The sequence below is a fragment of the Quercus lobata genome, chromosome 6 (genome assembly GCF_001633185.2).
Source record: "Quercus lobata isolate SW786 chromosome 6, ValleyOak3.0 Primary Assembly, whole genome shotgun sequence".
NCBI classification, from domain to species: Eukaryota; Viridiplantae; Streptophyta; class Magnoliopsida; order Fagales; family Fagaceae; genus Quercus; species Quercus lobata.
This window is the reverse complement of record NC_044909.1, coordinates 14800665-14871671: the sequence shown is the minus strand read 5'-3', so window position 1 is coordinate 14871671 and position 71007 is coordinate 14800665. Positions and strand designations below refer to the sequence as shown.

At 34.8% G+C, this 71007-nt stretch overlaps 5 protein-coding genes, 2 long non-coding RNA genes and 1 pseudogene across 9 annotated transcripts; 5 read left to right on the top strand and 3 right to left on the bottom strand.

Annotated features, from left to right (window-relative positions):
* The first annotated feature begins 472 nt into the window (after positions 1 to 472).
* LOC115949875 lies at positions 473 to 2729 on the top strand. Its single transcript, XM_031067142.1, has 4 exons — positions 473 to 552; positions 649 to 911; positions 2117 to 2265; positions 2679 to 2729. The coding sequence occupies exons 1-4, from the start codon at positions 473 to 475 to the stop codon at positions 2727 to 2729; spliced, it is 543 nt and encodes a 180-aa protein (XP_030923002.1).
* Positions 2730 to 8592: 5863 nt separating this feature from the next.
* LOC115994182 (cation/H(+) antiporter 19-like) lies at positions 8593 to 12744 on the bottom strand. The gene is made up of 5 exons (XM_031118239.1): positions 12662 to 12744; positions 12297 to 12522; positions 10981 to 11982; positions 9605 to 10276; positions 8593 to 9415 (listed from the first exon to the last, which is right to left on the bottom strand). Exons 2-5 carry the CDS (start codon positions 12495 to 12497, stop codon positions 8873 to 8875), a joined length of 2418 nt encoding a protein of 805 aa, XP_030974099.1. The 5' UTR covers positions 12498 to 12522; positions 12662 to 12744; the 3' UTR covers positions 8593 to 8872.
* Positions 12745 to 30560: 17816 nt separating this feature from the next.
* LOC115950795 (50S ribosomal protein L18, chloroplastic) lies at positions 30561 to 33179 on the bottom strand. Its single transcript, XM_031068042.1, has 3 exons — positions 32811 to 33179; positions 31356 to 31517; positions 30561 to 30954 (listed from the first exon to the last, which is right to left on the bottom strand). The coding sequence occupies exons 1-3, from the start codon at positions 33018 to 33020 to the stop codon at positions 30805 to 30807; spliced, it is 522 nt and encodes a 173-aa protein (XP_030923902.1). The 5' UTR covers positions 33021 to 33179; the 3' UTR covers positions 30561 to 30804.
* Positions 33180 to 34808: 1629 nt separating this feature from the next.
* Positions 34809 to 37453, bottom strand: LOC115994835 (rhomboid-like protein 14, mitochondrial). Its single transcript, XM_031119115.1, has 2 exons — positions 37021 to 37453; positions 34809 to 35903 (listed from the first exon to the last, which is right to left on the bottom strand). Exons 1-2 carry the CDS (start codon positions 37216 to 37218, stop codon positions 35109 to 35111), a joined length of 993 nt encoding a protein of 330 aa, XP_030974975.1. The 5' UTR covers positions 37219 to 37453; the 3' UTR covers positions 34809 to 35108.
* Positions 37454 to 41576: 4123 nt separating this feature from the next.
* LOC115994834 (F-box/kelch-repeat protein At1g16250) lies at positions 41577 to 44463 on the top strand. Of its 2 annotated transcripts, none has more exons than XM_031119113.1 (4): positions 41577 to 41779; positions 41876 to 41979; positions 42781 to 43356; positions 43725 to 44463. In XM_031119113.1, coding segments are annotated over exons 2-4 (1155 nt in total). In that variant the 5' UTR covers positions 41577 to 41779; positions 41876 to 41977; the 3' UTR covers positions 44302 to 44463. The 2 variants fall into 2 exon arrangements, with proteins under 2 accessions (XP_030974973.1, XP_030974974.1); XM_031119114.1 differs by having other exon boundaries at positions 41578 to 41779; positions 43734 to 44463.
* A 6179-nt stretch (positions 44464 to 50642) lies between these two features.
* LOC115949612 lies at positions 50643 to 52511 on the top strand. Of its 2 annotated transcripts, none has more exons than XR_004083028.1 (4): positions 50643 to 50982; positions 51220 to 51310; positions 51771 to 51919; positions 52203 to 52511. It is a non-coding gene; the product is annotated as an uncharacterized LOC115949612 (long non-coding RNA). The 2 variants fall into 2 exon arrangements; XR_004083029.1 differs by having other exon boundaries at positions 51771 to 51924.
* Positions 52512 to 52854: 343 nt separating this feature from the next.
* On the top strand, positions 52855 to 56032 carry LOC115949874 (annotated as a pseudogene).
* An 11496-nt stretch (positions 56033 to 67528) lies between these two features.
* Positions 67529 to 68276, top strand: LOC115993784. The gene is made up of 3 exons (XR_004093080.1): positions 67529 to 67544; positions 67643 to 67777; positions 68102 to 68276. It is a non-coding gene; the product is annotated as an uncharacterized LOC115993784 (long non-coding RNA).
* Positions 68277 to 71007: the final 2731 nt, after the last annotated feature.

The window sequence follows — 71007 nt, the reverse complement described above, 5'->3', positions numbered from 1 at the left end:
TTCATGTGTAAAAGTTTAGAAATAAAAGTCATTGCATGGATTGGGCTTAGTTTATTCTATAAATTCATGGACTATTGAAGGTTAATGCACTATTTGTTTACAACCTTGGCCCCTTACCATTTGGGTCCCTTAGGCTGCCCTTTTTTATTTGGTTGAATGGTGGTGTCCAAAACCTATGTTGGTATATATTTCATTGTGCTTGGAAAGATCGAAAATTGGGTTGAAAATCTACTTTAACGCATTACTTTATGAGTTGACATAGTGACTCGGATAACAAGGGTAGAAGTAGTGAGTAACAATATCGTAAATGAGGGCAGATTGTGGGTATATGATCTTATATACAATTTTAGAATCATGAAAAAGGATCCCCCGGAGCTGAACCTAATCTAGTTCAGAATTAAGGCTCGGTTGATTCGAGTTCATGTGATCTGAGTTTTGAACAACTGGCCAAAAAGAAATATCTAGCTCAAACATGAGCACAGTTGCATTTAAATCAGTTAAGCCTCTGAATTATATGATTAGTTATAGTTGTCACTTTTCTAATTTGATAATGTATGAGTGAATATGTTCTTTCACTTGGCTTGTGGTTCCATATGTTTGAATTGGACATGAGTAACTCATAAGTTTTATATGAATTTTTTTTTTTAGGAAGCCTGCAGAGCTTCTCAAAATTGAATGTGTGTTATGTGATCAGATTCCAGTTGTGAGAAGGTTTACTGGGGGAGGTACTGTTGTCGTTGATCCCAGCACAATATTTGTCACTTTCATATGCAATAAGGATGCTGTTGCTGGCTTACAACCATATCCTCAACCTATTATGTCTTGGACTGGTGCGTTGTACAACAAAGTTTTCCAAGGAATTGGGGATTTCCACCTTCGTGAAAATGGTAACTGCACACTTCACAATACCAGTTCCATTGGTAGAGAACTTCGGCTTTATGATATTACCAGTGGATATTCAAATTTGATTTTTTTTTTCCTGATGATCTTATTGAGATGTGCTATTTGAATTGCATTTTCTTTTATGCGTATTTCCATGATACGGAAGTACTTTCTCTTTTCTATTGCACTTATTGGATAACTGGTTATTTTCATGGAGGGCCTGGCTGGATTCACTTCAAGGGACTGGTATAGTAGTAGACCAAATGTGCTGATGAAGGTTTTTACTTGCTATAGTGTCAGTCAGCTATCAAATATAGCATTCTCTTGCTGACTGTTTACATAAGAATCCATCCCAATTATGAATAACCTCTATATATTTTTGGGGTGTGTGTTCACTTGCATGTGTGGATATGTCACATTTTAATACCAAAATAACTTGCCTTAAATGGGATTCAAGTTCAGAGTCTCACAATGAACCTGGTTTCATGTTTTTTTTTTTTGGTTTTTTTATCCAAGACCAAACACACATCCCGGCCGCACATATAAGAATGCTATAAGACCTACCATGCTCTATGGTATATAATGTTGAGCTATTAAGAGGCAACGTATTCATAAAATAAGTATAGTTGAAATGAGAATGTTAAAATGGATAAGTGGAATTACATGAAAATATAGGATTCGAAATGAGAAAATTTGACAAAAAAATTATATTAGTAGAAGTTGTAAAAAAAAAAAAAAAATGCATTTCAATTACTGCCTTGTCAAGTTGAGTGATTAATGCACCTGACTAATTTGTTGAGGATCCTGACCCCAAAAAATTAGGACTAAAGCTTTTGTTGTTGTTGTTGTTGTATCATGTATGCAAGAACAAGCACAAACTCACCTTAAATCAAATAAACTAATTGTTTTTTATCTGAACCATACTCCCCCCCCCCCCCCCCCCCCCCCCCCCCCCCCCCCCCCCCCCCCCACCCCCCCCCCGCCCCCCCCCCCCCCCCCCCCCTCCTTTTTTTATTTTTTTATTTTTTTATTTTAACAACTATACTGTGTTTTAAATGCAACAACTGTGTTATGGATACCAATTTCTTTAACTATAATGGTATCCTTGATAATCCTTGTTGATGAAACTACTGTTTGACACTTACCTCATATTCTTCCTTCAGGTTTTATATAGAAATTCTTATGGACGAATAAGCAAAGCTGTAAATGAACACTTTTTCTCATTTGGTTTCAGATTATGTATTTGGTGACCGCAAGTTTGGTGGAAATGCTCAATCAATTACTAAAAACCGGTGGATCCACCACACATCTTTTTTATGGGACTATGAGGTTAGAAACATGGCTTACTTGAAACTTCCTGCAAGAGCTCCCGAATATCGACTGGTATGCTAATGACTTCTCCAATTATGCATAATTTGTCCATTCTTTTGATACATTCATTCTCAAGTTAGTATCTACTATCTACTACATATATCGATTTTAGATGTAACACAGTTTTTATAACCATTGAAAAAAAGAATCCAAGTACAAATATAGCCATTAGCTAGTGATGAGTCAAAAGAACAGGTAAAAGTAAATCATGTGATGTTGACAAATATAGTTTGGTTTCTAAACGATCTTTGAGTTCAATCTTTTCAAATAGGGTTTTTTCTTTTTTTCTTTTTTGCTTATAACAATTGGGGGAAGGGGATTCAAACCCAAGTTCTTTTCCATGAGAGAAATGGGTAGATTCTACTGAACCACAAAGCTCTTCACAAGGATATAAATTGTTTGCATATGTGGTGCTACTAATGCAGTGCTATTTTGAGAAGGCAATATATGGGAACATTGTGAAACAATTTGCATGACTATCCTCAGACATCAAAAATATGTAATCAGCTCAGTTCATTGATTAATTTGAGATTATTCAACACTAGAACTGCTCCCTTGTAAGAACTAGGTGGAGCTGAAGTTGTAGGTTGTGGGTTCAAGATCAACTTGGTGCATCTGTAACTTATCAATAAAAAAATATTAGAGATAATTTAGAAGAAAAGTACAGAATGAAACTGAGAGAAAGTAAAACATTGTGACCTTGAAAAATCATGATTTTGCGATTCAGAATGTTATTATTTGACACAATCAAGGGGTTTTACATAATAAAGCTTACAGTTATTCATCATGATTGTGCATTTGGTAAGGATATGAAAATTATTAATCTATGCAAGATTAATTCAGATTGATGAAGAAACTGGGAAAGGGTTGAGAATCTTAGATCTATCATCTGTAATGATGGTGGATCTTTTGACATTTCCTTTACTACCCTGATTAACTTGATTTAGCTTTACTTTTTCTTTTTTCTTTTCCCTGAACACTTTTTTTTTCCTCCCTGTTCTCGTAATAGCCACTCGTTATAATAATTATGCTATCTATTTTCTGTTGGGCGAGGGGCCATTTGGAATTTAAATGTCGCATGAAGGACTATATGTCAAGATAAGAATTTATTAGCAGAACTATAGAGGCAATTAAAACCCACTTTTCCTTAAGATCAGCAGAGGCAGAATCCATTGAGACTACTGCATCTGTAAATACAAAATTTTGTCCCACAACCAGGCTATTGACAAAGCATGAACTGGAGGCAGCAGCTTTTGCTCCTCCATCTTTGGGTTCTCTCTCTCGTCATCTATATATATCTAAAAATTGAAATGTAGCATTTATTGTTACTACGCTCCAGTTAAGCCACATCAGCGTCCACTTCATTATCATTTTCTTTCCAATTTTCCTATAATTGTTTTTAACATTTACTTTTTATTTTATTTTAATATTTACATTTTTCCAACCATTCTCCACCCTTACCTTTTCATCTCCCCATTACCCTCTACATAAATATTATTCTTCTTCTTTTCATCTCCTCACTACCCTTTACATAAATATTATTTTTCTTCTTTCTCTTCATCTTCCTTTATTTTGTCTTTTCTTATTCACACTCTTTTACTATAAATTTGTAACTATCTATTCTATTCTATGCATGGTTTTCTCTCACAAAAAAAGGTTCTCTATCTCTCTCAATTTTTCGATGAATTTTTTATACATTCTTCTATTTATGCCAAATTACTAATCTTTGGGAATCCTTTCTTCTTATTTTTTTTTTCTATACTAGAATCATTGTGATCATTTTCTCACTTAATTTAATTGGGTAGTTTGCCGGAATTCAAAAAAAGGTTCTCTATCTCTTTCTCTCTCAATTTTTTGATGAATTTTTTATACATTCTTCTATTTATGTAAAATTACTAATCTTTGGGAATTCTTTCTCTCTTTTTTTTCCTACACTAGAATCATTATGCTCATTTTCTCACTTAATTTAATCGGGTAGTTTACAGAAATTCAAGTAAAACCAGATAATAAGGAATTTTACGACATTAGAGAACGCTTGAATATATACTAGCCAAAAGTTGAAAGTCAGCAAATTAGTGGAGCTATGATTAAGCTTCAAATGGGATTGATGGTATTGCCAATATTCTTTAATTAGCATCCTTATTTCTATTTCTCTATATATGTTTCCTAGAATTAGTATTAGTCTCATTTTTATATTCTCTATTATATTCTAGGTAAAAGAAGAGTTCTTTAAAACTCCACATTGGTTAATGCCATTTAGATTTGTTTTTTAAATTGTTTTTTTTTTTCTCTTTAATTGTTAAATTTTATTCTATTTTTGTTCTTTCTTATAACTCTAATTAATGTTGATGATTTTTTTTTTGGTTAGTTAGGGTTGATGATTCTTTCTTACAGAGAAAAGAAAAAATTGAAAACAACTGAATTCCGTATAAACCTGTACTTAAAGGGGACAGGAGCCTTTGTTTACTTGATTAGAGACAATATATTAAAGGGGCATATCCTTTCGCCATTGCATTGCATTTCTTAGAGTTTAAAAGATAAAGCTTGTCATTAGAGGAAAACATTTTGGGTGGGGACAAGGGCGTCATTTTGTTTGCTCTAAGAGTAACAAAAGATCCTATTATAAAGGAAGCCCACAATCATATCACATGCTTATTACACTAATCATGAGCACAACCCGTTATTCTCTCTCACCATCTTTCTACTACATTTGCATTTAGCAACCTAAGATTAGAATTTATTCCCAATAGAAGACTTGTAGAATCATTTAGTTTTTATAGGAAATTAGGCGCAGACTCGCGCAATGCGTGAGAATATAAATATTATGCAATGAAGTGTAATATATAAAAAGTAACAATAACTTCAAGCATTGTCTTTTTTCCACACACAAAAAAAAAAAAAAAAAAAAATTACACTTATTTTTTAAAATCTTTTTATCTCTACAAATATATCATTTTAATCTTTTTTTTGTGTATTTCATTAATATTTTTTAAGGTGAACCATATTCTTCTAACTTTGTTGTAGTGTGTTACATTTGCTTAATATACAACTCATCTCTTAAGGAATAAGGAAATTATCATAATAAAAAAAAAATCATCACAAAATTTCAATGTTAACTTAACCAAAATTAAAATAAAACTAAAGAAATAAAAAATAGATTTTATGATAATTTATTAGTCAAAAAATTGGTAGGCATATTCAAATTCCTATTTCCAAAAACAACTAAGTATTAATCCAAACCAAAATTCAATCAAAATTATAAAAGGGAAAGAAAAGACTTTCTGATGGGAAATTAAAAAAACACAATACTAAAACACATATTAAAAAAAAAAAACCATCAATCTTAGTTAGAGTTATAAGAAAGAACAAAAATCTTTTATGTGCAAATGTTCTCTTTATTGGCATTTATTGTTATATATTTTATTTTTACTTTTTTTTCTTCTTCTCATCTTATGTTATTCAACATTTAAATTCAATCGTTTCTTTAAAAAAAAAGAACATATAAATTCAGTCACATCTTCCACATCATTAAATTATTTATATTTTCTCTCTTTTTTATTTTTAATAATTAAACATGGAATATTTTATTTAAATTCAAATCAATAAAATTATCCTTAAAAAATTGTACTTTTTTTTTTAATTTTACATTTACACTTTGTCCAAGCTTTTTCCTTACCTATATCTTTTCATCTCCCCATTACCTTCTACCTTAATATCACTTTTCATCTCCCCATATCTTCCATATCATTAAATTATTTATATTTTTCTCTCTTTATTTAAAAAAATTAAAATTTTACTTAAATTCAATAAATAAAAGTGTCCTCATAAAGTGGAGTAATACTAGGGTCACACTCATTCTCAAACCCAATACATCAAAGAAAAAATATAATACAAAACAAATGGCAATTGGGAAACACTAAATAAATAATAATAATGAGGATATCAAACAAATATAATATAAAGAAACTAATAGTTATGGATATACTAACTTAAGGGTAGCAAAATTAAATGAAAAAAAAAAAAAAAAAAAAAAAACCTACAAAAAAACCTACAATGCATATTAATGTCAATAAAATCATACATCAAATTTTGGAAAACAAATTAGACCTGCCCATGAGAGAGGGGGGGGTGAGAGAGAGAGAGAGAGAGAGGGAGAGAGAGAGAGAATGGAGAGAGATGAGAGAGAGAGAGAGAGAGAGAGAGAGAGAGAGAGAGAGTCAAATGTCAATTAGTAACTATTAATTGGAAAACAAAGAGGTTGTAAGGAGAAGTAAAAATAAAAAATAAATATGACCAATATGAAGAACATTAAAATCTTTACAGTGTAATAAAATCAACTATTACATTCACTTAAAAAATTGAATCAATAATCAATAATTAAACATAATCATAGCAATATATTAAAACTTAAAACTAATCAAACTCTAATTCATAACTAAAAGGAGATGTTCTCATGTAATAATAGAAATTATATAAGAAATCAAGTTAGAAAATTTTAAAATCCCTTTTTTGACATTTCATTTAACTTTATATATATATATATATATATATATACACACACAATCTTCATACACAATTACATTTAAAAATCTAATAAACAATACTACATCTCATTTAACACCTCTATTATGAAAATCATTAGCCAGTAAATATATGATAATAGTAAAAAACGTTATAAATGAAATTATGAAAAAAAGTGATAAAACTAATTAGTTACTATCATTATGAAGTAGTAGTTTATGATTGTACACATTTAAAGAAGGGGAATATATAGAGTTTACTTAAGGTATATGTAAAGATTCACATTAAAAAAAAGATATGTAAAGGTTAAAAAAAAGTATATTCTATAAATAAATAAAAAGGTATATGTAAGGTTTTTATTAACTTAAAAGAAAATGAAAAATCAATTATTAATACAACAACAACAACAACAACTTGCCTATGCTTTTCACCCATTACATTTGTTTGACCAAACTTTTTAAAATTAATATTAAAATATTGTGTACTAACTTGCCTGTGCTTAAGGTAGGTTCCAAAATTATCCTTAATTTTAAAATTAAATTCTCTTATTTTAAAATTTTAAATTAAAGTGTATTTCAAAATATTAAGTAATGTCTTTTACTTTTTTTCCCCCTTTTCTTTTCCCAATGAGTTATGGAGAGATTTGTCATTTCAAATGTTTTGGTATTTTATAAATTTGTATTTTAATTCTAAAGTTATGAGTAATATCTTTACTAACCATGTTTAAACATTTATAAATATATTCTTAAATAAATTTAAAATATTTTGTTATTAATATAAACAAAATGGGAGAGTGTTATTACTTATTACCCCCAAATATATTTAATAAGATCACCCTAAAAAACAATTATCTCGCGCAATGCGCGGGTCTGCGACTAGTTTTAATTCTAATAACTAGTGCTAACATTGCAAGGTCCTCAAAGAATCTCCCACCTTTGAGTTTTGTAACAGTTGTATTGTTTTTGTATGAAATTTAATGTTTATATGACCAAATTTGTTTGATGTCACTGGAGTAATCCTATTACTTGCCTGAGGCATTGACATTATGTAGTTTAAATTATTTTTCTTAAGTAAGGAAATATTAATGGAATAAATTTTATAGTAATTTTCTCACTATTTTAGGCACCAGTCAAGTGATCATTGAAAAATAAGAATCATTTCAAATGAAAAACACCTTGTTGGGCTTGGTCAAAAGAGTATTTCTCTACATGGATAAACTAACTCTGTTGTCAATTGGTTGCTCTTTAAAACTCTATATTAAGATTTCTTTAAAGTGCATTAGGCATCTCAATTGGACAAATATTAGGCTTTTTTATTTTATTTTTTTCAAAGAACTTTGCTAACATCTGTTACATCATATTATTAGTAGAGTGATTAGACTCATTACATAATACAATTATTTGTAGGAGCAATATTAGTGCTTTGATCATAATATGTTCTTTCTTAAATGTCTTAATTGTTAACTTTCTTATTTGGAAGAGTTGGTTAAATTCTATAGTAGAAGATAAGTGGTCCCAGCCCCCAGGTTCAACTCCCTACAAATTCATTTGTTGATGATGAGGGAGCAATCATTGCAGAGTTTCTTGATTAAGCGGAGGAAGAAGATTTCGTTAATGCAAGTTTCTTCAACTTCTAAGCTGTTTATTCTATTTGCATTGGTTTTATTATAGTTATTGGTTGTTCAATCTTTCCTTGCCAAAAGTCCTCTTAATTGAGGTAGTAGATTACATCCAATTCACTCAAATTTGAGTCAGAACATAAATTTTTGGCAAAAACAAGTTTGTAAGATTAATATAGTAATATCCTCAAGATCACTGATTTTTTTTTTTTTTTTTGATACAAGATCACTGATTACTGTACATGACTTACTCAACTTCATTTATTACAGTAGATCTCGTTAAAACCCCTGTACACCTATGGTAGTAGTGACTTTTGAACTTAGCCAATTCTTTCACCCACATGACATGAATGGTTTTCATACAGCTGCATAGAGGGTGCTCTCATTTCCTTAAAAGAACATCAAATCAATAAAAGTAAAACACCACCCATGTCCTGTGGGTGTTCTTGGAAGAATATGTATATTCAAGTAGCTCTCTGTTTACACTGGCGGTACCCCATGAGGTGAATCAGGCATGCTAGAGGTTTCTCCATAATAAGCTTGTTCCTCCACGAGTGGATGAAGATTTGTAAAGGGATTATACTGTTGAACCACCAAAACCGATGCCGTGGTGGAAAATTCTGAAGATGCTAAAAAGCTTCCCACTGGTCCCAACTCTGGACAATCGGTTTTGTTCACCAAGGGTACTGTTGGGGCCATTCTTCCCACCAAGAACAGATTGTACTTGTTCAAGGCTTGTAATGCGTCCACCACCTCAGTCTTGTTTTCGACCAACATTTCCTCGTACAAATTTGACGACTCCTTCTCCTTGTTGCTGTGTGCGCTTTTGAACTCTGACAACATCAGCTCATCCTCCTCATGATCCACATTGTCTTCAATTCCCGACTTATCAAATTTCAGTGATTTTCCAGGCGAGGGAACAAATCTGATAACATTGAGCAATATTCCAGGGTGCTCAGCCATCCTCATGCCATAAGCCAGTGCTTCACGGTCGTCGGGTCCCCCAAAAAAGGGCACCACTATCTATTAGAATAAAAGTTAAACGATTAAATTTACTATTTTTTTAATAGTTTAAATATTTAGGAAAATCAGGAATTTAGCAATATCTCCTATTTAAATAAAACTTAAAACCGTTAAGAGGAAGTGTTGAATGATTAAATGATTAAATTCATCACTTCTTGATGGTTTCAATTTTTTTAAATTCATGAATACCTTGTAGGAAACATTACTAGCAGAGACTTGGGTGGTTCCTCCAAAGCCGCGGTCGACCAGAATTCCTACAGAGCAAGGGGCATGGTGGAGAACACGCTTGTTCACCAACTGGAAAGAGTGTCCCAGTGACTCCATAGTTCCATCTAAACGTTGGTGCTTGTGAAATGGTATCAGAATTATGGCCACTCGCTTTTGGGCTGCACTAGTGCAAATGTCTTCATGAATATTACTGAGAGCGGAGATTGCAGTCATGGGTCGTACAATTACGCTGCTAAGCTGCCGATAAGCCTCAAACGCAATAACCATCTGATCTTTGTTCTCATGTTTCTTATTCCAGAATGGGAGACCATTGCTGCGTGCTTTGTGAATCATTGAGATTGCTGAAGATCGTTCTGAAAGCTCCATGAGGTGAATGGCATATACACAAAGCTTTTGTCTATGTGTTCCACGAGACGACTCGACGAGATTGATTATGGTGGGGATGTTGCGAGTGCTATGAAAACATGCTAGAATTCGGAACTCTGTGTTGATATCTTTGCGTTTGACAGTACGGTGCTTGTAAGGGGCTGCCTTTCGAGCTGGCTTATAAACAGCCGTGACAATTGGGGTGGTGATGAAGGTGGTGAACAACGCCATTAGAACCATGATAGCAAATGTCTGATCGTTCAGCACCTGCAGAGTATGCGACAAAACCAAAACCAGATGGTTGGTAGTAGCAAGTTTAATACACAAATAAATTTACAATTGGAAAATATTAAAGTTACTTATTACTAATTTTACTAAAAGAAATGTTATAAATTAGTGTGACAATTGATGTGTTTAGTATCACTTTATTTTTTGTTCTTTTATTTGTGCTATCTTCTATTTTATAGTTTAATTTCAATTGTATTAATGAAATGCATTCTTTAGTTTAAATATTATTTCTATCAATCCGTGCATCAAATGGACATAGTGCTTAGCTCATCCTTAGTGAATTTAAATCTATTAGTTGTCTATTTTAGAAAAATGTATGAATTTTCAAATAAAGCTAGGGATAAGTTTAAAAAGCTATCAACTTATGTAAATTAAAATTTCAAAGTGGTTATTATTTCAGTTAGTAAAATCAAATGAATATGTATAATATGGAAAGAAGAAAGTACTAGTTTTCAAATATTGTTCTTCATTTTTAATTGAAAGTTAAAAAGCATATTACATCAATATGTTGCTAATCATATAACTTGAATTTCTCCTCTCCTAATTCCTAAGCATTTTATACATGAGGAGGAGCCAATTAAACAATGAGAATTTTGGCAAAAATGATCTATTTTAATAGAAAGAAAGAAACACATTTCTTGATTAGAGAATTCCACGACTAAAATTAAGGTTAATGTACGTACCTTTCGGTCCTTCCCAATGTTGAGGACAATGAGCTCTACCAAACCCTTGGTGTTCATAAGAAATGCAAGAGCCAAAGATTCCCTCAAAGGCACCTTACATAATCGTGAAACAATGAAAGTTCCAAGGATCTTCCCAAGACATGCGGTGAATATAACAAGTACTAGCAAACCCCATGAAGTCGCTCCACTTATGGTTGCAACATTGGTCTTAAGCCCACTGGAGACGAAGTAGAGTGGCAAGAAAATTCCTGATACAAGATCCTCAATCTTCTCTATAAGTATCCCAGCAAAAGGGCCTTCCTTTGGTACCATAATTCCCACCACAAAAGCCCCAAAAAGTGCGTGTATGCCAATAGTGTCCGTGACAAAACCAGCAGCCAATACAAGTGACAATGTGATGCATATGTGGATCTCCTTCACAGGCTCGCCCTCAAGAGAGCGACGAGCCATTAAGGCAAGCCCGGGTCTTAAAACAAAGAAAGCAACGATTATAAAGGCAGCACCACAGAGTAGAACCCAAAGGGCAATGATTGGAGAGTCGTCTGAGCCTGAAATAGCAATTGCAAGTGCAAGAAGTACCCATGCAGCAACGTCGTTTACAGCAGCAGCTGACATAGCAATGCGGCCAATGTCTGTGGTGAGAAGTTTGAGCTCGGCTAGGATACGAGCTAGGACAGGAAATGCAGTGATTGACATTGCAACGCCCATGAAGACCAGGAATGGGGCTTTGGATACTCCTTCAGATATGGTGGAACGAAGAACAAACGATGTCCCGATTCCAAGGACGAAGGGAAGGCTGATTCCCGCAAGGGCTATTCCCAACGCCTTTCTCCCGGTACGACGAATTGAACTCATGTCAAGCTCAAGACCCACCAGAAACAAGAAGAAGAGGAGGCCAATGTTGGCTATGGTGTCCAAGACTGTCATGCTCCTTGTAGGGAAAACCGTGTGGAGAAATGACTTGCTCCGCCCTATTGCTGACGGCCCAAGCAATACTCCTCCCTGAGATACCAAATATTTGTGAATTTCAACAACATAATAAATGAAGAAAATTATTAGGTCCTCCCGGAATAGTATAAATATGTACTCCTCATTCTCACATAAATGGTGGGTCTCACCATGAATTTAATTAGTGGGATCCTCATTCATGTGAGAAGAGGGAGTACGCATTTATGGTACTCCAGGAGTACAAAATAAATTTCTCAATAAATGAATGATTGAATTATTATTATTATTTTTTTTAAATTGATATATGCTATATAGTAAAAATAATTTGTAATTAAATTATTAATTGATAATGTTAACAACACACTTACAATGATCTCTGCAATGACCCTAGGTTGTCTGATTGGTTTAAGAATATATGCAAGCGCTCTGGTAAGAACTATGACCAAACATATCTGGAGAATAAGCAAGGGAAGCGCAAAATCCAGTGGATCGTCACCTTGGAACGCTCCATTTGATGTTGCCTTCATCGGTGCCGGGCAAGCCATTGTAGTTCCATTGGGTGTTGCCATCGTAGCTACGTTGGGCAATCTTCAACTTATGATTGATTCAATTATGAAAATTAAAAGAGACTACAACAAATGCCATTGGCACATGAAAAAAAAAAAAAAAAACCAAACAAACAAACAAAAAAACAAAACAATGAAGGAGAAATCCTTCCCCTTCAAAAACTCACCCTCGACAGGTAGAGAGAGAGAAATTAAGAAAGAAGAAAACCTTGGGCCAAGACTCCTCCCCCCAACCCTCTTTATATTGTCTTCTCTCTCAACTGTAAATTTGTTAGATTCTAAAATTATTGAAAATCTCAATTTGTTAAGACAATCACCTAAAGCCCCCAAACGAAAGTCACCTAAAATAGAATATAATAAAAAATAAATAAAAATTTAAGTCTCTCACCAAGAAAAAAAAAAGACCTTTTCTCTTGGCAAATTAAATGCCTTGTTTATCGATCTTATAATGTAAAATTTTTAATTAAGGCTCAAAAATTGTAATGAATAATTTAACAAAACTATATTCTTTTTTAATATTGCGCATTTTGTCAATACGTTTTTGTAAGGACACAATTTTTAACGACCCAAGGATGGGTTCGTATATGAAAGGGGCCCGAACAATACGATTTGTAGAGAGTGGGCTTTGGAAGGCTGGATCTTGGTCGTTGGGCGACGGCTTGGTCGAGATTTTCATGGAAGCCCATACAAAGGTAAGTTTGGCCTGCATGGCTAAGCTTTACCCGGATGTGATGAGAAGATCTTTCTCCTCGGAATTAGTCCGAGGAGCGTCTTGTCCTCACCGTCCTTCTTTCTCATGAGTTCGTTCTCCCCTCCTCCTTTTTCTCTGGTTCTTCCAGAGAGAATCCCCCTTTTTCAATACCACGAGCTTCCCTTTTATACTAGTATTTCCTTCCCAATCTTCATCTACGTGTCCGTTTCCCCTTGTTCAGGGTGGTTACTTGTCTTATCAATCCTCACATCAGAATGGTTGGGGAAAGCTGGATAGCAGGGTATGAGTATGGGTTTGCCAGGCGCTGGGCTCCACATTAAGGTGCTGGCAGCTTTCTCCCCTGTGTTGTTCCTATGCTGAATCTGTCCTTTTCCTCAGGCCTTTTTGTGAGATGTTGGGCATAAAGTCGTCCTCGGCAACATCCTTGGACCTTTCAAGGAGTTTTCATTGCGCGTTCTTAGCATTAGGGCTCCTAGGACTGGGCTTTGGGCTTTTAACACAAAATGGGTTGGGACCTCAGATTTCGGGCCCCACAATAGCCCCTCAAAATCCTGCTGCCCGACTTTTCAGTTGGGGAGGAGGGTTTTGGTGACATTAGGCCCACATTACGGCTTGCTCAAATCCAGTACTCCATTATTACTTGCATTTTTTCATTTACATGGGAGGCGTGTCAAGATAAGGACCACTCCTTTATTTTTCGCTCACGCAGGGTCTTCTGACATTTCAGTACTCGAAGCGCGCCTTCTCGAGGATCTTCAGATCCTACGGCTAAGGACGAGGTTGGAAATTGAGCTGAGCCTGCTTTGTTCGTCGCATCCCTTGGAAATTTACATGCATTAAATGCCACCGGTTTACTCCTGTGTATAAATAGGGCAGGGGGTCACTCCATCTGCATATGAACTCTCCTGTTTTCTTCAGGATCATACTTCTTCTTTCATATTCGTGATCTTCATTTCTAGTGCCACTCTGCCTCAAAGCAAGATGTTTGAGGCGTGGATAGGGATGAAAGGTCTCCGCACGCTTCAGAGACACCGAATCCTCAAGGTGATATGGTATGGACAAGGATGACACAGATTCAAACCAGTCCTCTGTTTTGACAGGAGGAAGATAGTATTCCTCCCTCTTTTAGTCAAAATCCGAAGCAGGTTCTGGTCATGCCAGATTTTTGGTATGTTAGAAGAAGAAATTTCCGCCATCAGCGCCGTCTGCCTTGTAGCAGGCAAATTTTTGCTGGGGCTCCTCAACTTCCAGCTCTCTACACCTTTTCTTCAATGGTGTAGGCCTCAAGTTGGGTTCCCTGCACCTTTTCTTCAGCGGCGCCAGCCCGAAGCCAGGTGCTCCCTGCACCTTTTCTTCAACACTGCAGGCCCCACGTGGGGTTCTTTGGCTGCCTGAGTTATGAGCATGTAAAAGTATTGCGGAATGGTTCCCTTACTCAACATCTTGGCACGGCAGCCAACCTCTCCTCTGTGCTTCTCCTTCGGCGTTATCTTTACTCCCTTGTATTTTTTCTTTTTACTTACGTAGTTAGTTGTAATGTAAGCTTGTTTCAGCTTTTCATTGTATACTGTACTATTCCTTTGTCTTAATAAAAAATGAGTTTATTTCTTTCTAAATACTTTTCTTTCCTGCAACATCTACTTTGTGCATGAATGTTAAATATAAGCTTGTCTTTAATGATACTCAGAGCAGAAAAATGCCTTAGTACAGATTCCTACTAGTTTAAACCTACAGACACTATTAAGTATAACAATGGCAATCCTCAATAAATTAAACTCTTGGAACTAACCGGGATAATGGCCGAGCGCTGTGCGATGCATGCTAGACAAATGTCCGAGAACGATAAACTTCTAAATAATTTATCCGAGAAGGTAGCCGAGCAGTGAGGGGCTTCAATCGTGTTCTTGGTAACATATTGCTCTATGTTGCATTAATCCCTTTGGTACTGAGGGTCCGAGGGTAAACTGGGGAATCCGTTTAGTATAGGGATTAACCCAACTGTTAATGGGGAGTTCTTCTCGGATGGGTTTTATGTAACATAGTTTTTCTTTCAAGTACTCGGTTTCCCCATAAGCTTGAATCCGAGGACCATGCAAGGCCTTGGTTCTGTCCAAAACTTGTAAAATTTCTCTTTTGTACTTGGTTTCCCCATAGGCTTGAATCCGAGGACCATGCAAGGCCTTGGTTCTGTCCAAAACTTGTGATTTTTTCTTTTTTGTACTTGGTTTCCCCATAGGCTTGAGTCCGAGAACCATGCAAGGCCTTGGTTCTGTCCAAAACTTGTGATTTTCTTTTTTTTGTACTTGGTTTCCCCATAGGCTTGAGTCCGAGGACCATGCAAGGCCTTGGTTCTGTCCAAAACTTGTGATTTTTCTTTTTTTGTACTTGGTTTCCCCATAGGCTTGAGTCCGAGGACCATGCAAGGCCTTGGTTCTGTCCAAAACTTGTGATTTTTCTTTTTTTTGTATTTGGTTTCCCCATAGGCTTGAGTCCGAGGACCATGCAAGGCCTTGGTTCTGTCCAAAACTTGTGATTTTTCTTTTTTTTGTACTTGGTTTCCCCATAGGCTTGAGCCCGAGGACCATGCAAGGCCTTGGTTCTGTCCAAAACTTGTGATTTTTCTTTTTTTGTACTTGGTTTCCCCATAGGCTTGAGTCCGAGGACCATGCAAGGTCTTGGTTCTGTCCAAAACTTGGTTTATTTTTCAACCCCAAGCCCCTATACCAGGGCGGGGAGAGTTGGCTTGAGGCCGGAAGCCCCTAGAGATGCCCACGCCCTTGGCACTGCAAGGCGTAGCCCCTAGTAGAAGTTTATGTCGGAGCAACAGCTGTATGTCGCCGGAGACGTAGGAAACCTCACGAACCTCTGCTTGCTAGAGAGTTGACTCCACCGCCACCCGCGCCAACGCGCAGGCCTTCCCACAGACGGCGCCAATTGTAAGGACACAATTTTTAACGACCCAAGGATGGGTTCGTATATGAAAGGGGCCCGAACAATACGATTTGTAGAGAGTGGGCTTTGGAAGGCTGGATCTTGGTCGTTGGGCGACGGCTTGGTCGAGATTTTCATGGAAGCCCATACAAAGGTAAGTTTGGCATGCATGGCTAAGCTTTACCCAGATGTGATGAGAAGATCTTTCTCCTCGGAATTAGTCCGAGGAGCGTCTTGTCCTCACCGTCCTTCTTTCTCATGAGTTCGTTCTCCCCTCCTCCTTTTTCTCTGGTTCTTCCAGAGAGAATCCCCCTTTTTCAATACCACGAGCTTCCCTTTTATACTAGTATTTCCTTCCCAATCTTCATCTACGTGTCCGTTTCCCCTTGTTCAGGGTGGTTACTTGTCTTATCAATCCTCACATCAGAGTGGTTGGGGAAAGCTGGATAGCAGGGTATGAGTATGGGTTTGCCAGGCGCTGGGCTCCACATTAAGGTGCTGGCAGCTTTCTCCCCTGTGCTGTTCCTGTGCTGAATCTGTCCTTTTCCTCAGGCCTTTTTGTGAGATGTTGGGCATAAAGTCGTCCTCGGCAACATCCTTGGACCTTTCAAGGAGTTTTCATTGCGCGTTCTTAACATTAGGGCTCCTCGGACTGGGCTTTGGGCTTTTAACACAAAATGGGCTGGGACCTCAGATTTCGGGCCCTACAGTTTTAATATGTTTGTTGTAGATTAAGAGAGTAACAATTTTAAATCTCTCAAAAAATTTACTCTTTCTTTCTCTCTCTATCAAAATTAAAAACATAATTAATAGTTTTCCGAGCAAAGTAGTCATTACTGAAATTTATTATTCAATATTTGAAGTCCAATAGTACCAAGAGAGACACTAACCATCTCAGACATAATATTTATTCTGATATTGATTATTCAGAGTTATTTTTAGAAATAAAAATTTTTAAATACATTTTATAAATAAATGAAAATAGTCCAATTAAGTATTAACACATTAAGTTATGTAAAAAGGTTAAACAATTTTTCTAATGCATGTGACACTTATAAAATATTAACTAAAATTACATGTTACATTTGCGTATAGTTATCCAAAATTAAAATTGATAAAATCCTATTAAAGACAGAATATGTCATTCTTCTCCAAAAAAAAAGAAAAAGGAGAGAGATAAAATATGTCACAAGAAATATTAAGTGAATTAGTGAGGAAATTGCAAAAACATAATTAGTAGTAATTTTGTATTTCAAATTGAAAGAAAAATAGTTTTAAAAAAAGAAAAAAAAAACATAATATTATACAATTAGGGTCTGTTTGAATACAACTTATTTTGCTAAAAACTAAAAATACTGTAGCAAAATAATTTTTAAATAGGTGAAAAATTACAGTTCATACTTTTTTTACTGTTCATATGCCTTGGTACATTGTTCATGTCCTATGAATAGTGCACCAGGCGCTGGTTTTAAAAAAAATAAAAATAAATAAAAATAAAAATAAAAAAGCACTGAAAACACGCAAACGTAAGGAAACGTGAACGTGAATCCAAACCCACACTTAGTATTTATAATAAGGGAAATCCCACTAATTTTTTTTTTTTCCTTACTCCATTTGTGTTGATCTCAGATTGGGCCCTAGTATTGTTGACAACGAATTACAATATGGTTTGAAATGAATCTATTTCAAATTGAATTGAGATATTTGACAGAAACGGCACAATTTAAATTTTTGATTAAAACAAAATATTTTATATTTTGGTGTGAGCTAAGTTTTACAAGGACATGTAAAGATTGTTATCACATTTTGTGCTTTTGGAAGAGCATGTCTCGTGTTCCCTTTTTATTTGGAAAGGCATGGCAACGAAGTAACTTTTAGTTACTTTGCTCCTATATATAGTTCTTGTTAGTTATATATACAAGAATAAAGAAAATCATGCAGCTCCACCCAAAATTGCTAATTGAACCAAATTATATATGGTGGATGTCTGACTCAACAAAAACAGAACTTTATTTGGGTTTGCCAACAGCACATGAAGTAATGCATGCTAAATCTTTGTTATGCATGTATAGACTTCCTTTGACAGCATAATTAGCTTAAGAAGTACCAGATCGAAGCAATCCACCACGCGAAAGCTTCCTGGTAACAACAAAGATGATTTAAAAACCTAACGTTATTCTTTCATAAATAGTGCAATAAGAATAGGGCGGCGATGTAAAATTCAAACGCTCTTTCTCTTTTTTCTTTTTTCTTTTTTTTTCTTTTTCGTTTGTTTGTTGTAGGTCCAAAAAGTGAATGGCAATTCTATTGAGAAATGGTGTGAAAAATTCAACTGTTAATAATAAGTCAGTTTCTTCTCTAAGCTAATCGTGTATGATCAAAATATCCCAGAACCAAATGGTAGCGAATTTGGCTGACTTCTCCGTGAATGCATGGGAAACCATACTACTTTACTGTGACGTGTATGGGAAACTGTGCATTTTTAGGATTTAGATATGATGCATACTCACTCTCAATGGCTAAATTTAAGTTGAAAACAAAAAAAAACTTTCAATATCAACCGTTAAATAAATAAAGTAAAAAAAAGTATGAGTAAAGACAGAGTAATTGCACAATTGCACTCTATCCAAATCCCCATTCTGACAGTGTCCAGGTTCCAAGCCGCCACATTGCACAATGGATAATATCAACTTTTTTTTTTTTTTATGAATATGGATAATATCAACTAAAGGATTGTATATTTGTATGCCTTAAATGGATTAACTAGATTCTGGGAATTTATTCACGAATAGCTTAGCTACCAAATTTATCTATATATATTATATTTAAAAGCTTAAGTATAATATTTATTATAATTATGTTTTTTTTTAGTCATCTTATTTGTCGCGTTATGGGCCACATTATTATCATTTTTCTTATTTATTTTTTACCATTAATTTTTTTGACAATATTAAATATGTAAATATATTGACTTTACAAATTCATCTTGGTTTTTTTTCTTTTTTTGAGAAAGTACAAATTCATCTTAGCTGGTTTAACTTTACATATTTATTTAATTAAATTTTAATGTTATAACTAAATAAGAAATCAATGAAAAATCAAAACAAAAATATTGTCTTTACATATAAATCTTAAGGCAAATGTAACTTTACATATAATTTTGTCTTTACATGTTTATCTATTTTAATTTTGATGTTTACAACTGAAAAATGAAATCAATAAAGAGTCAAAAAAAAAAAAAATGTCTATAAAAAGGTATTCACAAGGATTACTTAATATTTAACGGTAGAAAAGATACAACTTGACAACCACCCCATAAGAGGAGTCCGAATCAAGCGTGTTATTGATCTCTTATTAGAAATGTGTACCCTCATTGTTCTATTATTGACTAATCCATATGTGTTTCTTGATGCAAGTATTTTTTTTCATCATTTAACTTACAACACTAATGCTTTTAATGAATAGTGTTTGTTGTTGACCTAATTTGGGGGGAAATTATATTATAATGCCCTATTTTTTGTCGTTATCAGGTTTTAGTTTCTTTGGAAAACAACGGAATAATTTGGACAATATAATGAAGAACAGTTTAGGCAATTGAAAGAGATAGTCTTTGTGCAGTTTTCTTTCACTATTTATAAATAATCTGTTTAACAATTTAGTAACAAATTATTATGTCTTTGTTATGTGATGTTCCTAGATACTTTTAATGAATGGTGTTTATTGTTGAATTGATTTTTGGGGGAGGGGGGGATCATATTATAATGTCTTACTTTGTATTGCTATCAGGTTTTAGTTTTATTTGGAAAACAACGAGATAATTTGGACAATATAATGAAGAACAGTTTAGACAGTTGAAGGAGATGGTCTTTGTGCAGTTTTCTTTCACTATTTATAAATATTTTGTTTAACAACTTAGCAAAAAAGTATTATGTCTTTGTTATATGATATTCCTAAATGCTTGAGTAATTGTTTTTAGGGTGTACAAATATTTTATACTGCTCTTCATTAGTGGATTTTCCGAGATTTTTAAGAAAAGAAAATTTCAACTTTGTGTTTTAGTTATTTATTTATCTATTAATTCACACATTGGATTAGGTTATGACAGTATTTATACAATAATTCTTCTTTTTTAAAAATATTTTGGTACTTTTTTCCCCTTCGGAATTGTACTCTTGTATATATATATAATTATTAAGGAAAACTAGTTACAATCATCATGTATAAAACTATAACCAATACTTTTATGTGGGATCAGCCACCTATTTCAATTGTGTGACTTTAAAACCTTATTAAAATTTTTGATTTTGATTATGCATTGAATATTTGACTTGATTACATCACATTTCATATGTTTTACATATTCGGAGTAGTTTGACTTTGAATTATGCTTTTAATTAATAGATTTTGTTGTTGACATAAATTTTTTTTTGGGGGGGGGGGGGGGAATTAAATTATAATGCCCTATTTTGTGTTGTTATCAAGTTTTAGTTTATTTGGAAAACAACGGGATAATTTGGACAATATGATAAAGAATAGTTTAGGCAATTGAAGGAGATAATCTTTGTGCAGTTTTCAAACACTATTTATAAATAATCTGTTTAACAACTTAGTAACAAATTATTATTTCTTTGTTATGTGATGTTCCTAGATACTTTTAATGAATGGTGTTTGTTGTTGACCTGATTTGGGGGAAAATCATATTATAATGCCCTATTTTGTGTTGTTGTTAGGTTTTAACTTATTTGGAAAACATAGGGATAATTTGGACAATATAATGAAGAACAGTTTAGGCAATTGAACGAAATGGTTTTTGTGCAATTTCCTTTCACTATTTATATATATTCTGTTCAACAACTTAGCAACAAATTATTAGGTCTTTCTTATATAATTTTCCTAAATGCTTGAGTAATTTTTTTTAGTATTTGCAAATATTTTATATTGCTCTTCATCGTCATTATCTCATTAGTGTATTTTTCGAGATTTTTAAGAAAAGGAAATTTCAACTTTGTGTTTTAAATTATTTATATATCTATTAATTCACATGTTGGATTAGGTTATGACAACATTTACACAATAATTCTTCCTTTTTCAAAAAAAATTTGGTACTTTTTTCCCCTATGGAATTGTACTGATTTTTTTTTTTTAATTATTAAGGAAAAATAGTTAGAATCATCATGTATAAAGCTATAACCAATACTTTATTTTCTTGGGATCAACCACCTATTTCCATTGTGTGACTTTAAAGCCTTATTAAAAATTTTGAATTTGATTATGCATTGGATATTTGACTTGATTGCATCACATTTGATATGTTTTACATATTCAAAGGAATTTAACTTTGAATTATTCTTTTAATGCATAGTGTTTGTTGTTGACCTAATTTGGGTGGAAATCATATTATAATGCCCTATTTTGTGTTGTTATCAAGTTTTAGTTTATTTGGAAAGCAACAGGATAATTTGGACAATATGATAAAAAACAATTTAGGCAATTGAAGGAGATAGTCTTTGTGCAGTTTTCTTTCACTATTTATAAATAATCTGTTTAACAACTTAGTAACAAATTATTATGTCTTTGTTAGGTGATGTTTCTAGATACTTTTAATGAATGGTGTTTGTTGTTGACTTGATTTGGGGAGAAATCATATTATAATGCCCTATTTTGTGTTGTTGTCAGGTTTAAGTAATTTAGAAAACAACAGGATAATTTGGACAATATAATGAAGAATAGTTTAGGCAGTTGAAGGAAATGGTCTTTGTGTAGTTTTCTTTCACTGTTTATAAATATTCTGTTTAGCAACATAGAAACAAATTAGTATGTCTTTGTTATATAATGTTCCTAAATGCTTGAGTAATTTTTTTTAGTATTTACAAATATTTTATATTGCTCTAGCTTCATCATCATTATCTCATTAGTGTATTTTTTGAGATTTTTAAGAAAAGGAAATTTCAACTTTGTGTTTTAAATAATTTATTTATCTATTAATTCACATGTTGGATTAGATTATGACAATATTTACACAATAGTTCTTCTTTTTTCAAAAAAAAAATTGGTACTTTTTTCCCCTTTGGAATTGTATTCTTGGTTTTTTTTTAAAAAAAATTATTAAGGAAAAATAGCTAGAATCATCATGTATACAACTATAACCAATACTTTTACTTGGGATTAGCTACCTATTTCTATTGTGTGACTTTCAAGCCTTATTAAAAATTTTGAATTTGATTATGCATTGGATATTTGACTTGATTACATCACATTTAATATGTTTTACATATTCAAAGGAGTTCGACTTTGAATTATGCTTTTAATGCATAGTGTTTGTTGTTGACCTAATTTGCGGCGAAATCATATTATTATGCCCTATTTTGTGTTGTTATCAAGTTTTAGTTTATTTGAAAAACAACAGGATAATTTGACAATATGATGAAGAACAATTTAGGCAATTGAAGGAGATAGTCTTTGTGCAATTTTCTTTCACTATTTATAAATAATTTGTTCAACAACTTAGTAACAAATTTTTATGTCTTTGTTATGTGATGTTCCTAGATACTTTTAATGAATGGTGTTTGCTATTGACCTGATTTGGGGGGAAATCATATTATAATACCCTATTTTGTGTTGTTGTCAAGTTTTAGTTTATTTGAAAAACAACGGGATAATTTAGACAATATAATGAAGAACAATTTAGGTAGTTGAAGGAGATGGTCTTTGTGCAATTTCCTTTCACCATTTATAAATATTTTGTTTAACAAGTAAGCAACAAATTATTATATCTTTGTTATATGATGTTCCTAAATGCTTGAGTAATTGTTTTTAATGTTTACAAATATTTTATATTGCTCTTCATCGTCATTATCTCATTAGTGTATTTTTTGAGATTTTTAAGAAAAGGAAATTTCAATTTTGTGTTTTAAATTATTTATTTATCTATTAATTCACATGTTGGATTAGATTATGATAGTTTTTACACAATAATTCTTCTTTTTTCAAAAATATTTTGGTACTTTTTTCCCCTTTGGAATTCCCCTTGGCTTTGTTTTCGCTCCGCTCGTGCGTGGCACTCCTTGCTCACGGAGCGGCATACCGGAAAAAAAATCAAGAAGAAAAAGCCCATTCCGCAACCTTCTTAACTAGAAAGAGGGGGTTCCCTGGGGCGACACAATATTGATAGAAGCTTCTTCTTCATTCTCAACAGGAATGCATCAACAAAACTGCCCTTCCATATAGATCGTCGTGGCATGAACTCAGAATTTCTTCGCTTCGATTCCGCCCCTGCCCGAAATCCAGCTTTGGTGGGCTTCCCTCAAGGTGAAACCGAAGGTCTACCTCCTTTCGTGCGCCCCTCACCTCCTCCATGAGGATGATCCACTGGATTCATTGCAACACCACGAACAAAGGGGCGTCTGCCTAACCACCGGCTTTGTACAGCTTTTCTAAGCTTACGTGCACCATGGTTAGGATTGGAAACTCTACCAATAGTAGCTCGGCATCGGGAATCCATGAGTTTTTCAACACCCGAAGGTGGCCGCACAAGCCTAAGAGAGAGCGCAGGGGGTGCTGGTTCCTTCATTATTTTAGCAAAAGTTCCTGCGGCTCGAGCCGGCTTTGCGCCTTGACCCGGATGACATTCAATATCATGTACCCATGTTCCTATACGTATATCGGTTAATGGTATGCAATTTCCTATTTGATAATTTAGATCAAGTATCTCGTATATATAAGCAGGGGGACGTGGCCAAGAAGCAGCCAGCTAACTGCCCCCTTCCGCTCGGCCTTTCTTCGCTGTATGAATAAGGTCTTAGTCTGTATGGGCATTCTGGGCGGGTCGCAATAAGTCGCTGGTCGAAGGTTTAGACCAATCGCAATTCATCACCATCTTGCCCCCTTCCAATTGATGACTGGCTATTATATAAGTGTTGACCTAAGCCCCTGTGCTGGGGCTCGGCTCCCGAACCGTACGTGAGCTGCCTCGTACGGCTCTTCCTAAGAACTTGAAGCCCCCTCTCTCTAAATAGAAATAAAAAAAAATGCATTTACAAGACAAAAAAAAGACTTTTTCAAAAAGCCTCCGCCCTCCTCTCCTATTCAACGGGGCTTTTAGAGAAGCAGCTTCCTTCCTTGACTTCTTTGCTCAGTCAAACTTCCTTGTTCCTTAGTGCAGTCTCGGTCCATAGTTTAAGACTCCGTTCCTTATAGCCTAGTCTATATCTACAGCTGACGCAACTCCGTACCGACGCCTTACTACTACTTAATTAATTCATTAACGGCTAAGAGATTTTATAACCTGAGCTTTCCTTAACCAGCTGACCTTACTTCGTAACCTTAACGTACTTTCTTTCTTACTTTAGCATAGGCCTTCGTCGGGCTTTCGCCCCTTCGCCTATAGGCGGCGGCATCTTGGCTTCGCTATCGCTCATGACTTGGTATAGAGTCCGTGTAGTCGTCGGCCTTCCCACCAGAGGAAAAGGCCTATGAGTGGTCGGCCTTTCGAATGCCTCCTTCCTTACTTTTCTGAGAAGCCCTTTACTACTATAATATAAAGGACAGGGGGCTGTTCACCTTTGGAAACTTAGCTACTTAAGTACTACTCAATACTAACAAGGCGAACGGGGCTCCCAGGCCGGGACGTCTGGCAGAATGCTTGGCCTCTTGCGCGGGAAGCGACACCCGAAGGGTGAGCTTTTGGCGATTCGCTTTTAGAACTAGATAATTTAATAGGCATTCGGCATTCTGAGCTGGAAGGGGGCAAGCAAATGAAGGGAGGCATTACGTACTCTTGGTTTTTTTTTTTTTAATTATTAAGGAAAAATAGTTACAATCATCATGTATAAAGCTATAACCAATAGTTTTACTTAGGATCAGCCACCTATTTCTATTGTGTGACTTTAAGGCCTTATTAAAAATTTTGAATTTGATTATGGATTGGATATTTGACTTGATTACATCACATTTGATATGTTTTACACATTCAAAGGAGTTTGACTTTGAATTATGTTTTTAATGAATAGTGCTTGTTGTTGACCTAATTTGGGAGGAAATCATATTATAATGCCCTATTTTGTGTTGTTATAAGGTTTATGTTTATTTGGAAAACAATTGGATAATTTGGACAATATGATGAAAAACTATTTAGGCATTTTTTTTTTTTTTTTTTGAGAAACAATTTAGGCAATTGAAGGAGATAGTCTTTGTGCAGTTTTTTCTTTCACTATTTATAAATAATCTGTTTAACAACTTCGTAACAAATTATTATGTCTTTGTTATGTGATGTTCTTAGATACTTTTAATGAATGGTGTTTGTTGTTGACTTGATTTGGGGGAAAATCATATTATAATGCCCTATTTTGTGTTGTTGTTAGGTTTTAGTTTATTTGGAAAACAACAGGATAATTTGAGCAATATAATGAAGAACAGTTTAGGCAGTTAAAGGAGATGGGCTTTGTGCAGTTTTCTTTCACTATTTATAAGTATTCTATTTAACAACTTAGGAACAAATTATTATGTTTTTGTTATATAACGTTCCTAAATGCTTGAGTAATTGTTTTTAGTGTTTACAAATATTTTATATTGCTCTTCGTCATCATTATCTCATTAGTGTATTTTTTGAGATATTTAAGAAAATAAAATTTCAACTTTGTGTTTTAAATTATTTATTTATCTATTAATTCACATGTTGGATTAGATTATGACAGTATTTACACAATTATTCTTCTTTTTTCAAAAAAAATTTGGTACTTTTTCCCCCTTTGGAACTATACTTCTTTTCTTTTTTCTTTTTTTTAATTATTAAGGAAAAATAGTTACAATCATTATGTATAAAGCCTAATCAAAGTTAGATATGACTCTTAGGAACTTAGAAACACAATAAAGTACTTGCATGCCTAGGAGAAGTGAAACATAAAGTCTGATTCATCCTAGGAGACACTAAATAAAGACTATTTGACTTTGTTAATAATAAAAATGTTTTAAAATAATGGGCTGTTATTCTAATCTTCAAGAAAAACTTTTGGGCAAGACTAACATCACATTGGGCTTGCTGAATCTTGGGACACTCCGATGTCATACTCCCCTGCTTGAAAAGGACTTGCCCCCGTAGCTACTCCACCCCAACACATTCAGCCGCCATAGACCAACCTACAAAAAGAAATCATCAAATTGATTTTGAATCTTTCACTACTTTCTTGGTTCTATTAACAAAGATATTATCACACTTGAGATAGACCTATCAATAATAAATAAATAAAGCCAAAGAATTCACAAAAATTAATCAAAAATCTCAGAGACCCAATAAGCAAAGTTGACAACAAACCAAGAATAGACTAAAACTATTATAAAAGATGAATAGACCAAAACAATCATTAATTTTTTTATTTTTTTTTAAATGCTTACCTGCAACTATACAACCAATGGCATCAAACACCATCTACAAATTTGAACAAAATCAGTAAGCTGCAACACCATTTGCAAATCCAAAACCCACAAAATTAACACCACCACAAATAAAATAGAAGAAATAAAATCAAAATGGAGAGGAAGAAAAAAGAATCAATCCAGGTGTGAAGTGAAAGAAAAAGAAAAGAAGAAAGATGGAAGAGTGGAGATAAGGGAGAGAGAGAGAGGAAAAAAAAACAAACAAACAAAACAAAAGAGAAAGGCCATAAACTACTTCAAAAGGACTATGACCACTAGTTTGGCCAGTAAATCAATTATAAGCAAACTTGGCTTGGGCCAAAAGAAGATCCCACTGTCTAATGTTCTTCCCCACAAAGCTTCTTAAAAGATTTTCCAAACCTTGATTCACAACTTCAGTTTGTTCATCTGTTTGTGGATGGTAAGAAAAGCTGAATTGTAGTGCAGTTCCAAGCTTCCTCCAAAGAGTCCGCCAGAAATGACTAACAAATTTTGAATCATGATAAAAAGTGATAGTTTTTTTAACACAATGAAGCTTGACTATTTCTTTGAAATACAAATCAGCAATAGAAGATGCATCTATAGTTTTGTTACAAGGAACAAAATGAGCCATCTTTAAAAATCGATCAACCACCACCATAATAGAATCTTTGTTTCTTTGAGTTTGAGGCAAACGCAAAAAAAAGTCTAAGCTGACATTTTCCCATGGAGCCTTGGGAACTGGTAATGGTGTGTAAAACCCAATGTTCTGACTGTGACTCTTAGCAATTTGGCAGGTTCTACAGCTTCTCACAAGAGACATAACATATGGGTCAACTTGGGCCAATAGAAATTTTCTTGCACAATAGCCAAAGTTTTGTCTCTTCCAAAGTATCCAGCAAGACCTCCCCTATGAGCTTCTTGAATAATTGTTCTCCGTAAAAAACATTGAGGAATGCACAATCTATGGTCTTTGAATAGAAAACCTTCTTACTATAAGAAATGATTAACAGAACCCTTGGAACAATCTTTCCACACATCACCAAAATTTGGATCATCATTATTCAACTCCTTGAGAACTTCAAAACCTAACACCTACACCTCCATAGTGTTTAGCAAATAATGTCTTCTACTCAAGGCATCTGCCACTTTATTCAACTTTCCAGACTTGTGTTTGATAGAAAAATAATAGGATTGAAGAAATTCAACCCATTTAGCATGTTGACTGTTGAGTTTCTGCTGACTATTCAAATACTTCAAAGCTTCATGATTAGAATGAAGTAGAAACTCATTTGGAAGGAGATAATGACTCCAATGATCCAAGGCACGAATAATGGCATAGAATTCTTTATCATAAATAGAATACTTTTTCTTGCATTCATTCAGTTTTTAACTAAAGAAAGCAATAGGCTTACCTTTTTGGCTGAGCACAACACCAATTCCCACACCTGAAGCATCACAATCAACTTTGAACAATTTGTTGAAATCTGGCCAAAATTGGAGCTTCTGTCACCTTCTTCTTGAGCAGCTCAAAACTCTTTTGAACTTCTTCATTCCACTGAAACTTTCCTGCCTTTAAACATTCAGTAACAAGGGCAATAAGGCTGCTGAAGTTTTTGATAAAACGCCAATAAAAGGAAGCAAGCTCATGAAAACTTCTAACATCATGGAGAGACTTTGGCACGGCCCAACTAAGTATAGCCTTAATTCTTCTTGGATCCATTTTTGATTCCACCACCCAAAACAAACTAGCTTAAGAACACAAGGTTGTCAGTTAGGAAATGACACTTCTAATTTATAGCCCAAAATTAGTGGAGAGACTATGATTACTTCTATGGTTAGTGCAATAGGGGGTCCAATGTCTTTAATTGTAAGTGGGTGTTTAGGTGGGAGTGGGGTGTTGTGAGAGTGGCTTTGGAAATGGTTCCTACTTCAATAAATATGCTCAACAGCGATATTCCCCAAGGTACTGCCGGACATACAAGAGATGGTGTCCCCGAGCGCCTTTCTTCTTGCTCGGGATATGGTTCGCCGAGCAAGGCCCAAGCAGCGGAACAGGGTGCGTGCTAATTGAGATTATCTACTCCTTAGACTTTTGGGCAATATGAGGCCTGGGATTGTGGCTTTTGTGGACTCGGGCTGGGGCCTTAGGTAGAAAGAGGTTGATGCCATGGGCCACACTATTGAGTCAGGATCCAAGGCCCACCTGGGCCTGGGTATCACAGTGCCGTACAACATCTATCCATAGCCTTTAAGTCATTCCAACTTAAATATATATATGAGATTCTCCAAACTAGGAGGGGTGTCCTTTAGCTTCAACCCATCAACTAAACAAGTCTAATCCCAACATGTCATCCCATCTCAGCCTAACCCATATGAGTTAGCTACAACCAGCCAAGAGGGCTTGTGATTTTGATTTTGAGTGACAATGACTTGTGATTTGGATGTAGAGGGCCGTGGTCGTCGTTGGTTTTGTGAGGGTTGTGATTGGATCTGGGTCATTGATAGTTTGAAATTTTTGGGGTTAGAGATTTTGTGTTGCCAGGAAGAACCTTTTATGGGGTTTAAGAGTTTTGATTTGATGGGTATGTTATTGTGGAAACGTATACACTATTCTATCAACCTTCAACCCTTATTCCCTGTATTTTATATATATATATATATATATATTGTATTTTTTTACAATTTCTTGATGTATCTTATTGCACACACATGAATGAAATATTTTCCCCCCTATTAGTGTGAACTATTAAAATTGTATTTAAATTTTGAATATGAGGTTTAAAATGTAATAGAATTGAGAAAAAATGTTATTAGCTAACAGAAAGTTATTTTATAAGAATTTTAAAAACATATGAGATCTTTTAGAAGTTTTCTTTATGATTTGTCTTATACAATATTTGGGAGCTTGCTTCAATTTTTGCAATAGTAGGACATGATTGTGTTTTGTGCTTTTAATTCTTATTTACTATTGTTCCTATAAATTTTATTTTGTCAGTTTAAATATAAAATTTTCTAACACTAGTAAAGAAAATCCAATCAATAGTTGAAAAACACTTATAGGATAAATCTTTTTTTATAAATATGAATAAAGACGATCGAGCTTCAAAGCATTCAACAACTTGATGTGGGAAAGTTGTACATTTTGCCTTTGGAATTTAAAAAAAAAAATCAACATTTATATCATACTAGTTAGTTTAGTGATGTAATTTGTGACAAGCCTTTTTTTATGACAATAATAAAATATCAAAATAGGTTATGAAAAAAATATTCTAATTTGAAATTATGAAGTATTCACACATCGCGCAAAACATCATCTAGTTGTTCCTATAATAAATCATCTAGTTGTTTCTATAATGAATGAAAATATGATTATGAAATACATTACTCTTTATTAATTTAGTCCAACTTGCAAAAAACAAATTTAATAAGACTATCCTAAAAAATTATTACACATAACGAACGAGTCCGTGACTAGTAGATGTTTAATTGCTAAAGAAATGCAGCACTTTGCATATATAGGTTCTATTTAGGAACAATTTATTTAACTGAAACTGAAAACTTTTTGCTGAAAATACTGTAAATAGGGCTAAAAATTAACTGAAATAGTACAGTGAGACACATAAATAGTACCAAAAAATGCAATGAGACTCATGAATAGTAGTAAAAATAAGCTATATAGTAAAAAAAACTGCCCAATATAAGCTACCCCAAAGTCCCAAACGCAACCATAGTGTGTACTGAAAACCTTTCCCCCACCTGCAAATCAAAGTGGAAAGATCATGGAACTCTTGGTAAACAATTAAGATTCTTGTAGCCTTATTCTATTTAAAACCAATGTTTGTTGTTCAGTCCCTCTACTGTTTATAAGCTACAAGCGTGTAAAACTTGCCATTTTGAAATATTATTTTCTACTTCTCTCTTCAACATCTTTTTATGCTCTTGGATTTTTCTAGGCTCTAGCAATCAACTTTGCCTCATATTAAGCTTCCCCTGATGCTCCTGCTATCTATGCCTCAGTAGTATAATCACCCTATTAAAATGGATACATATGAAACAACATCATGCAAACACACAACTTCAGCATTTGCCTTCAAAGCCATCATTCCAAAAATACGGGCTTGTCTAGAGTCAGCTGCCAACTTAGTCATGCGCAGAAATATAAACAAAAGCCTTTCCAAGAAAAACAAATCACATACACAGGCTGATGCATTCTTCCATTACAAGATTCCACAAGAGAAAGAAAATATTTTCAAAGAAAGGACTACTACTGAAATCTCAGAACTGAAGCCCATTTTCCCGAGCTGCATTAGCAAGGGCTTCGACACGTCCATGGTATGGGTATCCACCTCGGTCAAAGGCCACTTTTGTGATTCCTTTCTCCAAACAGGACTTTGCAATGACTTCACCCACCTTCTTTGCCACATCCTGATGGGAAAAAACTTGCAGGGATGAGGATTTTTGCTTTAAAAACAAGAAATTAACTTAAAATGGGGTCTAAAAAAGGGATAAGGATAGCTAATTTACTAATCAAGGCACTCAAATATATATAGGCAGACATTAGAAATGAAACTTTGCCAATAGTTCCTTTCGCCAAACTATAAGGTATTTACTTTCAAAAATGGAGCTTTCTGTTCGGATAAATTTTTGTATTTTTCATTATGTTATTCAAAAACTGGAAGGGACCAGGGGCTAAACCCCCAACCTTTCTGTAGATGTTTTGATTTGAGAGAGAGAGAGAGAGAGACCAACTTTTACACCAATAAACAACACTTAGGTAGCAAGTACATGGGTTCAGATAATCCACAAATGGATATTTGGGAACTTACAATAGTGGGTCCAGCACTATAGTCGAACTCCTCAGAGATGGGTTTCTGCATTGTTGAAGCCGAAGCAAGCGTGTGCATCTTGGTGTCATCAATCACCTGGACGTAAAGATGCTTGTTGGAGCGGAAGACACACAACCTTGGCCGTTCCGTTGTCCCTTCAACCTGATAAACAGAACATTGATGGCAAAATAGAAATGCACGGTATCACCAAATGATCAACAATAGCAAATTTCGGAATGACCAGTTCATGCTCCCATCCTCCCAGGGAAAATTCAAAAAATTATTTATAAAGAGAACAGAAATATTTCCCAGTACTGACTCAGTCTGTAATCATTATAGAAAATTTTATTAATTCAGAGAGAAAAACACTTGCAAACGTTCCTTTTCTGAGGAAAGGTTATTAATGTGGAAGGTAAGCAAGCTTCTTCATAATTTTAGGTTAGGGACAGTTATAGAGACTAATTTATTCCTCAGTTTCCAGTTCCTGAATTCTGCTCCATCCCATTTTTCCAAATATAATTCATAGAATTATCAGCTTTATTGCCTCTTGAAATGGATGGCAATCACAGTCACAAAGAAATTTCTCCATTTGATGAATTTGCCTGCTAACACCCCATTATTGTTGCTAGTAGTATTCAACTATAAATGGGCAGGATCCCAGAAAGTCTTCGCTATTTCACTCACTCCCAAAAGATTATCAGCTTTCATTTAGACAATACCCTGCCCTCCTCTCTTCAAAGACCTTCACACCAATTCCATCCACAGGTACACCTCATATAACTACTGCATGTAGCGTAAATTCACCAACAGCGATGAAAATCTGAATTCTTGTTGAATGCAAGTTTACAAAGCTTAGCATCAACTTCAAAGCCAATAGCTTTATAACTCAACTAGTTGGCACTTCAACACAAATCCCCATCCCCAGCTATCGAATTATCAAAAAATAAAAAATAAAAGCATCAACTTCAACACATCAAGGCCCTTCATATCTAAAAATAAGAAAAAAAAAATTTTTTTTTTTGGGTATTAAAAGAAAGGAGCCAAGAGAGGCCCACGAAACAAAAGGAAAGAAGAAAAGGAGGGGAACCCATGAAGCAAAGCAAGCAGCATTGTACAGCTAAACGGAAGCACTAAGATGAGAATTACAGAATTAGCATTGTGAAAAGTAAGGCTTATTTGTAGGCATAGCTGTGTTGTCAAAAACACGGATCTTGCTCTGCCAATCAACTCAATTAAATAGCTTATCTACTCCGTTTCAAAAGAAGATGAAGCTGAGTTGAAGGCTTCATTCAGTCAGTCATTTCATTGTGGCAATTTCGCAAACATAACGTACGCATTGCTAAGGCATATGGAAATTGTAACCTCCAATGCAATAAAATCGAACACACATTTAAGCAGTTGTGGTTCAAAGCGAAGAAAATCAGAATCAGAAGATGAAAAGAAAAGGGTAGGTACCTTCTTTCTAATGCGAATATGGCGAGCGGTCCTGTCTTCTCTTCTGGTTTTGGCTTTAGCTTGAATAACAAGAGATGGAGAAGGAGATACCCTTTGGGTAGAAGAAGAAGCAGCGGTCAGTAACTTAGGCCCCATCCATAGCTGTTGCGAAGATGCCAATGCACTCGCACTCGCACTCGCACTCTGAAGGAATGAAATGGAAGTCAACATTCTTTCCTCTCTGTCACTACTCTCTCTTTCGATCTTCGGTCTTAAACCTAACCTCCTCCTACTCCTACTTTGCTCTTTGGCCTTTGCAAAACCTTATCCCTTCTAGGATAGCGTGTGTCGGAAGGGCGCGCGTGGCGTGTGTTTTTTTCTTTTCAAACTCTTTTTAATGGATTATGTTTATGTATGCCATCATTATGTATGTCATCTTGTTTCTCGATTGTTAATGCAATTTTTTTTTTGAGTTTTTCTTCTTCTTTTTTAAGAATATTTTTCTAATTGATTCGATTGAATTTCAAACTCATGAGGTCAGCACCATATTGAATCATTGTTTATTTGTTACCATAAAGACTACCTACACAACAATGATTTAGGGGGTTAATCCAATCCCAAATCCTAAAAATGAATACAAGTTATCTAGTGTCATACCCAAATATAGTGGATAAACTCTAACAAATTACATTTGATGCTAGACTTGTCTAATCTTGAAGTTACGGTTCTCACGCTCATCTCTTCAACCGACCTGAAGGGACAACTAGCTGACATGCTTCCTACTTAATTTACAAGTTGATGGACCTAGTGCCTTAACACACATTCCCCTAGCTAAGTTGGCAGTGCGATCCACCGGTAGATCTCCTAAATGAATTTCTCATAAAAAAACCTCTTCATATACTCTATAAATACCTCCCCACTCAAAGGAACAAGGTAAGTCAAACAAACTCTATGCATTATAGCTCTTCCATTTTCCATCTTCTTCACTAGTTTTCTAACCTAACCATTAACAGGTGAATAGTAACGGATAAACAGTAACAGGTGGATAGTGACAGATGAATGGTAAAAGTGAATTTTTTCACTTTTGACTCATTTTTTGGGGAATCATCCGTGGAGTTCAGAGGCCTACAATTTTAGGATCTAGGCCATATTATTAATGTCCTTTTGTGCCAAAAGAAACCAATAAGCACTATCATTCAGAAGCATTGGCATTGTTGTCTTCTTGTGCTAAAGGAAATCAAATGAGCACTAGTATTGGGAAGCCTCCTTGGTCACTCCCCTCCAGGTGGTTTTGGTTGGTCTAAAATCTTCTTTTTTAGCATGTAATTAACTCGGTCAAGAAATTTATCATAGTTCAGTTAAAGTAGAAATCCTTGTTGCTGTTCTATTGCATCCCCTAAATTTCACCTATCCACAAATGACAAATTAGTTTCTTTTTTATATAGACAGTATTTGAACACTTGTCCACCCTTGTTCGATTACCAAAAAATAAAACCTTATCTTAAATGAAATTCACGTTAATGCAAATTTTACTAACATTTCAAAACTGAACATTACGTTTTCCACCCAAAAACCACTAATAGCCCGTATAAGAAAGCACGTTGTCAGGAAGAGCCATCATCCCACTAAAAGCAGAAAAGGAATTCAACCAATATCAGATTGAGATCAAGCAGAAAAATGAACTCAACCTATATCACATTGAGATCTTATTTTCATTATTGGATAACTTTTCATGAATGGATTTTTGTTTGGGCAATCCAAATAAAGATGACACCTATCATCTAGATAAGAGTCATCAAGCACCTCCCCTTTGATGGGGCTATTCATCAAAAAATAGGAGTCCATAAAATAGTTTACAGCAATACATCATTGTTATTGTTATTAGTTTGGCTTCATCGTTTTATCAGGATTTATGAAGACCTGGTTGTAGTTGTAGGTAATGCACACTAGAGTTCACCCAAAAATATTGCCATCAGACCTAATTATTTGGCTTCATTCTAGATCTCTATCATATACGCATTTCCAAAAGCAATTTCCATCTCCCACCTCCACTCGCACACACCAATTTTAATCATTAACAACACAAAAAAATAACTAGATAAGAGGTAACCCAAAAGAAAAGAGGTGCCCGGATTTACAACTAAAAAGATACTGTCACAAAGTAACAATCTTCAGCCTATATAGAAAACAATACAATAGGGCCAGAGAAAGCAGCATCAAAATAGAAGTCATGTCTTCCCATTGATATCTGCCTTCTTAAGTTCAAATGAATCTACTGTCTTCCTGAGGTTTATAAGCACAGGCTTTCTTGAATCATGATCATCTCCCAAATCTGTCAATCCTCCGACGCCGTACTTCTTCTAAAGAAGGGTCACGGGAATGATGTAATGATTGACGGGAAGAAAATCCATTTCCATTGCCACTTCGATTTGTTCCACACATCTCACAAACACTTAACCAACCAGAATTATCAAATGTGCATTCTTGGCATCTCCACACATCAGATGGAGTCCTTCCTGTGTCAGCACGATTCCTGCCAACAGTTCCCCTACCAGAAATCCTCCGCTGCTGGGACCCAAAGAACTTCCTTATAAGCTTCACAGGCCAGCTCAATGCACCAGCTAGACCTTTAAAGAGTACAGTCAATGGGTCTGAACCTGAATATCCACCTTTCAAACGCAGATAGAGAATCCCAGCAAGTATTCCACCAAGGTGACCGAGGAATGAGACACCAGGTACAAACATTTGGATGAGAAGCAACTCTGCCCATGCAGCATATCTCTCTGGCACTACTAGTCCATGCACATAAGTGTAGTTTTCTGAATGAGAATTAAGAACAACTTTCATGGCAAAGAGAACACCAGAAAATCCAACAGCATACTCAGAGTAGTATGCCTTCTTATAGTCAAAGAACAAGAGAAGGGATTTTGCTAGTATAAGTGTGATTCCCTGGGACATAGTAAGAAGAGCAGCAACCATAGAGGCAAATTCAGCACTTCCCATTGAAGTTTCCAATTGAATCCCCTTCCATAAGAGTGATATCATGTTATAGACCAGATGAGAGTCGCCCAAATGGTAGAATGCTGACAAGAAAAATCGCTTCAAGTCCCTGTGCTGTAATAGCAAAATTTAATTTTACATGAGTAAAAAAAAAAAAAAAAGGTCATGCAAATTTCCAATCATCAGAATAAAGTTCTCTGGTAAAGCCACTACTCACTAGTAGTCTAGTCTGAAAGGAAATGAAATCATCTCCAATACATCTTATAAAAGACAAAAGACAAAATAAAAATTAAAAACTACAAATTCATCATAATCTGCCTGCTATAACCTGAGTGGACAGACCATGAAGAAGCAAGAGGAAGCCCAACCAAGACAATATAAATACTACATTGATACCATTTTTTTTTTTTTTTTGATAAGTACATCAATGCCAAAATTGTAAATATAAGCTCAAAATCCATATCAGATTTGGTAGTTTTGTATTTAGTTAATAAAATCTTTGGTAACAAAGAAACAAACATAACCAAAGCATCAATAAATTAATAAAATCATTGGGTTGTATTCCCAAAAATTCTTTACAGAGGCAGAGCTTCAATAAAATCAAAGGTCTACTTGGATCCAAGGTTACTACCTGCCTCAATGGAAGAAGTGTACTTTGTACCGCCCAGAGGTCATACAGATCAAAACCAGGAGCAATAAGACCGAAAGGCAAAAGCCCTACTTACAGCAACAGCCATAGGCACTTCAAAAGGCTTAGATTCTAAGGGCACTACTGCAAGCCTTTTTGAGGTTGTGAAATAGGGAGTGACCTATTGATTCAAAGTCACTATGAAAGGGTCGGTCAATAGCATAGCCCTTTCTGTCCTAGAAGGTCTTCCCATTCACCTATTTGTAAATATTATGTGCAAATGGTTCACTGTCCAACTATACAGCAGGAGATGAAGAACCCAGTCCACAAATAAATGTAAAAGTAAAATACAATCAACAAAAACAGAACATCTTTCTTGGTTTTTCCACTTTTCTTTTATTATATATCTAATCTAATGAAGAATTTGATGTTGCATTGACATATTCACCAATTGAAACATTTCTATGTTTTGTCTACCTTAATAGCCAAGTTTTTAAGAATACCCAGAAGCTAAATCCCACTGAATTCAACGTTAAGATACAAAATTGATAGTTATAAAAGACGATGAAAGGTTGTTGATGAGAATTGAGCATAGATACATACCCTGAGGATGAGATAGGGATTGAACCAGACTTGATCAATGGAAGGAAGAATAGAATGGAGAAATCCGGGTCTCAAATAAATCAGAGTATTGGCAGCGAGAAGTGCAGCCGTAACAGGTGGCTTCCTCTCGAGCCTGTAAAACTCGCTCGCCGCGTGAAGCGCCAGCAACGGCAACATTCTCCCTCTTCCTCTCTCCATCTTTTGCTTAATTTTTTTTTCTCTCTTTTTTCGATTACTTGTAGTTGTATATACAAAATATACTCTCTCCGTCTCTGTCTCTTTCTCTCTCTCGAAAGTTGGTGAAGATGTGGATTCTTATATGTTATGAAAACGAAAAACCTTGGTTGCCAAGAAAAGAATATATAAGATTAAAGAGTAACAATGCAGAGAAGAGAATTCCAGACGTTTCCCTTCTACAGTTCTACTTCTACCAAGTCTTTTTTATTATTAGGGATGGCAACGAGTCGGGTTCGGATCGGGTTTTTTCATATCCGGACCCGATCTGCGGGTCAAGACCTGTAGTTCGAACTCGGTCCGTTTATTAAACGGGTTTTTTTCCCGGGGCCCAGACCCTCCCAGTCGGGCCCCACGGGCCCCGTTTAGCCCAACCAGATTTGGGCCTAATCTGTGGCCCAAATCATGGCCCAACCGAAAAAAAAAAAAAAAAAAAAATGCAAAGAGACTCACAAAACCCCTCTCTCAGGTACTTTGGCTTGAGACTGTAACAAGAACAACGACATCCAAATTTCAAAACTGTGAACCTCACATACAAAGCAAATCCATTTACTGAAACTCTGAAGTAAACAAAATGGGAAAACCTTGAGCTTCTTTCACTGAGCTCTCCAGCTCCTAAGCTAAACCAACTAATCCAAAAAGGAACAAACTTGAACAAAAACACAAATCACACCCACCATTCAAAACAACCACAAAAAGTAAAAAACACAAATCCACTACAACCACATTCAACTCTTCTTTTATCATTTATATATATACACAAAATGTTTGATTTAGCTACAGAACAGAATAGACCGAGTACATCAATATCAAAAAAAAAAAAATTGAAGAAAAGCAGAGAACAGAACAGAAAGAGACCGATAGCAAGAGCTTGGGATGGCGACGAGAGGGACCGGCTACGGCGACTGTGAGAGGTTGGACAGTTGGGTCGACGGTGAGATTGAGAGTGAGCTTGGGACGGTGGAGAGAGGGATCGGCGGTGAGCTACGGCGACGGCGAGGTGAGTGAGTGAGTGAGAGTGGCGAGACTGAGCTGAAGAGATTGTGAGTGAGGCAGCGTGAGTTCTGAGCAGATGAAGAAATGAGGGTTAGGGTTAGATGATAGGTATATATATATATATATATATATATATATAGAGAGAGAGAGAGAGAGAGAGAGAGAGAGGAGAGAGAGAGAGAGAGAGAGAGAGAGAAAGGGGTATTTTGTAATTTTAGGGTACCGGGTTTTATTCGGGTCGGGTCTCGAATTTTTTAATAAAACCTGAACCCGACCCGGACCCGCTTCGGGTTTTTTTTTTTTAAAACCCATACCCGACCCTATTCCTAATCGGACCGGGTAAAATCCGACCCATTAGGGTCGGGCCGGACCGGGTATCTGCAGGTCGGGCAAAAATTGCCATCCCTATTTATTATCCCCCAAAAGGGCCAAAACCAAGCGAATTGGATCGGGTGCGAGTCAACGAATTTACAAATCTGTCTAACTCAGTAATGCGCTAATAAAATAGTTTTTTTTTTTTTTTTTTGGGTTATAGAATAAAATAGTTTGTATTAGTTTGGTATTATACTTAGGTTTATAGAAGAATTTAATAGTTGCATTCTATTTCTAATCTTTTTTTTTTAAGGTAGATTCAACATCTTTGGGCACATAACAAAGTTTTTAAAATTATAGGAATTAAATGCGATTAACCTTATATTGTAGGATAAAATTACAATTTGTTTTATAGTTTTTTAAAATTTTAGAAATTTGAATATATAATGTGCCAAGTGACCAAGGTTAAGGAAGGCAACAGAGTGTGATAAGTTGAGGTTTTTTTTTTTTTTTTTTTTTTTTTAATATTCTTAATGAGGTAGGTTTCGTATTTATCTATTTATCTATAATCTATCTATCTAAACAATTATTTGTACATGATAAATATTTTAACATTTATAATATAATATAAAAATTAGATCCCAAAACCATTGGACGCATATTTTGATGAAAATACCCTTAATGTCCATTATTAATTCCTCCAATATGCCCTTAAATGTTCACAATATGTCTTTAAACGTTCACTATTAACTCCACCAATATACCCTTAAAAAATCAGTTATAAAAATTAGCAATAAAATTTTGCATATCATCTACTATTAGTATTAGGGCATGTTTGGTGTGGGAGTCGAAAAACAAAAAGTAAATAAGTTTCACAATTAAGTTATAGTACATGTAAAGAAATTCACAATGGGAGGTCTAAGAAGGTTAATTTGATGATGGAGTTCATACAGATGGAAGAAATAACTGTGATTCTTGTATTTTTCTTTTAGACCGAGGAAGCTATTACAACTTATCACTCTCTTTCTCTCTCCAATTTTTCTGTTCCCTTCTCAATGAGGGAGCGTTCTATTTATACCGGTGATTCCCCTCTTTCTCTAGTAGTTTGCTCGGTGAGGGGAGGGGATACTTGTCCCATCAATGGTCTTCATACTCCTTTTGAGGGAGTGAGTGGATTGATGGGAATAGGGTTGTTCTTGGTAATGTGCTAAGGGGGGAAAGGGCTCCTCAACAGGTTGTGCCTTGCCACTGACTGGGGTCCCTTCCTTTTCTTCCTTACTAGTGTTTATCTCTTGCCTTTTTTTTTTGGGTTTGTTTATCTCCAGTACTTTTTTAACTGAATATATCCTTTTATTTTAAATATACAATGGTAAGTGATAGTGAGTTTTAATCCTCATATTTTATTTAGTTAATAGGTCATGTGGCAGTTTCTCATTAAAATAAAAGGAGATTCATTTTAAGAAAAGTACTGGAGGTAAGGCAAATTTGAGTTCCCAGCCCAAAGGATAAATGAGCTTAGGCCCAAAAAGCCCAATACAATGAATTTGTAGATAGTGAGTTGGAAAACTAGGTTTTAATAAATTAGACAATAGGCAAAATGGATTAAGATGACAAGAAAATGAAGATTGACTAGTTTAATCTAAAGAAAACTGTCCTCGGCACAGTCTAAGGAGATTAGTTCTTATATATTGATTCTTAAATTGGATTACAAGTTCAGTTCTTAATTGCTATAGTGTTTCTCTTTTTATCTTCCCCCCCCCTCTTTTATCAAGGGTCTCTTACATTATATATCTCCATTTGAATGATCTTGGTCCTCCACTTGTTAATAGTCCAAGCCACTACTTGAGTGCTTGTCCCATTGGACACCCTGATAGGCCATCTGTGAGTTGGCTCAACTAAGGCAGCACTGTTCAGAGGTTTTCTACACATAAATGCGGTCAGAGAGTTAGCTGCAGAACATTCAGTATGGTAGTAACTGTTTTTTCTTAGATATTTATCAGCTTCCATTTTGTCATGTATGTTCACAGTGTATATCCTTATTAACAGAACTTCTTGGAACGTCACTCTGGATAATAAAACTCTCCTTCTGACCCCTTCTTTACTTAGCTGAGGAGATACTCCTCCTCGGCCTACTTTTCCCAGCCTTTACAGTTATAGTTTGCTCGTGAAATTCAAAGCCTTACTTCATCCTCACTATTGATCTATTCTCGAACCACTATGCCTCCTCGGCCAAGGCCCAAGGCCCAAGACCCAATATATATTTGGACTTGTGTCCCCACAGTAATAGTAATGAATATTTGATTTTTTGGTTATCTTGATCTTATTATAAGGGAATTTTTAAAATTTCCTTAAACAGATATTTTTCTAACAAACCTCTTTGTTTAATACCTGCCCAAAATTATAACAATGCATTGTAAAAAAAAAAAAAAAATTTAACAATGCAGAGGCGAGGTGAATTATTAAGGTTGCATTTAGGATAAGCTTATATTGAGGAGTTTCTTTTACTATTTAACTTCTTTTTAGTACTATTAATGGGTCTCAGTGTACTATTTCAGCTAACTTTTAACTTTATTTACAATAAAAAAATTTCAATTTTAACTATATAAATTGTTCTCAAATGAATCATAAATTTGCCACATTTCTTTGCTTCACTATAGTCCAAAAAAAAAAAAAAAAGATTTTTTCTAAAGAAAAAGAGAAAGAAAAAAGGGCTTCAAATTGAAATTTGAAACCATCTCGGAAATAAATTAACTTTAGGGCATGTTTTAAGACATTGAAAAAACTATTAAAAAAAAAATTATCCCCTTTTTCATAAAATATTTTCTAAAATAGTTTACGCGTAAAACCCATGAAATATAAAGGGGTGGTTTGGTATAGGAGTTTGATCGCGTATTTTCAGTTTTTAAATAATATTACACACATTTTTACCCATTTTTTATTCATAAATATTTTTAAAAATGGTCCAACTTGTGTCCGGTGAAAGTTTTTACTGGATACATTAAATTACATACACGTCTCTAAATCTTGCGGTGTCCAGCGAAAATTTTCACTACACACAGGCTTTTCCCTTTCAAAAAATACAAACAAGATTCCTTGATTCCTAGAATAACGTTACCATACCGCCCTAAATAGTCTCCTTCTTATTCCACCCCATAGCCATAAGCATTTCTCTCTCCCAAATGCTTTTTCCTTTTCCCCTTTGCATTATCCTATAAGGGTGAGCGTTTTAGGGTTTCTGGTTCCGAATTGATTTATTAAACTATTTTCTTAATCTGTAATTTACGGAGGGTTTTTGTTTGTTTGTTTGTTGCAGACACTCAATCAGACATGACAGCCATAAACTGTGATTCCTCGGAGGTCACTGTTCCATGTTAACAGAGTTGTATGAGTCTCCACCAATCCCCATACATAATTCATGTAAGATCATCATTTTCTTTTTCTTTTCTTTTTTTTGTTGCTAATACCCATTTGTTTCTTTTTATTTTTTAGTTGCTCAATTTGTTATTGGTGTCAACTCAACAACCCTTTACTTATTAATGTCATAGAAATAGCAATTTGTTGATGAATGATGATAATTTGATGTTGGAATGGAAGACCCTTTTGTAATAGAAATTCTTTTTTTTTTCCAAGTACTTATGCCATGGGCCCCACCATTTTCCCAAACACTATCCTCCATAGCTCAATAAGCTTTCATTTTTAATATCTTAATTGGTCTAAACGTGTGAGTTGATTCAAGTTGTGGGAACAAAAAAAAAGTTATAGGAGGACTAAAAAAAGCATTAGTAGTAGAAAAACAAGACATGTCAATTAAGGAAGTAATATTGAGTATGACTTCAAGTAGAATAGAATGGAGGAAAAGAATATATGGGGCCGACCCTAACTAATTTGTTGAGGATCCGTAACTGACCTTAGAAATTTTGGGACTAAAGCTTTGTTGTTGTTGTTGTTAATACACTAGTGAGAAAGAGTGAGTTGATTCAAGTTGAGGGAACGAAAAAAGGCAGAGGAAGACTGAAAAGAGTGTATGATTTCGAATAGAATTGAATGGTGTTAAAGAATACATGTGGCCAACCTTGACTAGTTTTTTGAGGATCCATAGCATAGCTGTCCCCAAAAATTTTGGAATTTAGGCTTGGTTGTTCTTGTTGTTGTTGGTGTCTGTGTTTCCCTGTTTGGGAATTTTCTTCTCTCATTTCTTTTCATTTTCTTTCAACTTAGGGAACCTGTGAATCAATGTGTCATTCCTGGATTGCCGGATGACTTGGCTTTGAGATGTTTAGCAAAGTTGTCCCATGGACACCATGGAGTGCTTGAAACTGTCTCAACAAAGTGGAGAGATTTAATCCGCAGCTCTGACTTTGCCAGTTTTAAAGCTAGAGAAGGGTGGTGTGGAAATTGGTTATTTGTTCTTACTGAAGGCTCTAGCAATGAGTGGGTTGCCTATGATCCTGAAGCTGATATATGGCATCCTCTGCCCAAGATTCCAACTACCCATGCTGACTGTAAACACGTTGGATTTTCATGTGTTAGTGTTTGCAATCGTTTCTTGGTGATTGGTGGATCATATGTGCCTCATGATCCTGTATTTCCCCATCAAAAGCCTTCTAGAACAAATGAGGTTATGCAGTTTGATCCATACAGAAAAAAGTGGAGTCGTGTAGCAAGCATGCGAACACCACGGTCTCAATTTGCTTGCAGTGTTATTTCTGGTAAGGTTTATGTAGCTGGGGGATTCAACTTATCCTGCACCAGAGGGCTCGCACTTGCTGAGGTTTATGATCCCTTGACAGACAAGTATGTTTAGATGAAAATTTTCACTTATGTCGTGCTCTTTAAACATATTCTGTAGCTGATTAATAATTGTCAATTTCTTCTTCGCATCTTTTTAGTAATTTCTTGCAGGTGTATTCTCACCTCTGTAGCAATTTGATGCATTCATAAATGAGAAAATTTCCCAAAAAATTGTTGAATGATGTACAGACTAGTTTTGTACAGATTGAAGTTTCCTCTTCTGCAGGATCATCATCATCATCGTTATTATTTTTTAAAATTTTAGTTCATAATTACTTCACTTGATTAGAAAGGGCAAATAAGATAAACTTCATTAAATTTTTCTTGCTATTTTACTTCTGTAATGTTCTATATTAGTCATAACCAAGCAGAAGTTGCAGATGGGAGGAATTGCCACCGATGCTCAATCCACAGATGAACTGCTTAGGCTTATCATATAAAGGCAAATTTTATGTTCTGAGTGACCGGGTGGGCCTGCCAGACCAGAAAACCTCTGAGGTTCTAAGTCCAGCAGACAGAAATTGGTGCACAGTAGAGGACATCTGGCCTTTCTCAAGGGAAATGCAATTTGCAGCTCAGGTGATAGGGGATGATCGTGTATATACTGTTGTAGATTTGGGTGAGAGCTTGATTAAAACAAGGTACACTGATAAAGGAGAGTGGTATAATGTGGGTATAGTTCCTTCGGTCATTCTCCCTGACCACCCCCGGCCATTGGAGGCCTTTAGTTATGGGTTTGCTGCATTGAGGCATGAATTGTATATTGTGGGAGGGAAAGTTCTCAAGTGGGAGGAATCAGGAGCTGGGAGGTTTGACATTGTAAAGTTGGGTTTGGTGAGAGTTTGTGACCCTTCTGCCATGCCATTAACATGGAGGGAAATTAAACCCATGTGTGGGTCAGCATATGGTTCTATCATAGGATGTGCATCCCTGGAAGAAAGATATTAGTTTTCTCAAGGTAATGTAATATTTGTTGCTGAACTCAACTGAAGTTAACAGTGCCTTAACTGTGCTTTTGTGGAGTTGTACTTTTAAAGTGAATTCTCAGAACCTGTCTTCTTGAATATGTATTTTTTAAGTTAATAAAAGTGCTTTCTTCTTAAAAAACTACGTAGGTTATTTTTCCTCTGTAATTGCACATTTATTCATCTCCCTCAATGAACCTCTTCCTGTTACTTCCTTTTCCAGTGCTTTATTATTATCTTTACCCAATGATTTTGAGAAGTGCATTATTTTTGTTATGCTTTGTCTGCTGAAATGGACAAGATTTCCGTGTTTGAAGACAAAGTGTAGGTATGGATGTGCTCTTCCATGTGTTTAGTAGAGGTGGTAGGATTTCCTCCCCATTTTTTTGACGAAAGAGGTTGCTAAGACTAGCACATAATTGACAAGCAATCTAGAAAAGACTTCTTAGTGAAACAATGTAGTTTCATAAGTGCTCTTAGTTAGACTTAAATGCCACAGTTCATTGTCTGAATGACTTTGACTGAAAGAATTGGAGCCTATGAGAAATGTATATGTCATTTGCTTAGAAAAAATGTTCCATTATGTTATTAGATGCTCAATATGTTGGAGATATAGGTCCACCTCCAATCTTTCTTAAGTAATTTGTCTCTGGTTTCTATTGCCTTGAGTTTCTCAGGTTTCTTCATAAGATGGGCTTGGTTATAGGTTTAATCTTTCCCAGAAAAAAAGTTTCCCCTGATGCTCTTTTCTGGTTCTTTTTTCATATCCAATCATGCCTTGACCAGCCACGCTGAGATTTCTACACCATTCTCAGTTATTAGTGAAGATAAAGTACTTGCTAATGAATTGTATCATTTTCTCAGGCTTTGTTATGTTAGAGAAGGCAATTAAAGACAAATATTCATTATAGGAAAAGAAAAATGTGGGGATTAGAACCATTTATGAAGTCTAAAACTCTGTGCTTATTTAGCACTACCAGTTGCTTGTTGATAGGGATTTGGGGTTGAAGCTCAAACAATGAATACTTGTTTGGGATGCTGAGTTCAAATTTACCCTTTTGCATTTCATTTCTTGCTGAAATTTGAGTCAGTTGAACAATCAGTGCAGGTAGCAACAAGAGATTTGTACTGAGATGGGGGAAAGATTTACTAAGATTAGTTGCACGTTTTTCTTATGGAGTCCATTCATCTGTTATAACTGTGGTTGTTGCAATCAGGAGCCTTGGAGCAGAGTGATAGTGCTCGCTCTCTTGTCAACGTTGTCGTCTTGCTTTTTCTTTTCAGTTTGTTATCTCTCATGTGTTTTGTGATTTGTTAGATTAGCTTCCTTGTATTAATTGTTCTATGTAAAATAATTAGGGGTAAATTACACTTTTCCACCCTAAACCATACACCATTTTACACTTACCCCCCCCCCCCCCCCCAAAAAAAAAAAAAAACCCCACCTTGGAACTACAATAATGCATGATCGACCCCTAAACTAAAACCCGTGTAACACTCTATCCCCTCTAGTTACTTTCTTAGTTAATTCTAACGAAGTGTAGCATTGAAAGATTCTTTTAATGCTAAATTCTGTTAAACTTAACCCTAAAATAAACGACCGGGGATTAAGTTACAAAGTTATAACTTTGGGGGGTCAATTGTGCATTTCGATAGTTCAGGGGGCAAAGTGTAATTTTTCGCAATAATTGGGGCTTTCTTGACTTGTGTAATTTTAGGTTGTTGCTTGGTGTTCTTTTATGAAATTGTCTTGAATACATCTCGTGTATTTGCTTCTCCTTACTGTTTTGTTTTAGGCAAAAAAGAAATGGACTGATCCCTTTGAAATTGAGTTTGTACTTGTACTTCTCCCTTGTTACTAATGTAATTTCAAAAGGCTCGTTGTACACATTTTACCTTTTCCTTTTACCTGTTATTTCTTCCTTTTTATTAATCACTGGATTTTCCCCCTATTAACATTGGAGTTTTAACCTTTTCAGAAAGAATTTCCAAGTAAATGTTAGAGGTAGCATGGTCCTAGTGCTGTTTTTTTGCTTAAGAGAATTTTGTACTCGTGTTGGTGGGCACTGAGCAGACAACGGTCCCTGACACATGTTATCTATCCATTTAGCGTATGCTTACAATGCCATATCAGTAGAATAATAAGCTATTTGATACATGTGAAGCAATGTTAGATTAGGGTATCCTGTTCAGATGTATATTGCTGAATTTTTGTCATTCCTAGTGCTGATTTTTTAATATATATATGTGTGTGTGTGTGATTCAAGTTGAGGGAACAAAGAAAGGTAGAGAAAGGCCAAAAGTAATATTAATAGAAGTAGGAAAAAAAGGACATGTCAATTCATGAAGTAATAGAGAGTATGAATTCGGATAAATAGAATAGGGATAACTTTGCATTTATTGTTATTGGATTTGGCCGTTCAACAAAGAAATTTTTTTAAACTGCAAGAAAAAGCTTAGTGATAAAACTAGTGTCGGTTTATCTGCATGGAGTTCAATAGTCATTCTTTTCATCTTCTATTGGAAAAACAAGATTCCTTGGTTGCTTTAGCATCCATAATTGGAGATAGTTTTATATTTGTTCCTTATCCTTCTAATAGTTGTTTTGTACTGAATCTAGAATCTCAATTATTGCAGTTTCTAGAATTCATTTAAGGCAGTTTCATAAGCTCTTCCACTTATTTCAGTTCAGAATTTGTATTTGTTTAGTTATAGAATATCTTTCAGTGGATAATTCCTCCATGTTTATAGATATCACAAGCTTTGCAAGTCTGACATGGTTTTTTAATGAATTGGTATATATAAGATTCTGTCTTTGGAGGTTATTGTATAATGAGTGGAAAATATAGAACAGTATGCAAGGATGGAAGTAGTGATACTTTTACTGTTAATTGTCTTCCTGAAACACAATGCAGACATTTACCTGTCACTTTGATTTTTATCTTTCCTAAGCATGACAGATCATTAGTTGTCAACTTCCTCACTTGTGATGCAGACAATCTGCCACTATTATCAATGCATGGTGGTTATAGTTTCCATTGCCCTTTAGTTTTGCTAGAATTTCCATTGACCTGTAGATGAATGATTTGACCCCCTATAACTTTTCAGATTTCGTGAGTTAATTTTTATTCACCTGGCAATCCTTCTTACAACTGAAACATTTGGTTTTCTCACATCCTTCCTATGTTTGGACTTACATTTCTTGTTTACTGTGATTATTATGTTGAGTAAAATTATCCTAGGGAAACAATCCTTTTAATGCAGTTATTCATGCAACTTTATTACCTAGATATGTTTGTCCTTAATCATATGTTTATGATTTTCAATTCTTGTTCTTTATTTTGTTTTTTGGGTAAAAGAGAATTGTATTAGTTGTATCATGCTAAGCACTAATGATCAAATTTTATGTGTTGCAATTCACAAATGACATTTAATGATAAGGCCCACCCAGATGTATTAATTATATACCAATCTGTGTATATATGATGCCATAATGATATTTTTACTGCTTAATAGCCCTGCATGTATGAGGATTATTTCCTACATTTTTACTGCTAAATGTGGTGGGTCTTATCCCTGCAGATGTTTGAATTTATATAGCCTCACTTTTCCGTTTTCCTCTGATGGAGGATGATGCGCTACAGTATCATATTACTGATAAATGAAACTCATATGCTGATTAGAGCACTGCTTTCTAGATATGTAATGAATTAATTTTATCAAGAATTGATTTGCTTAAGATGGAAGATGCATTAGATGTTTAGTTCAACCACTGTGATTTTCTCCATAGAGACAACTCAACCCCCATTTGCCCTGTTTTTCCCTCATGGTGTTCATATTGCTAGTGGTTTATTTTCTGTAGATCTATGGCTATAATTAGGCTTTCTGAGTGAATATTCAATATCCATGCCGTGGATTTATGGGTAATTTGTTTGAAGTTTTAGAGAGTTGTTGAATTTTGTTATTTTTTTCTTTGGGGGGAAAGTACAATGGTGATATGCTACATGAAAGTTCAACAAATGCTTTTTTTATTAGCTGAAAAGAAAATAAAAGGTAATATTCAAATCTTGGATATGTGCTATAATACGATTAAAGCTTCATAAATGCTTGGTGACAACTGACAACAATGTTTGCTAAGCAGTTTCTATGATATATCTGCCAAGTAGTTCACCTTTTTGGCAAGTATGATTATATGTAGTTAGTATGACTTTGTTGAAAACTGCTTATGAAAGTGCCAGTGGATTGGTTTGGGAGGACTTAGATCATTTTTCTTTGCAACTTTAGAAACTTATTATATAATAAAATGTGTTATTATTATTATTATTATTACTATTATTATCTCTTTGTTCATGAGAAATGTGCAGCTGGGGCAAAAATTGGCCACGTGATTGCATAATTTGTTATTTGTATCATCCTTATCTTTGCATCCTCTACCATATCATTTACTACATGGGTAGTTTCTTTTAGTTTTTCCCTCAAGATTTTGTACCATCATGGTTGATGGAAGCACTTGAATTCAGATATGGCTTAGGTTGAGGAACTGAGAGGAATTTAAAGATGAATCGAACAGAGTTAATTATCTGTTTTATGCAAGAATGAAAGTTGTAATAACGATACAGATATCACGGATATCATGGAATATTGTGCTCAGTTTGATAAAGAAAAGAAAGTGATCTTGTCTTGCCATGTTCTGCTACCGCGTTGTACTTGGGAGGGTTTGAATGGAAGCTATACCTGAGATTTGGATGTTTTGTTGGGTGCCCTTGTTAAGTTCAGAATCGCAAAAGGCAAATGGAGCATCTTGAGCTCGGTAGATGTCATACTCCAAAAGAAGTTAAAAACTCATGAACTCATCTAACCTCGTATGTGCCAATCGAACTCTGGTTTTACCAATCATGCAATAGGGACATTAAAGGGTCCGTTTGGATTGAGCTTATTTTTGTTGAAACTGAAAACACTGTAGCAAAATAATTTTTAAATATGTGAATAGTATCGTGGGACCCATTTTTAATGAAAAAGTTGATAAAAAGTGAAATTTGTGGGTCCGTGAACAGTGCACGAATGCACTGTTCACAGTTGATTTAGTCCAAATGTGCGGCTAAAGTAAAAAAAAAAAAAAAAAAAAAAAAAAAATTCAGAAAACGCAGCTTGGATTCAGCGGAAAACGCTGAATCCAAACGGCCTCTTTGTCATCTTAATCCTTTTTTTTTTTTTTTTTTCTGAGAACCTAAATCTAAGTCCCAGTAGTTCCACATCACATATTTGAAACGGCACTATCGGCAATCATATCATATTGTATTATTTACTGTCACACACTTCTATTTAATGATGATTGGTCTGATGTTGGATCCTTAGGCCGGTCAATTGGCTTTTGCATATTTGGTATCAAATGTACAAGGTCTGCTTTTTGTATGTTTCCAGTGAGTTGGGAGGGCGACGTTACATTTTATGCGATTAACAAAATAATTTTCGTTACTATATAGATGACTACTACCATCGCCATTTCCACACACTGCTTATCTTCTCTCTCTCTCTGAGTCTCTACTCTCTAGGGCCAACATTCACTACCAACCTCCTCAGCCACGGTAATTAATTTCAGTCTTACTTTTGGAGTTTTGGTTGAGAAAAGGCTATAAAACTTTCTAGAACTTTGGAGAGATTTTTCCAGTATCTTGCTTTGTTTTAGTAGCGGTTTTGTATCCCAGCCAGTCCAAAGTCAATAATTCTTGATATAATAAACACAACGTGTGCATATCCAATTAGCTTAATGGATGAAGTCCTTTTTGTGGAATAAAGGACCTGTGTTTGAATCCCATTTTCAAGGTATTTTGGTTTGATGATAAAGAATAATTATCTTTGAATAAACGTATCATAAGTTTAAATGTTATCGTATCTATAAGAAGTACAAGATATTTGTACAAGGAAACTTGAACATAAATTGGACTTCTAAGGTTTTTTATTTATTTATTTATTTATTTTAAATTGGTTTTGATTTATAAACACAAAAAGTTTCTCCTTTCCCCTTTCTTTTTTCTGTTTTTTATTTTTTTTATTCATTTATTTTAATTAATGTTTGTAGTTTGCTCTCCCGTTTTGATCTTTGTAGAAGTTTATATAAATATGGCGGGTTGGTTTTTTTTATTTTTTTGGGGGGGAACATTTTCGTCTTAAACATAAACTTTAGCCTTGTCCTTCCAGTTCCTAGTATAACAAGGCCCGAGTGATACTCTTTGACTACAATGTGGGGGCTCTTTCTCAAATCATCAAAATATATATATATATATATATATATATATATATATATATATATAAAAGCAGAGACCTCATGCTCTCAAGCATGAGGTTCTGCCATGTGGCTCTCTAATCTTGCATATAGCCTTCCACATTAACTTCTTCTTGCCAGACAAAAGAACGTTTTAAAGTAGCCATAAGTTGCGACTAAAACACCATCCATTGTAAAAAACTCAAGCTCATCTTTAATAGCTTATGTAAACCATGAGAATTAGTTAATGGGCAATAAATAATATGCCATCCCTTTTCACCTCTGAGTCTCTGACTCTTCCAGTTCTTCAGATGCTTCAGCTACCACCCCCGGAATTAAATTCCTTTAAGATTTCCAATTTCTCTTTCCTCTCACACTGTTTTTTACCAGTATGAACTCAAGGTGAGTTTTTCCTCTTTTCCTCCCATGATTTTTTTTTTTAATATAAAATTTTTTATAATGGATTTGTGGCTAATCCGCTTGAGATGTATTTATCCATGCGTAATTGGTTTTCCTTGTGCTGTTTTGTTTGACAACTTTGTGCTTTTTGGATTCACAATTCGAGTTCAATGTATAATCTTTTGGTATTTTATGGCATTAATTTGTTTTGAAAATCCCATCTCTTTTTGCTTCAATCAGTGGAGCTTGGGTTTGGTTAAATCATTGGAGCTTGCGACCCCAAATTCTTTGGCCCGCAGTGAAGAGGCTTTTAAAGGCCTTTGTATTAAAGGTGCTTTCTCTTTTGTCTCTTTTGATTATGTTAGCTATATTTTTCTGCAGTTGCTGATTCAAATTGCTATGAAGTTTTTGGGTTTAGACTACATGTTTGTTGGATAATCATTGTTTATTTAAATACCATAGTTGTTCAATATATTCCTGTTAATTGTTAACTATGTAGAAACAAATCAAAAAGGAGGTGTAATGGAGAAAGGAATGGAGCTCTTTGAACACCCTAAGAAATAGGCTTTTGCTTAGGTGTAATATTTGGGTGGATTCATGTTGCAAAACATTCATCTTATTCCCATTTGGAACATGCAAATCATGTGGTTGATAAAATGCCTCACTCACTTTTGCATTAGTTTAAGTCAACTTCACACAAACACTCACGTTATAGCTAAAGATAATTATGCCATACATTTACGACTTCCAAATTTCATTTTCTCATGTTGATTAATGGTTTAATTTTGTAGGATTTGAGGATCGTTAATGGCATGTTGTGTCTATGGAGGGCTATAGTATAATTACAATTCCAATGTCACAGAAGCTGAAATGGAGTTCACTGTACAGAAGCTGCCAACGCAATTTTTGGTCCAAAATACTCTCTACTAGCAATGACAAAGTGAGGTTTGGTGGGATTTTTTTTCCTTTCTTTTCTTAATTCCTCCAACAGAATTCAAAGAAATCCTTGAACCAAATTTCCCCTACCTCCATCCAAAAATTTCTACCTTTGTGTAGATTGTTAATATGGACATGCAATTTATATTGGAGTTACATGCACCAAATGTGTGACACATACAAATTAAGGAGATGTTTTATTAGTTAGTTAGTGCCAAGAATTTACAAATATTTATTCTTATCTTAATTAGAATGTAATAATGCTGGGTTTTTTTAATGGATTGCAGCATTTGGGTCAGTAATGAGCTTGAGGCAGGACATCCATTTTGTGATATTAATTGTAACAGATCATGGAGAACACATATCTTGAAGAGCTAAGGGAAAATAGAGAGGAATAGATGTTGCCATTAAATGAATGCAAAATAGTTATTTTACGTGTTGCTCATTGGAGCAATGAGCAAGGAAGATTGTTGAGATTTCTTTCCTTCGATGGTTCTATCAAGTGAAAGTTAATGATTAATTGTAAGGATATGAACGAGTCAATTATGAAAGTTTCAATTGCAATGTGAAAGTCAAGGTGCCTATTTAACATTTCATTTATTTTACATGAATTGTGATATAGAACCATGGGAAAGGAGTTTTATTCCCAATTTTCTCCTCTTCCTTTTTTTTTTTTTGGAATCAAACAGACAAACACACACATTCACACACAAGGGATTCTGCCTTTGTGTTTGATTCTCTTCTTAATCTATCTCAAATCATGAATAACTATTAATGTTTGTGATTCTAAAAAAAACAAAAAGTAGTTCATGATAATATAAGGAGGAACCTATATAACATCATTTAAGTATGGAATAAGTCTAACTCACCCTCTCCCAGCTCTATCTCTCTACATCACCAAAATCAAGTGAGCTTCTCATATATGTAACTGATTAGCTAATGTCACTGGTACAAAAAATTCTAATTGAAAATTTAACTACAAGTATTTTTTGGAATGAGAAAAAATGTCTTCATGTTATTACTTTAAAATATGTTAAACATTCTACATAACCTTTTTATATACCAATTTACAACATTATCCGCGCATCGCGCGGGCCCCTCGACTAGTTGTTTATTAAAACTTGTAGGGGTTGAACGATGAAGTTCGTGTCAATGATTACCAATCCATGAAGAATCCGAGGCAAGGAGGATTTAAAGCCACCTATTTCATCTATGTTAAATACACTGCATAACCATTATCTCAAACAAATCTTAGTAAAATGAAACTAATTAACATGTTGGACATAGTTAATTAACGTTACTGTATATGTCGCAGCGATGATGACACTGGATAACGTAGGCTTTGTGGCTAACATGGCTAGCATGGTTTTATATTTCCTTAACGTCATGCACTACGACTTCTCTGGCTCTGCAACCACCACCACAAACTACTTGGGAACAGCATTCTTGCTTACCCTCGTTGGAGGGTTCATCTCTGATGCCTATATGACTCGTCTCAATACTGGTCTACTTTTCGGTGCCATTGAAGTACTGGTAAAGTTTACTTCTCACGTAGAAACAAGCATTCACTCCTTGCTTAATTCTTTATTGCTGACATGACCTGTTATAGTTGGAGCAAGGTGACTTTTATTTGGATACATCATTGAAATCACTTTTATTATGCACCAACCACAATATAGTAATTAGTAGTTGCGAATTATTTTCAGAAAAATGTTGTGTTGTTAGACTTATTGTTTGATAAAATTCTTGAATTGATGATGAGTGAGACCACATCCATGTGGACCCTTGAAGTTAAGGAGTACTCAACTTTTAAGTCTTCTGAAAATTCAAGGACAAAGTTTTCTTTGGAAGAATGAGGAATCTCCTTTAACTCATTACGAGACGGTTATAAAATCATCGACGTGTATTAAATTACATGATCTTTTAAATCATTTAAGTAAGTCACATGACACTTGGTACCATCAAACATCTTAATTTAAGTGTTACCTCCCCAAGTACAAAGATATTCTAACCCTTCTAAAAAATAGAATTACACGTGAAAAATAATAAAAGTATACAGAATACAAAAATCACATGGAATTGGTTTGGTCCACCCTAACAGATTGTGAAATCAATTCATTAGAGTTTAGGATTATTTTGGGCAATCTTGAATCAATCACAATTTAAAACAATTCCAGGTAATTGGTTCCAATATTTATTAGATTTATGAGAAACTAAATCAGCCCAGGATTTATGGATATAATTTTTTATACGATCTATAAATGACAATATAAATATTTTAAGAGTGTTTGTTCCAAGAAGCCAAGAAGATAACCTGACTGTTATGATTTTTACTTTGGATGGTAAAGGGGAAAGAAAAATGTTAAATTTAAGCAGAAGTTTGCAATGGAAATCAATCCTTAGTGATTTGGGGTATTCTACTTTCAGGGATATGTTTTGCTTATAATTCAATCCCGTTATCCTAAACTGCAACCTGAAGCTTGTGAGAAGTCAACCTGTATCCATGGCACAAAAGCTTTGCTGTTTTATGCTTCACTAGGCTTGGCGGCACTTGGAGGAGGTGGAATCAGAGGCTCTATACCCGTTAGGTGCTGATCAGTTTGACTACAAGAATCCTGAAGAACGCAAGCACATAGCCACCTTCTTCAATTGGTTTTTGCTTAGAATTACAATTGGTGCTACCGTTGGGGTAACATTTGTAGTGTATGTCAGCACAAATGTTGGATGGTATATAGGTTTTGCCATCTCTATGTCCTGTGCGTTTTCTGGTCTTGTCGCTGTTGCATTAGGAAAACCATTTTATCACGTTCGGGTACCAGGAGAAAGTCCCTTGTTGAGGTTCTTACAGGTCTCTCTATCTCTCTCTCTAGCCAGCTAACTTGTTATTGAAGTTTGTATAGGACTCATTTGAGAGAATCAATTACAGGTTTTGGTGGTGGCCGTGAAGAACTGGAGGATAGATGTAACCAACAAGAATGAATTATATGAGCCAAAGGATTATGAGTCTGTTTCACATGGAAAGTTCATCTCCCACAGCAACCAATTCAGGCAGGGTTCTTGGCCATTGTTAAGAAACTTGATATTAAATTTGATACACCTCTATGACATTTAACTAAGTGCCACTTATAATTGTGACAACAATGTATAATTGATGATCTAACATATTTATATGTTTGATTAGATTACTAGACAAGGCAGCTGTTCTCCCAAATGGCGTGGAAGCAGGAAAATGGAGAGTCTGCACTGTAACACAAGTGGAAGAAGTGAAGATTTTGACGAGGATGATGCCTATCCTCTTAAGCAATACCCTCATGAACACATGTTTAGCTTATTTGCAGACCTTTTCGGTCCAACAAGGAACCATCATGAACACACGCATTCACGGTTTTTCCATCCCACCAGCCTCAATTCCGGTGATTCCTTTAGTGTTCATGTCCCTCCTGATACCGGTCTATGAATTTGCCTTTGTGCCAATCTTGAGTAAAATCACTGGCCACCCCAATGGCATAACTCACTTGCAGAGAGTTGGGGTTGGAGTAGTCCTCTCCGCACTTTCAATGACTATTGCAGGTATCATAGAAGTGAAAAGGAAGTACGAATCCGTCCACTTCAATTATCAAATTAGCCTCTTTTGGTTATCTTTTCATTATGCTATCTTTGGAATTGCGGATATGTTCACACTCGTGGGGTTGATGGAGTTTTCTATAAGGAGGCTCCTACTGGCATGAGATCACTTTCTACTTCCTTCTCTTGGCTCTCTTTGTCAATTGGCTACTTCTTGAGCTCAGCATTTGTTGAGCTCATTGGTGTGGTCACAAGGAAGGCCAGTAAGAGCAAGACAGGGTGGTTGGATGGGATTGAAATGAATAATAACCATCTGGAACTCTTCTACTGGTTCTTGGCAATTCTCAGCTTGCTTAATGTCGCCAATTATGTGTTTTGGGCTAAATGGTACAATTATAAAAAGGATGTTCCAATTGATGAAGTAAAGCTATTGAATGCAAGCCAAGTTAGCGGCGTAAATCCATCTTTCTCTGCTAGTGTAAACTTGACACCCAAAAACCAAGACGTGTCCACAAACGAAGAACAAGAAGAGAAGCAGAATGGTGTTAAGTAAGTTTAGACATTTAGACTGACCACCGCAATACCAAAGGAAAGTTTGCATAAGAAATTACATATTTACTATGTCTAAGAGTAATGGTATGTATGTCCTACTTCATGCAGAGCCAGCCAAGCGTTTCGGAGGCCTGTGAAATTTTCAAATGGGGCATTTATGTTATTACCTAAATAATATTTAACTAAGAACAAGAAGAGAAGCAGAATGGTGTTAAGTAAGTTTAGACATTTAGACTGACCACCACAATACCGCAGGAAAGTTTGCATAAGAAATTACATATTTACTATGTCTAAAAGTAATGGTATGTATGTCCTACTTCATGCAAAGCCAGCCAAGCGTTTCGGAGGCCTGTGAAATTTCCAAATCGGGCATTTATGTTATTACTTAAATAATATTTAACTAGTATTTTATATAATAATTTTTTTAAAATTCATTTTTTTTAATTTTTAATACGATTTTTTTTTTTGAGAAAATGCTTAAGTTATAACAAATTTTACTACAAACTAGTGTTGTAATGAATGTGATCAATGATATGAGGCTTACAAAAATACTAGAAATATTATAAAATTTACAACATGAGAATTACAAAGATATATCACCAATCACAAATATTCATTCAAAAATTCATTTAATAGTTTGTTGAAATCTAACTATCATATTCATTGTCACATCAAATTATAAAAGTTATGAAGACTACCACACACCTTTGATGCAGTGATCACTCCACAAGTATAAATTCTTGTTGGGTGTGGGAGTAATGGCTGAGATTTAAATCTCTAGAAGAGAGTTTCGTACACATATACATTTAGATTAGGTTAGAGTAGAATTTTTATTTTGTATAAAAATAATTAAATAAATAAAAGTTATGTAGTAAAATTTATAATATTTTTAACATTTTTCTATTTGAATTACTTGTGATTAGCAACACGTCTATTTGTAAGACTTATTTATTTAAATTTGTTTTATCTCTATCTTTAACATTACTTAATTCTTTGAGCCCTCTTAATAATGAAAAAAATATATAAACTTAAATGTTTTAATATCTCTCAAAAAAAATATATATATAAATAAATAAATAAATTTGCCCCTAAATTTGAGGCATTCTCTAGTAAGTGGGCCCTAGGCAATGGCCTAATCGGCCTAAGCCTAGGGCCGGCCCTGACTTCATGATGAGTAGTAGAAGTAATTAGAAATGGACCAACATGACTAAGTTCCTGTCCACTCGTTTAGACTAAACCCCTTATAGACCTGCAGGCCTTTTTTTTGTAATGACCCTTTATATCTTAATGCATGTTTTTCTTAATTACCAAAAAAAGAAAAGAAATGGACCATGTTGTAATTATGTCTAATTTGTACAGCCTTCCTCCCATTTCGGACTCCAACAAACGGAAAGGAGAATTTGTAGTTTGCACTGGAAAACTTATATCATATATTATTATTATATAATAAAAATTAGGTTTAGAAGTCGTGGTTGTACCAAATAGTTTTATCAAATTATAGAAATTTTTTTAGATTTTTAAAAATATATATAAATTTTTTTTAATCTTCTTCTCCTCTAATTTTTAAGTTGATAAAATCTTAATTTGATTGAAATTCCAAAAATAAATGCATCATGAAAAACAGCAACGTAGTATATGATTTTGTCCTAAAGATCTATTTTAAAATTCTATTCAACTACTTTTAGTGTTTTAATAAAACACTAAATTCCCTTCCCCTTTTTTTTTTTTTTTTTTTTTTTTGATAAACACAAAGCTTAGTTAATATCAACTTTTTTTTTTTCTACACGGTTTTACTTTTTCTTTTTAATATTTTGTGATATAAACTTTTTTTCATTCTATCGTATTACATAATTTCTTCATTTTTTTGTCATCTTTTTTATACGTTAAGTTTCACCAAAAAAAAAAAATCATTAGATAATTGATACAACCTTTTTTTTTAGGAATAATTTTTTTTATGAGATTTGGACATGCTACAGTCCATCTCTCTCTTCAATTTTTTCCTTATTTATAGAGATTGAGTTGAACTAGAACTCTACTACAACTCTACTCTGCTATTTAAGAATGCTAAAATCAATCAATAAAAAAATCAAAATTAAATGAAGATTTACAAAAGGAAAGATATGGCTTTTCGGTGAGAAGAATTATCTTTATGTGAGAAGAGCTATCTTCTTTTTATTTTTATTTATTGCGTTTCTATTTTTCTATTGATGTAGTACAATTATTGCTTAAATTTTATGAGTTTTTAAAATATTTTAGATAATGCAATACATCTCAATTATTGATATATATTTTTGATTTGGTGTTCTTAATTGATTGTGTAGATTATTTCCTCACTAATAGCAATATCAAAATGGCTTGACACAAATGTCAATATCAAAATGGCTAGAAATGGGTAATTCATATTTAAACTTTTACATTTACATTGCAATACAATATTTGTTTTCTTTGTATGTACCTTTATTTATCTATTTCTGAATTTATTTTGAGTGTGGTACCCTAGAAGGTCTAGATACTAACATAGTTCAATTACTGCTTAAATGTTATGATTTTTTTTATAAAAAATTTAGATAATGCAATTCATCTTAGTTATTGATACATTTTTTTATTAGTTGTTCTTAATATATTATGCTAATTATTTCCTCACTTATGGCAACATTAAAATTGCTATGATTGGTAATTTATAGATAAACTTTTACATTTACATTACAGTCTAGATCCTTATATTTTTGTAATTTAAGGAATTTTTTTGGGTTATATATGCAAGAAATATATATACATATATGGTTAGCACTTCTACTACTCTACATGTTAGCAAGTATAATGGAAAGATTTTTAAGTGCCACACACACACACACACACTGACACACACATATATATTACTACTAAGAGCTTTTTGAAATTTAAAACTTGCCATAATTTTTAAATTATTAATACTATTTTATTTGTAATTAATTTTAATTACATTATCAAAAAATATGTTTTTTCAAAAATTTATATATAATTTTTTTTATTAAGCCGTGCATAGCATGTGCATAATACTAAGTTGGGCTTAGAAGCCGTGGTTGCGCCAAGTGACTTTACCAAATTGCCAAAATTTTTATAGATATTTTAAAAAAATAAATATATTTTTCTTCTCCTATAATTTCTAAGTGGATAAAATTCATAATTTTCTTTTATAAAACCAGAAACATAGTAGTATAGTACATGTTTATATGATTTTAACTTCTCTTATAAAATTCATAATTTGATCACAATCCAAATTCTATCTTAATTTGATTACAATCCAAATTCTTCATTTAATCTTTTATAAAAATAAATAAATAAATAAAAACTTAATTAAAAAAAATTTTGGTTGCCTCAAATTGCAAGAAATTTATAGATGAAATCAAAAAAATAAATAAATATTAAGCCATGTGTATATCACTATATCCTACTTGAATTTGATCTTAATTGAAATACTAATCCAAGTCAAATACCATCTCCAAAACTAATTAGATAAAGCATGAATGCAAAAACTTCTTGTAGGGTCAGGTTTTTCAAGCCAAGCCCAAGATGCATGGGACCTTAGACCAGTAAGTCCGATACAATGAATTTGTAGAGAGTGGGCCAAAGAGCTGGGCTTTAGTATATGGACAACGACCATCACGGTTTTCCTCATGGGCCGAGTTTATTAGAGAGAATTGATCCTCCGCACGATTTGAGGAGCTTTTTCTGGTGCCTCTCGTGTGTTGGGGGGGGTCTCCCCCCCTTTTCTGTTTCTCTTTTTCTCCCTTTTTATAATCGTTTTTTTCCTCTTAAATAGGGTCCTTAGGATAGGTACTTGTCTCATCAGCCCCTCTCTCTAGTTGTTGGGAGTGGTTGTAAGGACAGAGAAGTATGGCCGTGTCAGGCACAAGGCACTGAATGCAATAATGACAGCTTTTCCCTTAGACGTTTCCGTTTTCTCCATTGTCTTTTTCTGCTCTAGTGCTTTTCCTGCCCTATGGAACGATATAGAGTGTTGCTACCGGTGGTATGTTGCCTCTTTTACCCTCGGCTATATCCATGCCGAAGAGGATTCTCCCATGGCCGAGGAGGGGTTTTTCCTTGGGCTGGGGCCCTAACCCAGTGTAGACATCAACATGGGCCTATTAGTCTTTTATCCCCCCCCCCCTCCACAATAGCCCCTCAAAATCCTGCTGTCCGGTTCCTCGGACGGAGAGGAGGGTTTTGGTGACATCGGGCCTCTGTCACGGTTTGCCAAGTCTTGCCTTCCATTAATGCCAGAGTCTCTTCATTTGTCCGAGGCGCGTTCCTGGCTGTGAGACATTCTTTTAGTCTATCCAAGCCACGTCCCTGTCGTTTCGGTACACGAGGCGCGCTTTAATTAGGGCCCTTTCACGAGGTAACATAAATCCAACGGCTGAAGACTACTTTGGAATTCGAGCGAGATTGATCTCGTTTGTAATTCCTTCTTGGAGATTTGGGGCAAATTGATTGCCTCCAGATTTGTCCCCTATATAAGACGTGCAGTGGGAGATAGTCCCCCTTTATTTGCAGACCCATGAGTTTTTCAGGTTTCTAACTCCCCAAATGTTCCCAAAGTCCCTACTATGAGAGTGATTAAGATTTAGGGAGTGAAATGGTCATAGTTAGGGTTAGGGTGAAGGAACAAAACCCTCTTCAGAAGCCTTGGGTATCTCCGAGATTCAGAATGGCCCGGTCAGGACAAGGGAAACAAAGGCTCAAGAAATTTTTTCTCCTCGACAAGGCAAGAAAGGAGCCTCTTCTTCCTTCAGCCAAAATCCGAAGCGGGTGGAGGTCGCATCAGATTTTTGGTGTGACAGCACTGGGAGCTCCATCCGGTGCCATATGTCATGCGCGTGAGGGCCTAAATTTTCCATCATCAGTACCATCCATGCTTGCTCGATTGCTGCTAGAATGATACTTACTCGGTTGCTGTTAGAGCAGGTATGGGGATTGGACATCCCCTCTTCTTCCTCTCTTCCATCACTGGTGCCACCCAGGCTTGCTTAGTCGCTGCTAGAGCAAGGTTGGGGACTGGGTGCCTCTACTTCTTCTTCTCTTCCATCACTTGTGCCATCCAGACTTGCCTCGTCACTGCTAGAGTAAGGTTGTGGACCAGGTGCCTCCGCTTCTTCTTCTCTTCCATCACTGGTGCCATTCAGACTTGCCTAGTCATTGTTAGAGCAAAATTGAAGGATCTATCGTCCCCGTGTATTCCTTTTTTCTTTTTTTTTTAGTTAGCTTATGATTACAGGCTTGTCTAAGCCCTTTTATGTATATTGTACTATCTCTTTATCTAATAAAAGATGATTTTATCGCATTTTAGGTATCCTTTCTCTTCTGCAATAATTACCTTGTAAATGGATGTGCTGGTGTCTTTTCTTTCGAACCGTACTTAGAACCGATGCTCTCGTCAATAAAGAGTTATTACTTTGAACTTATCGAAATTGACGAGCACAACAATGTCGACTTTAAATAGGTTAACTATACAAGACTAACCGGGATAACAGTCGCACGTTCTGTATTGCGAACGGAGTGACCGCCTAAGGATATGTAATTCGAAATAAACTGTCTGAGGGGGTCGCTGGGTATTAGGGTTCTTTTCCGCGTTTCCGATGATATTCGTAGCTTTAACTTGTTTTAGGTGTATGGTTCGAGGACCGAGGCATGACTGTACTTGGTCTAAACACTCAAAAAGGCACCATTGTGTGTTAGTTTTCATAAGGCCGGAGGGCCGAGGACCATGCAAGACCTCCATTCTGCCTAGGACTTAGGCCCTTCTTGAAGTTGCTAGTTTCCCGTAGGTTTGAATCCAAGGACCGTGCAAGACCTTGATTTTATCTAGCACTTAGGCTTAGGCTCTTAGAGTGTCTAGTTTCCCCATAGATTTGAGTCTGAGGACCATGCAAGACATTGGTTCTGTCTAACACTTGGGCTCTTAGAATGTCTAGTTTCTCCATAGGCTTAAGTCCGAGTACTATGCAAGACCTTGGTTCTGTCTAGCACTTAGGCTCAGGCTCTTAGAGTATCTAGTTTCCCCATAGGCTTGAGTCCGAGGACAATGCAAGACCTTGGTTTTGTCTAGCACTTGGGCTCTTAGAGTGTCTAGTTTCTCCATAGGCTTGAGTCCGAGAACTATGCAAGACCTTGGTTCTGTCTAGTACTTAAGCTCTTAGAGTGTCTAGTTTCCCCATAGGTTTGAGTCCGAAGACCATGCAATACCTTGATTCTGTCTAGCACTTGGGCTTTTAGAGTGTCTAATTTCCCCATAGGCTTGAGTCCGAGGACCATGCAAGACCTTGGTTCTGTCTAGCACTTAGGCTCAGGCTCTTAGAGTGTCTAGTTTCTCCATAGGTTTGAGTCTGAGGACCATGCAAGACCTTGATTCTGTCTAGCACTTAGGCTCAGGCTCTTAGAGTGTCTAATTTTTCCATAGGTTTGAGGTCAAGGACCATGCAAGACCTTGGTTCTGTCTAGCACTTAGGCTCAGGCTCTTAGAGTGTCTAGTTTTCCCCATAGGTTTGAGTCCGAGGACCATGCAAGACCTTTTGGCCTTTGGTTTGGCCATCAACTTCTCTCTCTGTATGGATTTAATGGATTGGACCACTAGGCTCACGAGAATTAGCCCCTTGTCAAGTGCCCGGGGCACACGTTTGACGTCAGAAGCCCCTAGGACCACGTTTCACTTAACAACCTTTCCCACGTAATCAACGCTTCAAAGTGTAGGCCTGAGTGGAAGCTGAGTTACGACAACGACGGTGTGTTTTAGGAAATAATGGGAATGCTTTCGTGTAGCTTGTACTACTGCCACAATGGTCTTCCTAATGGACTCCTACTAGCAGGAGCTTAATCCCACCGTGATTAGCTGTTGCACTTGCTAACGCACCAGCTCTTCCCACAGACGGCACCAATTGTAGGGTCACGTTTTTCAGGCCAAGTTCAAGATGCATGGGACCTTAGACCAGTGAGCTCGATACAATGAATTTGTAGAGAGTGGGCCAAAGAGCTGGGTTTTAGTATATGCACAACGACCATCATGGTGTTCCTCATGGGACGAGTTTATCAAAGAGAATTGATCCTCGGCATGATTCGAGGAGCTTTTTCTGGTGCCTCTCGTGTGTTGGGGGGTCTCCCCCCCCCCCCACCTTTCTGTTTCTCTTTTTCTCCCTTTTTATAGTCGTTTTCTTCCTCTTGAATGGAGTCCTTAGGGTAGGTACTTGTCCCATTAGCCCCTCCCTCCAGTTGTTGGGAGTGGTTGTAAGGACAAAGAAGTATGACCGTGTCAGGCATAAGGCACTGAATGCAATAATGGCAGCCTTTCCCTTAGACGTTTCAGTTTTCTCCGTTGTCTTTTTCTACTCTAGTGCTTTTCCTGCCCTGTGGAACGATATGGAGTGTCGCTACCGGTGGTATGTTGTCTTTTTTACCCTTGGCTATATCCATGTCGAGAAGGATTCTCCCATGGCCGATGAAAGGTTTTTCCTTGGGCTGGGCCCCTGGCCCAGTGTAGACATCAACATGGGCCTATTTGTCTTTTACCCCCCCCCCCACACTTCTAATTAAAATAAATTACAAGGATCAACAAACCTAATTTGATAAAGCCTAAGACAGCTAAACAAAAATGAGAATATGCAAACACTATCTGCATCAAATACGTCTTCTAAATATTAATGTTTTAGCTACTATATATTGATTTCTTTTTCAAATGATGTCACTCTCTCAGTTTGAAAAAAAAAAAAAAAAAAAAAATTCCACTCCCTCTCCAAGAAGCGGTTTGACATGGAAAACATAACCACCATCACAGGCAAGTATTTTTTTTTACACTTTACATGCACTTGATTTTCTTTCAAATATACATACTATTAAGTTTATGACTATCAATATCTTTAGATTCAGCCAACAAAAGACAAAGAAACACTACTCTTGCGAACAGATCATATAAGCAATGAACAATTGAAGTTAATCAATATAGTCATACATTTATTTTACATAATAAATTTGTATAGATTTGCTTCAATTGTGCACATTTATTTAATAATAAATTTGTTTCCAAGTAAAATTAATCTTCTTGATGAATACTTCAATAAACCAAGATGATAATGCTGTTGCAAATTTGCAAAGACGTGAAATACCTAACAAAAACCTTGAAGACATACCTAATATCAATCAAGACTAGAGTCTTCAAAATAAAATTGGATTAATTGATAAAAGACACTATACAAGGTCATAAGTTTGGGAGATGGAGCCTTGTAGGTATGATGAAAAACTAAATATTATCAAATAAAAAGCATTCAAATTTCAAAATGACAATTTTTGCATGATTACATGTTAATTATAATAATTATATTAAAAAAAGTTATCACAATTAATATTTTTATTTACAAATAATTAAAAATATATTGTTTGTTCTATATAGTTTTATACACTATTGAATTTCTAAAAAGAGGATTGCCCGTGCACATATTTTGATTTCGCTTCACCATCGGTAGAAATTTCAAACAAAGATACAAACTTTGATACATATGAAGTAGTAGCTCAATTCATGATGCATGCATGGACAATGTGGCGTAATAGTTAAAAACTCATTATTCATTTCTTTATAATAATAATTTTTTTTGTAATTTTTTTTTTCAAAAAAAAAATTATATATATATATATATTATAAGATTATGATAAAACCGTGCAACACACGGGACTTTAACTAATCTATATATATATATAAAACCGAAGCTTTTGAAGCTCCCACAATTTTCCACGTCAGCATATTTAAAAAAAAACATAAAATAAAAAAAAAATTTCGCACAACATAAAACTTTTAAAACTCGATAAACACAAAACCCAATCTCTGTCTTCTCCTTCCTCAGTCAAAACAGTCCCACCATACCTTCACGCAACATAAAACCTTTAAAACCCAATAAACACAAAACCCAATCTCTGCCTTCTCCTTCCTCAGTCAAAACAGTCACACCACAACTGAGTAATAAAAAAATAAAAAAATTCAATGTACCACCACAATCTCTGCCTTCTCCTTTCCCATTTCGCCCATCAAAATAGTCCCACCACCACAATCTCTACCTTCTCCTTTCCTGTTTCACCCACAACCACCACAACTCAGTAGGCAGCAGCACCTCCACCACCCACAACAATCGCAACACACAAACCACCATAATCAGACCATATCAAACCCACAACCCAAAAGCAAAAAACGATTTTGAAGATCTGCGATTGCCCAAAGTTAAAGTCACTGCTGAACTTCTTTCCAATAACTTACAGAAATTCGAGATTTGGGGGAGTCCGATTCTAGATGAACGCTGTGAATCATCTGGTCGTTGGGGAGACGATATGGTAAGTTAGGTTTGGTTTTTGATTTTGTTATTAATCTTGCTTTGCATTGCTTTAAATTTTTAGATCCCTCCTTTTCTCAGCCTTTTCGTTTATCAATTTTGGTAATTTTTTGTGCAATTTATGTTTCCAGGCTTTTAACAGGTGTGCAATTTTGGTAAATTTTTTTTAAAATTTATGTTTCCAAGCACAACCCACTTGAATACTAATTGTTTTCGTAGCCCCATCACGTTTTGTATTCCAATCACGCTTAAATTTAGAAATAGTATTGGCTATTCTAGGCTTTGTATTATTGGAATTTTTGTTGTTGTTATTATTATTGGCTATTGTTGTTGTGTCGTGTGAGAACTGAGTTTTCTTTTCTATGGTTATGTATATTATGGTTGCTTTGTTGAGTATTCACACACTGAATCTAGATTACAGGAACTATATTCTTATTTTAAAATTTTTGTAATTTAGGACTTTTGATTTATAGAAGTTTTTATTATTTAAAAACTTTCATCAATTATTAATACTATTTGGGTTGTTGGTTTTAATTAAGGTTGAATGACGAGAAAAAGCAGAGCATGATTGAAGACATCTACAACACCAAGAAGCAGAAAAGGCGGAGAAATAATTGAAAGGGTTTTTTGGTATTGGTATTGGCGGAGGAATTTGGGTTGGGGGTATGCTGGCAAACTTATGTGTTTTAGTTTTTATTTATTTATTTATTTATTTATTTATTTAATGGTTTACTTGATCACTGTTAAAATCTGTTGTTGAAGCTTGAATGTTGTAGTGTAGTCATTTGACAAATGCAAATTAATTGTTGTTTAATTTTGTTGCTTTAAATTTAAAGGTGTTAAAATCTGTTGAATAAGTTGTAATGATCATTGCAATAGAATACTTGCTTTCTAAATCTAAATCAAATGACTAGAAGATTGTGCTTTATTTTAGTTTGGGATTTTCATTTGAACATATATTATGTTGGTTGTGTGTTTTATGCAGTTTAGCTTCTTGAAAGTATGTTTTTGGAATTACAATTTCAACGGAATTATTAATTTTCTGTTCCAATTTTGTTTTAGGCCCTTCTGTTCTGTTATAGTTTTCAGTGATTTTTTTTTTTTTTGGTAATGAATATGTGTTGTGCAGAGAGAGTTGGAGAGAGATCTATGGGAGACCCTTCACTACTGTCAAACCAGTCCCCTCTAACACTGATGAAGAGATTACTGTATTAATTGTTAATCTGACACAACTGGATGAAGCATGGAGTCGAATATTATGTATATGAGATTGTTCTGGTATTGGACAAATTGTTTTTCTTCTCTTTTAGTTTTATACTCTTGCACAGATTGTTTGTTCTCTCTTCCGTTATTATTATTATTATTTTATCTGAATGCAACCAAATGACCAATCTTTGGAACTTTAGCATATTTTTTATATATGTTTTATCTAATTATTAGGTGTCTATGTGTTGGGAGGAACTGGAGCATGACTATGAGAAGAAGAAAGAAAAGCCACTTCAATCTGCATATTTTATAATTTTAGTGAGAACCAAAACAGTCACAATGAATCAAAGAGTAGATATGCAAAACTTGAAATCTTTGACTTTCAATTCTTTTATTCGTTTGTACATTATATGACTAAATATGTACCAAACATTGACTTTGTTATCATGCCATTGTTCATAATTGTTGGCGCATTCTAAGAAATCACAATGTGTATCACTATTGAACTCTTTTCTCTGTAAAAAAAAGGGGGTATTTGGTATCAAATGCTGATTGGTAAAAATAAGCTGAGTGGGTGTGTTTTGTTTGATTAAATGATGGATATTGTTGACAAATTGTTTCTTATGATTTTGTGTTTATTTGTGTCTTACACATTACAATTAGGTGTTGGATTTTGAAAATTTTCTTGGTTTTAATAGTTGAAGGATGGGAGGGAGGAAGGTGCTAAGCAAATACTACTCACCTGTCCAACCTAGAGGCTTGAGGGGTCAAGCACACATGATGCTTCCCATAAGTATATGTTATTGGTGACAATTATTTAGGTATTCGAAGGTTCTATATTACTGCAAATGTAAAGATGCTTTGCTGAGCTTACCATCAAGATTGACCCACAAAATTTCAACTATATTGTTGAGTCTAGTGCTACCAGAAATTTTGAACTTGTGTGAAGATGATGAGGTAAAATAAAATAAATACAAATAAAATTCTTGCAATCTTTTGTACATATAACATGGTTTTTGACTAAATATTTTGATTATATTCTTTTAGTTCATTAGGCAGCAGAGACAATAACCATAAAAGAGAAGTTGGAGAGATGGAAGATGCAATGAAATCTTTAGAGAACAAAAACCTTGGATTTGAAAAGAAAAATGGACATCATTACTACACTGGATGGGATGAAATCTATGAAGGTATTATTTGCTTTACCAATTCTATTTTTATTTATTAAGGTAGGCTATCATCTCATAGTGCCACAAATGGAATCTTTAAGTCTTAAATAGATCGTGTAAATTTAAGATTATGTGATGATAGATCAAAGTAGAAGGCCGTGAAGGTTGTCTCTGGTCTTTCAGGTATATGTTTTTATTTTTTGGGATGCTTTTCAAAGCATATACTTGGTTATGTGAAGGCAATGTTGCTTTTAAAATTTCCTTCAAATTCACTCAAGTAATTTTTATTTTCTTCAGTTTATAATATTTGGGTCTTTACTTTTCGTTCAACTTTTATGGGTGCAGTTCTTTTTCTTGTATTTCATGGACTTAATCGGCAGACAAGGTACCCCCACATGGTACTACTCTTTCTTATCAATTTTCAGCTTCAATCTTCTTGGGTTTAATCCTTATTCAAATATGTTAAAACTTTTAAGGTTTTTGTTTTAATTGGTGGTAGTTGAGAATTGAGTGAGGATCTTGCAAAATAGGCGAAAGACTTGGCTAATGGATTGGGCTATGAGCTGCTAAAAGACTTGGCTCTATCAGGTTTCCATTATTGGCTTCAAGGCTCTTTATTGTACGCATTTTCTTATGAGACATTTTGGCTCTGTCTTTGTATTCAATATTGAAGTTAAGGTAGTTAGATGTATAGTTTAGTGATTTAGGGAGGTGGATGAAAATTGTAAGTGAATATGATACTTGGCAGATTCTTTCAAACATTATGCTTTCAATTGGAGTGACTAATTGGTTGCTATACATAAAGCTCAACTTGGACATTGATGCTGAAATATGTTTGAGGAATTTCATCTTATTTTAGTTTTTTATGTCACTCCTTTTTCAGATAATGATTCAAAATAGTTGTTTCTTCAAGTAATTTCTATTTGAAACCGAGGTAAACCACATATAGTTTCAATAATGTTTTATAGAAAGAGAATGATTGAAACTTTACTTTTAGTTTTAATATAGAGCTGTAAGTTATTTATGAAATGTTTTCCACACTGTCATTTGACCCTTTGACAATAGATTAATAATTTTTTTTTCCCCATGTGGTTTCTTAATTATCTTTTTATTTAACTAGCCCGTGCATCGCACGGGTTAGCGACTAGTATATTTAAAAGTCAAAGCGTAGCTTTTATTGTTGTTACGTTCATATTGAGCCACCTCATCTGCTATGTCATTGGTTACATAATCATTTTTTTCTTATTTATTGACTTTACACATTCAACTTTAACAATTTTAACTTTATATATAACTTTGCATTTACATATTCACTTACGTTAATTTAAATATTTATACGTAAATAATAAAATCAATGAATAATCTAAACCACAAACAATGTCTATATATATATATATATATATATATATATACACACACAAAGCTCTCTTTATGCCACGTCATTAGCATCCTTTCAAATTTTTTAGTTTTTTACAATTTTTAGTTTGTTCAACCTTTCATCTTCTTCAACCATTGTCTTTTTAGTTCAATTTTTCATCTCTTCCAATCATTGTCTTCTTAATTTTTTTTATTTAATTTCCTTTATATATATATTTAGATTTCTCCTTTGTAACTTTTTAAATTCTACCGTTTCACTTTTTCCAACCTTTCATATACTTTTATCCTAACTCTTCCATCTTAATTTTCTTATAAATTTCTTTTTACTTCATTACCACCTCTCTCCCATATTCATTCCAAGTTGTTCACGAAAAAATGTCAATACTCTCTCTCTCTCTCTCCAATTTTTTTTTTTGGTGATTTTTTTTTTATTGTTTCAACTACTTTTTTCTCTGTTAATGGTTATTTTTGTTATTGTTGATTTAATAATCACATCACATTTATTTCTCTTTTTGGCAAATTTGTATAGACTTTTATACATATTTAAGCATTTTGTTATTTCGATTCCCAATCACATTTTTTTCTTCTTTATCCTATTGGTTTGAATTTGTGGGGTACAAAAATTTAATAAGGTGATAATGCCACGTGTCATACCCAAGGCCGAGGAGGCCAATACAATTCTGAGGAGCTTATACGTTCGAACGATAAAGACGGAGAGGTAAGCCATAGCCACATCAAGGACACATTACTAGAGGGGGGCCACACTGTAGAGGAAGAGCTTCAAAGAGGGGGTTAGCCCTGACATAATTGGAGGGATGGTAGTTGCCACCACATTTATTGAACCTCACCAAACTCTCTGACCACATTTATGTGGAGAAGACCCCTGAACAGTGTTGTCTTGGTTACCGCAACTCACAAAAGATTGGGCAGAGCGTCTGATGAGATAAGCACTCAAGTAGTGGCCTGCATAATCAACAAATGGAGGGCCAGGATTGACGAAATGAGCATATATAATGTGAGAGATCCTCTAGGGATAAGGGGATTAGGAAATCTGTAGAGAAAACACTGTAGCAACAAGAACTGAATATGTATTTAAATCCAAAAGAAATATATTGAAGGACCACTCTCCTTGGATTTTGCCAAGGAAGGCTTTCTTTGTATAGAGTTTGTCTTTCTTTACTTTCTTACTATCTTTAATCCACTATGCGCCTTGTTCGATCCACTGAAACCTAGTTTTTAAGCCCACTCTCTACAAATTCATTGTGTTGGGCTCTTTGGGCTTGAATCCTTCTACCTTTTGGGCTTAGGAACCAAAACACCACCTTTACAGAATTAATTTAGATTAATAATTAGTTGTTTTGCAAGTTAGAATTTGATTTTTTTTTAGTGATTGTTTTCTTAAGTTTTTTTATTTGATTTCCTTTATATATTTTTAAATTTCTCCTTTGTAACTTTTTAAATTCTACCGTTTCACTTTTTTCAACCTTTCATATACTTTTATCCTAACTCTTCCATCTTAATTTTCTTATAAATTTCTTTTTACTTCATTTCCACCTCTCTCCCATATTCATTCCAAGTTGTTCACAAAAAAAAAAGGTCAATACTCTCTCCTCTCTCCCCAATTTTGTTTTTTTTTTTTTTTTTTTAATTGTTTCAACTACTTTTTTTTTTTTTTTTTTCCGTTAATGGTTATTTTTGATTTAATTATCACATCACATTTATTTCTCTTTTTGGCAAATTTGTATCGACTTTTATGCATATTTAGGTATTTTGTTATTCCGATTCCCAATCACTTTTTTCTTTTCTTTATCCTATTGGTTTGAATTAATTTAGGTTAATAATTAGTTGTTTTACAAGTTAGAATTTTATTTTTT

Coding starts and splice junctions, on each gene's coding strand:
- LOC115994835 (XM_031119115.1), bottom strand. CDS start 37,218: ATGGAGAGAGGAAGAGGGAGAATGTTGCCGTTGCTGGCGCTTCACGCG. Junction 35,904..37,020: donor ATCCCTATCTCATCCTCAGG/GTATGTATCTAT, acceptor TTGCTATTACAG/CACAGGGACTTGAAGCGATT.
- LOC115950795 (XM_031068042.1), bottom strand. CDS start 33,020: ATGTTGACTTCCATTTCATTCCTTCAGAGTGCGAGTGCGAGTGCGAGT. Junction 31,518..32,810: donor ATATTCGCATTAGAAAGAAG/GTACCTACCCTT, acceptor TCTGTTTATCAG/GTTGAAGGGACAACGGAACG. Junction 30,955..31,355: donor ATAGTGCTGGACCCACTATT/GTAAGTTCCCAA, acceptor TTTTCCCATCAG/GATGTGGCAAAGAAGGTGGG.
- LOC115949875 (XM_031067142.1), top strand. CDS start 473: ATGAGCACAGTTGCATTTAAATCAGTTAAGCCTCTGAATTATATGATT. Junction 912..2,116: donor CTGCACACTTCACAATACCA/GTTCCATTGGTA, acceptor ATTTGGTTTCAG/ATTATGTATTTGGTGACCGC. Junction 2,266..2,678: donor GAGCTCCCGAATATCGACTG/GTATGCTAATGA, acceptor CTACTAATGCAG/TGCTATTTTGAGAAGGCAAT.
- LOC115994834 (XM_031119113.1), top strand. Junction 43,357..43,724: donor TATGATCCCTTGACAGACAA/GTATGTTTAGAT, acceptor ATAACCAAGCAG/AAGTTGCAGATGGGAGGAAT.
- LOC115994182 (XM_031118239.1), bottom strand. CDS start 12,497: ATGGCAACACCCAATGGAACTACAATGGCTTGCCCGGCACCGATGAAG. Junction 11,983..12,296: donor GGGTCATTGCAGAGATCATT/GTAAGTGTGTTG, acceptor TTGGTATCTCAG/GGAGGAGTATTGCTTGGGCC. Junction 10,277..10,980: donor ACATTGGGAAGGACCGAAAG/GTACGTACATTA, acceptor CATACTCTGCAG/GTGCTGAACGATCAGACATT.